This window comes from Cyprinodon tularosa, unplaced genomic scaffold (genome assembly GCF_016077235.1).
Source record: "Cyprinodon tularosa strain WSP-4 unplaced genomic scaffold, ASM1607723v1 ctg676, whole genome shotgun sequence".
In the NCBI taxonomy this organism is placed as follows: Eukaryota; Metazoa; Chordata; class Actinopteri; order Cyprinodontiformes; family Cyprinodontidae; genus Cyprinodon; species Cyprinodon tularosa.
The window spans coordinates 207501-259878 of NW_024039425.1; the positions used below are offsets into that span (position 1 = coordinate 207501).

At 40.1% G+C, this 52378-nt stretch overlaps 1 protein-coding gene across 1 annotated transcript; it reads left to right on the top strand.

The window, feature by feature from the left end:
• The first annotated feature begins 17505 nt into the window (after positions 1-17505).
• On the top strand, positions 17506-52153 carry jag1b (jagged canonical Notch ligand 1b). The gene is made up of 26 exons (XM_038267539.1): positions 17506-17863; positions 17993-18298; positions 26952-27003; positions 32355-32612; positions 33074-33134; positions 35299-35429; positions 35934-36053; positions 37285-37398; positions 37705-37818; positions 37922-38035; positions 38435-38481; positions 39964-40137; positions 40683-40833; positions 42309-42473; positions 42552-42665; positions 42787-42900; positions 43047-43160; positions 44276-44392; positions 45018-45045; positions 45366-45451; positions 46760-46873; positions 46958-47067; positions 48428-48667; positions 49097-49228; positions 49435-49576; positions 50322-52153. Exons 1-26 carry the CDS (start codon positions 17804-17806, stop codon positions 50795-50797), a joined length of 3654 nt encoding a protein of 1217 aa, XP_038123467.1. The 5' UTR covers positions 17506-17803; the 3' UTR covers positions 50798-52153.
• The last annotated feature ends 225 nt before the right edge of the window (positions 52154-52378 follow it).

Here is a 52378-nt window from a genome sequence, read left to right on the forward strand (position 1 = left end):
TTATTAAGTCTATGAAAACAGTTCCAGTTGGATCAGATCTGCTAATTATGTCTTGTTTAGACTGGATCTCTTCAGGCATTTTAGTCTTAAAGTCTGTTTGGGTTTATACTTTTTTTAATGTTTTTTCTTTCCCATTGCTTACTTTTACCAGTGTTATTCTGTTCGATTTGCGTCTTTGTTTTTGATTCAGTTGTTAGTTTATTATTTTTTCTTCCCTCAGCCGCTCTATAAGTTTCACCCACAGGTCAGTTTGTGCTTGAGTTTCCTGTGTTGAGTTTGTTTCGTTGACCTCCTTTTATGAGCCCAAAGTTATTACATTCCCTTGATATTTTTATGCTTTGTGTAAACAAACTGAGCAACATTTTTGCAGGTCCCCTGCGTCTCTGTGGTTGGTCCGTGTGCTCCCTAACATGCCACATGCTGGTGTGTAATACCGTTTCATAGATTTACATCCAGTTTCCTGGAAATAATGCTGCGGCTGTCCACGTATAGGCTTACAAAAGCAAGAAAATCTAGTGCTTTTTTAGTCTGGAATAAGACGGCCGAATATCAAAACTGATATCAGATTTTGAGTGTCTGTTCTTCCTCAAGACTAACTCCTGGAGTGTGCCTGTTAATATGTATGAGCCGGAGGATTTCGTTTGCTCAAGAAGAAAGTAAAGCGAAGGGGTCATCCATATTGAAACTGACAGGCCCATTTGGAAACAATCATCAAATGTGTCATGGAAAAACCGCTACGTCATGGTGCAAAGGACGTCAAGAGGCTGCCAGCATCAATATTTTCCCCTTAAGGCTGGCAACGGATGTCGTTTTGACAGAGCTTATATTACTGACAGCAAGACTTAGGGTCATTTTTCATTCCTTTTTTTTTATAGTAAAAGTCTGTTGTTGAAGAATGATGGAGATTTCTCACCCTAATGATCCGACATGCAACATGACTGACAACAACCGGGACAACAGGGAGGAAGAGCATTATCAGTGTCACCTCCTCCAGATAGGAAGTTCAGGTAATTAGGAGCATTCTCCTCAAGCGAGGCCTGGTTTCCTGTTTGAAGAGAGCACTGTTCTGACTCACTGATCCTGGGGACATGCAGGTCCTTCCAACATGAGGAAACCAACTTTGTTAGATTGATGTTCTATGGATCTAATCTTCTTGCTTCAACTGTTTTCCTCCTCCCTCCGGAGGACCTGTCACAGAGATCAATGATAAAGCTATAAACATTCCCCTGAATTCTGGCTTCTTTATCTAATCAAAAATACAATGCCAGAAAAAGGAATTCATGCCCCATTACATTTTCCATATCTAATATTAATATAAACCTTTAATGCATTTTTGCTAGGTTTGACTTTAGCCAGAATACAAAGTAATACATGGATACAAAATAAATTATAGCTTCTATAGTTTCAACAAAAAACAATCATGTTATTACCACCCACCTTTACTGTTGAGTACCTAAATGAAATACAGTGATGTGCAGGGGGAGGTGTGGCCCCTTTTGTGGTCCAATTGTTGCATGCCAGTGTGCCCTCTGGGAAGCCAAACAAATGCTTAGGTGCCCTCTTGAGAGCCAAACATGTGCTAAAGTGCCCTCTCTGGAACCTAAACATGTCCTAACGTGCCCTCTCTGGTGCCAAGATGTGTGCTAAAGTGCCCCTTTTGGAGCCAAAATGCATGCTACATGCCCTCTTTGAAGCCAAAAAACATGCTGAAGTCCCCTCTCGGGTGTCAAATACTGGGTAAATTGCCTTCTCGGGAGCCAAAATGTGTACTTAAGTGCCTTCTTTGGAGCCAAACATATGCTTAATGCCCTCTTTGGAGCCAAGCATGTGCTAAAGTGCCCTCTCTGGAGACTTAACGTGTGCTAACCTGCCCTTTCAGGAGCCAAGATGTGTGCTAAAGTGCCCCCTTTGGAGCCAAAACGCATGCTAAATGCACCTTTGGGATCAAAAGCACATGCAAATGTGCCCTCTCAGAAGCCAAAATACTTGGTCAGGTGCCATTTGTGGAGACAAATATGTGCTAAAGTGCCCTCTTGGGTAGGGCGACCAGATTTGGGTTTCTGAAAAGGAGGACACTTTCTTTTTTCCTGGTAGGCGCTGGGCCAATGACTGGACTGGACGGGGCTTTCGAACCTTTCGAACCAAGCCATCAGCTCCGGGAGCTGGTCCCCATCCGCCGGGGTTCATTCATTTATTTTGAATAACTTTTTATAATCTGTCCCAATTAAATGTAGGAAATTGTCTGAATTTGTGTGGCACAGAGGCAGTAGGGGGGAAAAAATCGATGCATAGCTGGAGCCTCTCTATACTCAGTCAGTGTGACATGGAAAAAATTAGATCGGAGATTAAAAACTCATGTGCAACTGGTCTTTAATCAGAGAAGTAGCCAAGAGGCCCATGTCAACTTTGGAGAAGCTCCAGAGACCATCATCATTGGTGGGGGAATCTGTTAAATGTCCAGTCAACAAATCAAACATTTATTGACAAGTGAAGAAAGAAGAAATCCATTGTTACAAAAACGTGTATGATAGACTGAGCTAAGAAACTTTTAGGCATAAAGGTATGAAGGCTAATTAAAGACATTAACTCTGGTCAGCTGAGCTTGATCCTTTATATAAAATCAGCTATGTGTGGCACAAAAAAATTAACTTAAAGCACTTTTTATTTCATGATGAAACCTCGTGGCAGAGGAACCAAGATGCAGGGATGTTTCAGCAGGAGAGGGAATTTAATGTCAGAGTTAATGGGATGGTTAATTAAGCTAAAGGGGCAGCCAGTGACTTGATGCTATGGTGAAAGGTTCCCTCTTTAGCACAACAGGGACAATTAAACATGAAGCCAGAGATCAAATTTGATGGACCAACAAACATCTCATAGATCAACAGCCATAGCTAGATCAAAGCATGTTCATTATGTGGAATGGTCCAGTCAAAGTCCAGATCTTAATAAAGAGAATCTATCATTTCTCTTTACAATAACCCCACTATGATAAATAGGACATTTTTGTTGGACATGAATCCTCAGTGAAAGACATCCCCCCCCCCCCCCCCCCCCCCCCCCCCCGTTCACATTTGGCCTAATCACAAGGGTCAGCTCAGCTGTATGTGACTTGATACTGAAGACCAGATGGAAATGCTGCCTAACACAGGATAATCTATCTTTCCTCTCCTCACAGGATCAAACACCCCTGGCCATTAAGGCTGTGAGAGGACAACACACAACACACTGATGATCCATTCACAGGGTCTTAACCCAACACGTGTGCCTGGCCAGAGAGGTGATCCCGTAGCTTGTTATGCTGCTGTGGATATGCATGCCTGTAGGTTACTACTATAACTCCTGTCCCACTGATATATGTTGCACCGCTTCAACATGGTAAAAAGAAGAAAAGACACTTAGAATAAACATGACATAAATGAGTCGCCCACAGAATCACCACAGCAATTATGCACAGTTTGAACCAATGTAAATCAAAACCAAACCTCTCAACATTTAATCCTTTTTTTTACCCAACATCCACAAAGCAGCTGGGCTCCCACCACACCGAGGTGCTTACCACACACAACCACACACAATCACCTCACAGAAGAGGTTTTTGACCTGCATGTAGGCCTCATTTATGAGAGAAAGCTGATACCATCTGTAGCACATTTTGTAAGTGCAGCTCCAGTTAATACCATGTAAACATTTTTAAAGGAAAAAAAAAAGTAAATGGCAAAAGGAACCCCTGAGCTTTAATTGCCCACTCTAATGTGGATGTGCTGCATCGATTCACAAATTCAGCCCTAAACATAATAATCTCTACAGTGCTCTTGGTTCATTAATGCTTAGTCTCCGTTTTATTTATACTGTAATTCGGCTGAGACATGGATTATTTGAAATAACAATAGAAGAACAATAGGGAAAGAGAGTTTTTCAACCAAATGTTCATCTGCTGCATTAAATATAGCCTCAAAAGAAGAATCTCCCTCTCACAGGTTTCACATGATGCAATATTATGTCTTGAAATGCCTGTAAGTTAAGACATACAAATGTGTCACTCAGAGGAAACTCTGATGTACAGTTCTGGTCAGAAATGTACATACATTTATCATGGACTTGAAAATTATCCTTTTTTGGACTTGATATGGTTTATATAAACAGTTCTGATTTTGAGGGTGGGCTGATTACTCACTGGACTGATTACACACTGGGGGTTCCAGTTTAACGTGTTTGTGGCTTTCTTATACTACAAAGGATCACATTTATACACATATGCTTGAATATTTATCTGTACCCCCAATAATTGTTGGGTAAATGTCTCTTAACATATTCCAGATACCGCATGACTCTCAGTTGATTTCTGGCCCCTTATCTTGGTGAGATGTACTTAAAAAGGTGGGTTTCCTTCCATCGGCTCAGTTTTTAAAGTATACTTCTTAAAATAAATGTTAGAACTGTAACTATAGTCATGTGTTTACATTAATGTTTTTCATCACATTGTTTTTTTATCACTGCTGCTTACCTTATCAAGGCTGTATTTTAAAAACGTCTAGAGAGCTGTTCTTACGAAATTTCCTTTTTTTTAACACTTGTGTATACAAAATGACAAAATAAAATCTATGTCTGTCTAAATGATCAATGGGGTCGAGACGGGCACCATTCCAGATTTATAGAAGCCTTTTAATTTTTCTTCCAAAACAAGTTTTGATATGTGTGATAGATGAAACACCCATTTTGGCAGGTTTCTACTATCGGACCTGAACTGCTGTCCTAAGAGAAAAGCCAACTGATTAAGGTGCTCAAGAACAGCCAAAGTGCTGAAAACACCTTCCTCACAGCCGTACTGTACACTGTGAAGCCAGTTTTATTTCACCAAGAACCGTAAGGGTACCGACAACTTCAAAACTGAAAAACTGAAACTGATTTCCTTCTGGATAAATGTTTTATAGACAGAAAATGTTTTTAAAGATAGAAGCACTGTACCAAATATCAAGCATGGAGGTGGGAGTTAATATTGAGGGCAGGGCTCGATGTTAACCATTGCCAGATCCCCCGTAGCAAGTAGTTTTTATTGTCAGGTGAGTACAAATTTCATTGCATTTGCACGCCGGGCAAGTGCAATGATTGCAAAAAAAATTATTTATTACTCAAAATTACTTTAAAATCACCAACATTCACTGAAAACAACCCACAAGCGTTGCTGGCGCCATTTTTGCTGTTTTGTACAGATTCTCGCGTGATTTGAAAAAGGTGTCTGATTTGAAAAAGCTGGGTTTATTTTCCGCCAGATGGCGTGATGTTTGTCCACCTAGCGGTAATTTTGATGCAGTTACCAAAACGACAAACAAGCTAGAACGTGCTATCAAATGGCAGTCTTCTGTACAGTGATGCAGGTCATACATTAAAAAATGTTCATTACATTTTTTCCTCTTAGACATTGGAGAGGTGCATTTAAATGTTATAGGGCTAAACATGTCAAATTGGTGACCTGTTATGTTATTATTATTGTCTTATTGCTGCATTTATTTTGTCAGGGAAAATTTATCCTGAGTCAGTTAAAAGTCAAGGAATTCTGAAATTATGTAAGACCGTGGAACCCCTGTATAAAATAACTATGTATAATGATTCTTTAGAAGAGTCACATTATATTAACAGTATTATCTTCTATAAACATACCGTGACTCTAAAATAAAAGTTATTCATTTGTGACATTGACTTCTGTCTTGTGATTTATCTTAAGTTTTTAACCTGTCAAGTTTTTTTTTTAGATTTTTAACATTACAATTTATATTTTTCCAAGCACACAACAGTTTAAAGCAAAGTTTAGTTTGAAAAGAATGTGCAGGAAGAATTGAAAAGCATGTTAACACGGTAATGTAGGCTTGAATTAATTATCTGACACATGCATATACACACCAGGAACCTGTATACTTAAAAAATACTAAATTACAAAAAACATTTAAAAACCAAATATGTTTAATTTTATATATATATATATATATATATATATATATATATATATATATATATGAAGACTTTGAATGTATACCGACAGTTCAAAACCAATGCACCATGCATGATGAGTGCGGACAACTTGAACTGATACAAAATGAATTCTTGCGATGACTAGAAGCTATTCTCATGTTTCACTCTCATCACATTATACACGATGAAAAGGGCAAATGTTATTCTCTTCACTCCTGAAGAATAGAAGACCTCAGTCATGTACATTTGTGTCGATAACCTCTGCTTAATCGTCTAAGCGCACCCTCGCACGTCATTCTTCTTATGAATCTGAGGTAACACAAATCCAGTCAACAACGTTTTCTCTGTATTCTCCTGTTGAATGTTTCAAACAACACACCCGGATTTATTTGCATTGCAGTGAATGAAAGAGGAAATAACCTCTTCCATTGACTCTCTGGTCAGTGAATGAAGGAGATGAATTAAATTTAAACAATAATAATAGATGTTGTAAATCATTTCATAGAGCTTGGTCGTGATTTATAAAGTAGGTGGAAGGAGTGCACTAGCACCTAATCCACCCATTCTTGTTGAATTCTGATTCCTAAAGGCTTCAATGCCTGCTTGGCAAACGAAGGTGCAAAGACTGAGTAATTGGATTGGAATCTGGCATTGATTGTCAGACAACAAAGTATTCATCTCCTCTTTCTGCCATCTCATGGCCTTTCAGTTTTTTTGTCCCTAGTCTGGAATGTATTTGTCTTTAACGTGCTCATCCAAGTAAGATGGGCAAGAACATGTGAGGGGCCCAGACTGGCTCGTTCTCATCTGAATCACAGCAGACCATTGATGTGAGGATGTATTAGCACAGATCGCTCCCCCAAAGCCAAGGAATTTCTGTTGATCATTACCTAATCACATTAGCGCGGAATTACACCCTGAGCTCATGAGAGACCCATCTTGCCACATAAGAAAAACATCATGCATGCCTAGGTGCTTGAATTTTTAACACCTGTGGCCATGGAAGTGATTGGAACACCTGATTCCAATAATTTGGATGGGTGAGCAAATACTTTTGGCAATATAGTGTATATATATATATATATATATATATATATATATATATATATATATATATATATATATATATATATATATATATATATATATATATATATATATATATATATATATATATATATATAAACAAAATGAATATTAGGAACTATATTTATCAAACATTATACTGGGCAAGTAAAAATTGTTTCTGGGCAAATGAAATGTGAAAGTGGTAAAGATCCTTAACGTCAACCCTGGAGGGTGTATTTAACTACCATATGTACTGTTGCATTGCACAAAGTGACTACAATAAGAAGATGGGTGTACATACAATTATTTTATTTCTATCTCAGTTTAACTCTACCAAGAAGGGCAATAAAATCTTCCTTCTTTCTGCAACTATCATTCCAAGCAGAAGAGAGAAGACTTTGAATGTATACCGACAGTTCAAAACAAATGACACCATGGCCATGATGAGTGCCGGACAACTTCTAACTGTATACAAAATAGAATTTTACTTGCGTGACATAGAAGCTTTTCTCTGTTTTCACTCATCATTCACAAAGTTATGAACACGATGTAGAAAGAGCAAAATGTTATTTCTCTTTGTCATCTCCTTGAAGAATAGGAAGAGCCTACAAGAGTGTCTCATGTGACATTTTGTGGTCGAGTAACCTTCATGGCTTTAAAATGTGCGTTCTTAAGCGCACCTGCACGTCATTTCCTTCTTAATGTAATTCTGAAGGGTAAACACAAATCCAGTCACACGGTTCTTTCTCTGTATTTCTCTGTTGAATGTTTAAACAACACAGGGATTTATTTTGCTTGCCATGAATGAAAGAGGAAATTAACCTCTTCCTTGACTCTGCTGGCGGGTGAATGAAGGAGATGAATTAAATTTTAAAATAATAATAATAGATGTTGTAAATCATTTCATAGGAGCTTGGGTCGTGGATTTTAATAAAAGGTAGGGGGAAGGGAGTGCACTAAGCACCTAATCCACCACATTCTTGTTGAATTCTGAATTCCTAAAGGCTTCAATGCCATGCTCTGCAACAGAAGGGGTTGCAAAAGACTGAGGTAATTGGATTGGAATACGGCATTGATTGTCAGACAACAAAAGATATTCATCTCTCTCTTTCTGCCTCTCATGGCCTTTCAGGTTTTTTTGTCCCTAGTCTGGAATGTATTTGGTCTTTAACTCGTCTCATCCAAGTAAAGAGAGGGCACAAGAACAGGAGAGAGGGGCCACCAGGACTGGCTCGGTCTCATCTGGAAGTCACAGCAGCCCATGTGTGAGGATGTATGAGCCACAGATCGCCCCCCCAAAAGCCCAAGGGTCATTTCTGTGATCATTACCATAATCACATTAGGGCTGCAGGAGATTAGCACCATGGCCTCAGAGGAGAAACCAGGTCTGCGCTCCATAAGAACAAAACATCATGCTTACAGGGAGCAGTAGAAATGATACATTATAAATGGGAGTATTAATGGTGAAACAGAACAGTTCAAGGTTTGACCAGTGTGCCATCCTTCATATTTGGAATTAATGCTGTCAATGCAAATACCTCCCTTAAAGTGTGTTACAAAAAATAGAAATACCTTTAAAATTGTTCACATTTTCTCACATTACAATAGCAATCTCCTTGCATTGTGTTGATTTTTTATTTTTTTTTTTATACGCACAGGAGTTCAAAGATTCTCTATCGCTGCTCCTCTTTTATGGAATAGCCTCCCGCTGAACATTAAGAAGGTTTCTTCACTGCCAAATTTTAAAAAAAGGCTCAAAACTTACTTTTATTTGCTGACTTATAAAACTGTCAGGACTCAGTTGTTGTGACGTGTTTATTCAGCTTAAACAAATTCTCATTGCCTTATTTGATATTTTTATGCTGCATTTTATTCTTTTATTGTGTTTTATTATTTTTAACTATGATGATTAGAAGTTGAAAAGCACTATTTTTTGTTACTCTAATACCACTAATGCAACTTGATTGGTGATGGGAAACATGGAGGAGCTTTGAAGATTCAAAGCTCAATAGGAAGAGTGTTCAAAGTGACACCTTGTTATCTTCCATACAACATTATGGATGCATGGTAAGACAAAAGACAAGAAACAATAGATTATGAAATGCTAATGTGTGTAATAACTTAAATAAATAAATAATAAAACATTCAAGGGCGATGTACAGATACTGAGCCAACAGGTATGTTTTTGATCTGAAGCTGAAGTAAATGAAGAGAACCCATGCATGCATGCAGAGAACATGTTAAATCCAGAGAGAAAGACCAGTCGGTGATTTAAAACCAGGGCTTTCTTGCTAAATGGCAAGTAAAAGATTACAACAGAGTCAGAGTAGATGGGTATATGGGTGGAGATGAATACAAGGAAATCCTGGAAGTAAAGCTTTCAGAGACTGCAAAACTCAACAGAATGGAGTGGATGTCCGCCTTCCAGGAGGCAATATGCATGAGTTTTCACATGTAGCTCTTGACTGACCTACACATACTTAAAATAAAATGCAGGGAGAATACATCGTATTTTAGGGTTGTACTGTGATTAAAGCTTTGCCAAGCATCGTACAGTAGTGGTGTCCAAGAGTTTTGCACCAATGAGGCAAAATTTCCAGGTTTAAAGCAAATTTATTTCTTCTTTTTCAGTTAAACTTACAAAAAAAAAAAAATTTGAATTATTTTCACTATACCAACTCAACGACAAAATCACCTATTTAATGTTTAAAAGATAAGTAGAAAATAAATTATTAATAGAGGTCAGAAGAAGGGTTTTGGACATTTGTCTTGATACAATTTTGATTTGTGTGCGAGCACCAAAACCAGGAACTTTCTTTACATTTTTTTCTCTTTTTAGCCAAGTTTGATTGATAGTAATACACAATTCTGCTTTCTGTGTTGAAGTAAAAAAAACTATTTGACAAAAACAGCAACAAAAAGAAACCACTTTGTAGTGTAGCAAATATTATCCATTTAATTTGAATTTGAAGCTCTCTGGCTGATCCATCTGGCTAAAAGAATCAGGCTCATTTGTTGAAAAGCTAAATTTCTACTAGATCTACTGTCAGAGGCCACACAAACTTATCAGCAATACCGCAAATGGTCCCTGGGCCACACTTTGGACACCCCTGCTGTACACTCTGTATATGTTTCCTCACTCTTTTCACCGCAGCTTTTTCCCACCCCCATCATCATCCATACAAGGATCACCTCTGGGCAGGTCGAGGGGGCACTGAAGGCAGATTTCTGACACAACCCCCTCCCCAGACGGTCCACAGCGTCTAGACTCCGTTTCAGCATTTCCCATAAAGAAAAGAGAGTGAAAAGGAGAGAGAAAAGAAACTTACCCAAGGGTTAACATTTTTTCCAATTAACCCTAATTACCCAAAGAGAGCATTTCAATGAGGCCTGTAACCTGAGATGTCTATCAGTTCTGTGGCTGAAGCAAGCAGGGAGGAAGTAGTATCTTTCATCTTGAAGTTCAACCACAGGAAACGTGACATTTGAATATTGACGGCAGTGATTTAAGAGTGTGGAAGTAACACTTAGAGGCTCTCCCTCCTTAAGAAGGAATACAAGTGATATCGCTGCCTCTGCTTTAGATGAAACTCCGAGCCGTGGCCACTGGGCGTGCGTCCCTCTGCCACTGATGCTTCTCCTCATATGACCTTCTTGCTTTCCTGTTCCAGCAACAGTTTGGAAGCAAGCATATACCTCTACTCAGTGTAGAACCCTCATAAACAGCTACAAAGTGGGATAGTGAAGCATTACATAGTTACTGATTGATTCGCTCCTCACTTTGTTATACCACAGTTTCCAAGGTTGCGTCTTTGATTTTGACCCTTTGAGTGACCTGTGTAATTGGTTCACACAAATCACTAACGACAGGGGCAGTGGGGGCTTTCCACCCCTCATATATGTGTGTGAATGGGTGGGTGCACTGCTCTAGCCACTGATCTAGTTCACAGATTACCTTCGGGAAGAGAGACACCTGGCCACAGTTACCCTTTGACACCGACAGAAGTATTTCTGTGATCACGTTGAAATAAAATTCATGTTAAAGCTGTTAATCGGATCAGCAGGAGTTTCATTCATTCGTATCCATCCCTATGACTCTAGGTATATTCCATAGTTTTCCTCAGTTTCTAAAAATATTTTCTTGTCATTTTCCACCATTAAATGCAGTTTTATCTTTACTGGGATTTCATTGGTTGAAAACAGCACAAGGTACAGCGTCATAAAGCAGGGGAAGGAATATAAAACAAGTTGTTTACATTTTTATATTCAAACCTTCAAGAGGAACACTGCAAAAATGATCTAGATATAAGTAAACATTGCTTAAATTAAGTGTATTTACCCTTAATTTGAGTATATAAATAAGATGATTTGACAATGGAATGAATATTTTTACTAATATGCGCTTGAAAGTAGACAATGCAATTATTTTTTCTTATATTAAATGTAAATTGTCTTGTCCCATTGGGAAAGTGTCTAACTTACCTGCTCAATGCAAGAAAAATGCATTTATTTTAAGAAAAATTTATTATTTAGATTTACATTTTTTATTGTGAATAAGAAACATTTTAATCACTAGCGTACTGTAGAAACATATTTCTACACCATATGTGTATGTTTGGGTTTTAAACATTGTTTTTTGAAACAAAACAGAAGTATTGTCTAATTTAAAGGAATGTGGCGGCAAAGAGAAATATAGAAATTTTACTGCAAATTCCAAAATTATTTAGGCCTTTGACTGGTCTGTCCTAACACATTAATATGCCTTGATATACACCATTTCATTGGAGCTTCAGCTGTACGTCTGGAGTCCATGTCCTGCAAGATGAAGGTAATCCTCATCCCCAGTCTCAGGTTTTTCACAGCCTCTAATACTCTGTATTTAGCTCAGTTTATCTTCTTATCAACTGCAACCACCTCCCCTGTCCCTGCTCATATAGAATCATCCCACAGCATGATGCAGCTGCCACCATTTTCAACAGTAGATGCGGTGTGTTCATGGTGTTATCTACCTTTTGTGTTTTTGCCATAGAATTATAGTTGTGAATTATAGCATGTTCTTTTTTTTTTAAGATGATGATCTATTAGATGTTAGGGGCATATTTTGTTTTATAACTTATACTTGATTAGAATTCCACTTAATAATGCTTTTTATTTCACTAATGCTCTTTAACAAACATCTTAAGCCATTAGGGAACATCTGGGTCTATATTGATCTATATTAACATTTCGATATGCATAGCAGGGCACTAATAACTTCTTTTTCTGAGCCCAAATGGTTGCAGAGGATTTTATTTGTGAATACCAAAGTAAAGGGGCTAAATCAAGAAGCCTGCCACATTTTGTAAGATTTTACTTATCAAAAATGTTTAAAGCTATTCATATTTTTCACAGTATTACTAAATCGTATTCAGTTTTAGAAGTCGAAATTAAATACTTTCAAACTTTTGGTTATGACATGAAGTAATATTAAAACCTTCAAACACTCTTACAAGGCACTGTTTATGCTGATTAGAGACTGACTTTTGTGTTTATTTTCCAGTTTTACAAAAGATTCTTATGTGTCTTCTTGAAGTTTTGTTCATATTCCAACAATCCAGCATTTTAAGCAAGACAAATATGCATAAAATCTGCAGATATTTTACATGTTTCTATGTTAGAATTTTGCAGACTCCTTTCAAGTTCACACTTTGACCAGCATGGTGCCCCACCATGCTCCACTGCTCATCAACAGCTCAGCTGTGGAGGTGGTCAGCAGCACAAAGTTCCTGGGGGTGCACATCACGGACAACCTCACCTGGACTGTAAACACTTCATCTCTAGTGAAGAGGGCACAGAAGCGCTTGTACTTTCTGCGGAGGATGAGGAGAGCCCGCCTGCCCCCGCCCATCCTCACAACCTTCTACAGAAGCACCATAGAGAGCGTTCTGACCAGCTGTCTCTCTCTGTGGTGTGGAGGCTGCAGAGCTTCTGACTGGAAGAATGTGAGGAGGGTGGTGAGGACAGCGGAAGGAATCATTGGGGCTCCTCTTCCCTCCATTAAGGACATTTCATCACAGCGCTGTGTGTCCCGAGCCCGTAATATCATCAAAGACCCCTCACACCCCCACCATGGACTGTTCTCCCTGCTGCCCTCTGGAAAGAGGTTCCGCAGCATCCGCTGCAGATCCACCAGGTTGTGCAACAGCTTCTTCCCCACTGCCATCAGACTGTTGAACCTTTGATCCACAATCCGAACTCTGCACCTATTGCACATTATCGGGCATCAAATGCTGCTGAACTTTTAACTTTTAGCCCTTTAAATTGTTCATCTCATTGTATTTTTCAATAACGCATTTTTTGCACAAATGCCATTTTGCACTGAACCACTGCAACTTGCACACTGTCTCTTATCCTCTGCACTGTTCACACTTTGACCACTGCTGCACTTTTTGTATTTTTCTATAACTCGTGCCATTGTGAAATATCAATGCAACGTTCATAAGCTGTATGTAACGCAATTTCGTTCTGTATGCACCCTGTGCATACAAAATGACAAATAAAGAAGTCTAAGTCTAAGTCTAAGTCTAAGTCAAGGCTTGCCTTAAAATACCATAGTTTCAGCTTGTACCCTTGGCTCACTGCCTGGCCTTCATGCAAGCTTTCTTTTCACTCCAGATGATTTAGAGAGCTGCCTCTGCTAATCAGAGAAGAGTTAAACCTAGCGATGGGTCTGTCCACCTTTCAAGCTGACATAAATCTTTGTGAAGTAAAAATTACTGGAAAAACTGTGGTGAGGCCAGTGTCCAATAGAGGTAGGGGGAGAAAGACCTTAGGCATGTTTGAAAAATACATTTAATTTTTGTTTAGGTCTGTGACTGTGGGGAGTTATGTACATCAACATGAATTCACGCCTTATGAGTCTTCAGACTTTTACTTGGCAGCACAGTAATGCTTGAAAGTCGAAAAGATACTACCTAGAAGTTTTTTTTCTATTTGCAAATGTATATATGCAGTTTCTACTTAAATAGTTCAAATTAAATGTTTTTAAAGAGCAGACTAAACGAGAAAGCCTCATGGTTTGATTCAGGAAAATATTTTGGAATAAATCAATCAATTAATTAAAACTTTATTCATAAAAGTTCTGATTAAAGTATTCTGCTCATACTGAGAGGTGTTTTGACCTTTCACCTCTGTGCGGGGTCTGGTCACTTGAGTTGCAAATGCAAGAAGAAGTTAAATAAAGAAATAGAAATAAGTGAAAAGGTTTTAAATTAAGTGTATTTACCATTAATTTAAGTAGGTAAATAAGATGATTTGCCCATGGAATGACATTCTTTACTCTTAAGATAAGATCATTAGGTAATATGCACTTGAAATAGGACAATTCAATTTTTTTTTTCTTATTTTAAATGTAGATTGTCTTGTTCCGTTGGCAAATTGTCTCATTTAAGTCCTCAATTCAAGAAAAAAATGCACTTATTTTAAGAAAAAAATACGTATTTAGATCTACTTTTTTTGCAGTGTGAAAATGGCTGGTAAAATTGAAGGGAATTGTAGTAGACATCTCTCACCCTTTATCCTGCCAGTGCTACAGACTTCCCCTGACTAGAGGTTCCCTAAAAAAAACCCTCTGTGCCAAACAACATGTCTATCTTGACTTTAAAAATGTAAAGAATCCACTCAAATTACATACTGCTCTAGCTTAATCTTTTTTATTGTAATTTTTTAATCTGTATTCATGTTGTTTTAATTGTTCGTTTTTATTTATGTCAGCATTTATATTTTAATATTGCCTGTGAGCCAAAGACAATTTTCCACCTAGGTAGACAAAAAGTTTTATTCTATTCTATTGTATTCTATTCTATTAAAAGCTTTAACATACCATTAGGCACCCAACGTGCTGCACAGGTGGTTAAAAATACAAGAGTGATAGTAGCAATCCATTACAACCCAATGAAAACAATAAAATAAACATTAAAAGGCAGTATGATTTGGAGCATGTTTAACCCAAAATGATCACCAAAGATGGAAAAAAAAATGGTGACAGACCTTTTAGTAAATCAGCTTAAAGGAATAGTACACCCAAAACATGATTAGCCTTCATTTTCTACTCACCCCCATGCTGAACAACACTCTGGAGTACTTTTTTGATATCTCAAATGCATCTGGAGATCTGGGAGGCTTCTTGCTGTCTGCTAACATTCAAATAATGGAGGTCTATGGTGCCCGAGGCAGAAAGGTCCATAAAAGTTCACAAAAAAACGTGTCAATATTCCTCCATACTGCTCGTCCAATGTATTCCAAGTGTCCTGAGTTGGTAGCGTCCATAATTTACTCGAAACAAAGTCATTTAGAATGTTTTTAGAGCATAAACAGTAGTGTATAGGATTTCCTTAAAGCGCGTTCACGAGCCTACGGAAACTGCGGCAGACCAAACCAGATGAATTGAAAAGATGAACCAGGAATTGTCACTTTAGATCTTTGATAAAGGACGGTGGTCTTCTTGGTCTGCCCTGGTTCCCTTAAAGAACAGCTGCGGGACTATTTTTTATTTTTTCTGGTTTTTCTTGACATACATAAGGTTTTCTCAGATGTGTTGCTGCAGTTGTATAGAACAATACATTAAATACCTTTAAAATATGAATTTCATGGTAAAGTAAAGCTATAAAGTGCTGTGTACAAATGTTTTAAAAGGTGCTTTTCCAGTTATATCTGCTGCAAAACTAAAACAACTTTTCAAAAAAAGAGAAATACAAGCAGGTCCACCTCTAAATACCTCAAACCACACACAAACTGTTTTGGAATAGCCTAGTCAGTCTGGAGGCAAATCCAGCATAGGTGCGGTGGCATGAAGAGTTGATCACAGCTATATAAACAGCTTGCTAAATTATCTTTTGGACGAACCTTCTATGATATTATTTTCCTTCATCTTTATCTTCCACTTTATGCAACCTTCATGGATGCATAAAGGGGCGTCCCTTTATGCATCCATTATTAACACGTCTTATGGTTTGTATCATGTTAAGGTGCAGACTGCAATGTGAAATATTTATGTTTCAACACATAGAAGTGTGAAATACATTATGGTCTAATACAGTTATTAGTGCTTAGCATCATAATGGTTTATTGACCTACAACAGCAACCTACTCTGTTTTGGGTTGATAATTCAAATACTCCATTATTCTCTCATTAATGTGGGCAACAAGGCTTACTAATCAGGGGGTATAACCACGAAAAACCAGAAAAAAACTGTATTTAATATGGTTAACCCAACCATTTTATGGTTGATTTTACATTTTCGTTAAATTAGGAATATTCAAGGAGTTTTACACATTGTAAATATTGTACAAAGATTATGCTGTGAACAATCTCAAACATCTATAAACAAAGGTGTTGATGGCAGCAGCACAGCTGATATTTCTCTCCAGGACGGTGTCACAGCTGAACAGACGAGGCAAAGCTACTATGAGAAAAAGCAGAGAGAGCATAATGTTAGAGATTGAGTGTGGGAGAATAGAGATAGAATGAAGCAGAATGATGAAATAGGGGTCCCTATGTCCTCTAGAAGTCTAAACCTATAGCAGCATAACTATAGAGATAGCTCAGGATAATCTGAGCCAGTCTAACTATAAGCTTTATCAAAAAGGAAAGTTTTAAGCCTAGCCTTAAAAGTAGACAGGGTGTCTGCCTCACGGACTAAAACTGGTAGTTGGTTCCACAGAGGAGCCTGATAACTAAAAGATCTGCTTCCCATTCTATTTTTAGAAATTCTAGAAACCACTAGTAAACCTGCAGATTGAGAGCATTTCCTCAGAATTCTGACTTTAATCTCAGAATTATGATTTATTTCTCAGAATTCTGACTTTTTTCAATATTAAACTGAAATAAAATTTAATCTCAGAATTCTGACATTTTTGTCAGAATTCTGACTTTAATCTCAGACTTTTGAGATTAAAGTCAGGGATTAAAGTCAGATTAGAGTCAGAGAAAAACGTCAGAATTCTTACTTTAATCTCAGAGTTCTGATTTTTTTTCTCAGGATTCTGACTTTAATCTCAGAATTTTGACTTTTTTTCCTCAGAATTCTGACTTTAATCTCAGAATTATGATTTATTTCTCAGAATTCTGACTTTTTTCAATATTAAACTGAAATAAAATTAAAAAAATCAGATAACTTCATTTTTTCAGTGGCCCTAATCTCCTCTTCCTTACTATCACCTTTAGATTACATCTATCAGATTTCCCACTTTAGAGGTAAATATAATGCAGCATTAGCCTCATGTGATGTCACCAGAGGCACGTGACTATTAAAGTTTAATTTGAAATTGTGGCTTTTATCTCGATTAAAATGATTTTAAAAAAGTCCTGCAGGGAACAATCGTGACTAAAAGTGAGTTTGGTGCATTTATAAGAGAATGTGACAGGCAGCTTTAAGTGTGAGGGCGGGCTCAGGGTGGAGGAAACTCCCCTCTCTGCTGAACTTGTGTAGCTGAGCTCAGACTCCGACCAGCAGTCAGTGAGTGAGTCAGTAGTGGGATCGGTCGCCGCATGGCTTCTGTGTAAACTTTCCTCAGCAACAAGTGGAGACGAAGAGCAGAAGCTCCGGAGTGTTTGACGGACCTATCAGGACAAAACCCGCAGCTCTTCTATGAATCTGGAACCTGTGCTCCACTAAGAAACCTGCTGTTTCCCCCCCCGTTCGTGCATGTTCAAACCAGAGGAGAGCTCTGGTGCCGTGGGTCGGCCAGACGACTAGTACAAACGAGTGGCAAACAGCAGTCCGGAGGCATGATTTTGAGACGGAGCTCCGCGGTTGCTGCCAGCTTTCTTCTCTGCTTTCTTGTGGAGGTATGTGGATCTGTTAGCGGGGAGCAGAGGGAAAGGTCACTCGGTTCAGCCCCGCGTCTGGATGCGCCCCTGGGTTTCTCTGCTAGTCCGACATGTGCATCGAATAACCTGTGTTCTGTCTCCCTACAGGTGTCGCAGGGGACGGGACAATTCGAGCTGCAGATCTTGTCGATGCACAACGCGAATGGGGGGTTGCACAACGGCATGTGTTGCGACGGCGCGCGGAGCGCGGCGGATCAGAAGTGCGCACGGAGCGAGTGCAACACGTTTTTCAAAGTTTGTCTGAAGGAATACCAGTCCAAGGTGTCCGCTGCGGGGCCCTGCAGCTTCGGAATGGGATCTACGCCTGTCCTCGGAGGGAATACGTTTTCTTTCAGGAGCCTTGTAAGGGATGACAGATCCAGGATAGTTTTGCCCTTCAGCTTTGCCTGGCCGGTGAGTGAAGGCTCAGATAATGATAATCACCTTTTATAAATTAGTAATACCCCTAATTAAATGCACAGAGAGGAGAAAATAGGTGTTTGCAAGGTAGTTATGTCCATAGATCAGAATGCATATGTTTATATCTGATGCTTAGCAGGGGGCCACCAAGAATCAAGGCATCAATTTTATTGAGTTAACCCACAAAAATAAAGCATGGCTTAAAATATGAATAAAAGATGAATAAAAAAACCCACCTCAGCATAAAACTGTAGCATAAAACCCCTTTATTGCACGCTTTTTTTAGTAAACAACACATTTAAACTTGTCTTTTTCCATGTTCTGTGTGGTAACCAAACTTAAAATTTGGAGTGAAAGTTTTATATTGATAGACAAAAAAAAAAAATACACATAAAACAAGAGGAAAAAGTAAATCATGCCACTTTAACAGTATGTCAGTGGTCCTGGGGTGACTGGTGGCCCCCCCAAAAATCCTGCTTAGGGCCTTAGTTAGATTTGCACCGGCTCTGACTTTAGCAACCCCCTTCTCCCCCTTTAAAAAGTGGATAGAAAAGGCAAGAAACAAAGGAAACATTTCTTCTTGGATTCTTCTTTTTTTGAAGAAGGACCCCCCCCACCACCACCACCATAATTTGTGCAAATTTACAACCTGCAGGTATTTTGGCCCAATAGGCCCAGACCTGTCCATCTTAATCGGTTTAGGGTGTTAAAGTACTTTGCATGTTGTTAAACTTGGAATTCGGCTCGGAGTAAAAGTTGGTCACTAATTTCAAAGTATGATTTGAAGTTAATTAGAGCCATCTGGGACCCATCGGTTTGAGTGAAGGACAAAATGGTTTGAGTTATTTCATCCCTATGTTTTGCCTTCTGTCACTGGGTTAAAAGTGTTCATCATAATAGAGTTGCACTGATCACTCGGCTGGAGATGAAATCTGGTCATATTTTTGCAATCAGCTTTGATCTGTGGTCAAATATTGTACAATTGTGCATTTTAACCTGTTCATTAAATGCATTGAAACTATTAACTTCTACTATTTGTAGTCTAAACACATACATTTTTGTTATTCCTTTGTTTCTGTTAGAAAATAACCTGCTGCTCATATTTTTCTTTTTATGCATTGTAGTAGTTTAGATTAAAAAAAAAAAATCTTTGCCAGGGGAATCTCTAATGGCTTAATCTATTCTCTATTTGAACTTGTTTGCATAATCCAGCAGATTAACAATAGGAGTGAGGTTGAAATCACAGATTTCCTCTCCACTGCCTCATGTGGTTGCTTCTCATGTTGCAGCAATTCCAGAGCAGAAAAAAAAAAAGAAACGTTCTGGTTCTTTGGGTCACACATCTCATTTCCTTCGGGTAAATAAATGACCCTGACAGGCAGGCGTGTTGGAGCTTTGTGAGAGAGATGATTTGCCATGCTGGAGCACATTTCCATGAAGTGAAAAAAAGGGACGGTGCACAGACTGACTGGCCCCACAGCTTGGCCCACAAACTCCTCCACTGTGCCTGATGGCTGAAAGGCACCGTTCGCTGGTATGTGTGTGTGTCCAATTACATCGAGGCTATTTTTATCTCAATCATGATTGAAGCACTTGTAATATCCAGCATTGTTCACAATAATCTGCTGTGTTTGCATCAGTCATGGATGATGTGCTTTTGTCTCAAATGTCTGAGGTAGATCAGATCAGCTCTTAAGTTTTCCAGTGAAATGCACATTTATTTTGGCAAGTGAAAATTTTATGCATTTTTTTTTTTTTATGTACACTCTACCTTAAAACGTGACGTCTATTGTCTTTGTAAACAGCAAAGGTTTCTGTTTACATTCACTTTGTGCATGAACCCTTGCAGCAGGACTAGACCGTAGCATTTTCAAACTTATCGAGTTTAAAAACTCCCAAGGTGACAGTTTAAATATCATGCATAGTAAAATACATTCACTTTGCTATACAAAGAAAAGGGAACATCTGGATTGTTTGGGCAACTGCTTGCAAGGCAGCCCAGTCGTGCAAAAGGCTTTGGAGCTGGCAGCCCTCAAATTGGGAAAGACGAGAGTCTCTCATCCTTCACTTGAAGAGCTTTACTCCAGTGCACACTAACAATTGTCAGGTTAGGTATGATATCACTCTTTGTCCTTTTCATCACTTGATTGGCTGTTGTGGACAGATGGCAGTGTGGTGCAATTGGGCTTGTTGGGTCCTCAGAGTTCACAAAGCCCTCCCCCCCTCCTCTCCGTCCCTTCATCCGCTCTTGTGAGCCACATGAAGTTGGCCTCTTGTCCAGACCGAGGGCTTTGTTTAAGTCACGCTCGGTTGGACCCCAGGCATTTCATCGCTTTAACCTTGCCACCCACGGTAACTGCTGCACTTAATGAGGCTGCACACATGTCCTCAGATCAGGTAGGGTGAGAGCAAGGCATCCAGCTGAACTGGAGGATGTCGGCTTTAACACAAGCGAACCGCTGCTTTTGGAGACTTGTGTTCGGTTCATGGTGTCTTCTTGGTGCTTTTATGTCACAGAAGAGCGAGGGCCCGGCTTCACTGGCCCTCACAGTGTATCGAGTAGAGACAATAGGGTGCCCTCTGTGACTACAGTGAGGATTACAGGACATAATGGAGGTAGCGCAGCTGTAAAGCCAGCTCAGGGCAAGCAACAGGAAGCAGTTGTAATAGACTCAGCAATGGTGGAAGACCTTACCCCTTTGGTCAAAACGGCGTATTTTGCCCCCCTGTAAAGAGAGAGTTGAATATTTAATGTTTTCTTCATCAAAATATGGAACTCTTGATGTTACCTATCTGATTTTAATTTGTCCTTGTCTGGTTTTTATGGGCTAGGACTGATGTAAAGGTATAACATAGTTTTTCTAGGAAAAATTAAAGCAGTTACCCAAATAATCCCTTCCTTGCATATGTGCCGGACAACTGGCTAAGAGGAGATTTTAACAAAAGAAAAAGGCAAGTTTGTCTGTTTCTAACAAATATTGAAGCTGTGGAAAACCATAGAAATTTGCAACCATCACTCACATTAAGGTATTGCTGGGACGCCCCAAGCTGCATATCCATTTACTGGAATAAATTACTTAGCTGATTACCCAGCCAATATTAACTTTGGTTATGATGGAGCTATGATGGGAAGACTGCACAGAGAGCCAAGAAGATGCACATTAAGTTAGTTTAAATCAGCTTATAGAATATGGAAAAATACATGTTTTTCTTTATAATTTGATTTGAATTTTCGGTCTATCAACTCGAGCTGCGCAATTGATCAATCACAATTGTTGTGATATTTGTGGGACTGCTTAAATGTGATTTTTCTTGGCAATATTTCAGGAGATGTGCATTCAAGTTGAGTTTTTCTATACAATATTGACCTCTCTGGGTTTGTCTCAAACTGACCTAGCTTTCTGTAACCAATGATCTAATTATTCATGTTTCCCTCATATTGTGTAATCTTGGCATCAACAAAGATCATGTGCATATTTTGAGTTAAATAACAATCGCATTGTGTTTAAAGGCATATTTTTGGATGCTTAAATGGAAAAAGTCTTCTTTTGTGCTATGGTTATTAGTTTGACAAAAACATTGTAATCAGCAGTTAAAACCTAAATCTGTATATCTATATCGGCCCCATTGGTGCTTCTCTAAAAGCTATTTCATATCAAAATGGAGATTATAAAGGTCATAATCTCATTTTTTAGGACCTGTAATTATAGTTTAATAAAGTAGTAGCAAAATAACAGCTTTGGTTTTCTGTTCGTTCTTGTGATCTCACCCTGTCCAATGCGTTGTTGGGAGGGGGTTCTGCGTTAACTATCTAATCCAATTAGATTAAACAGCATCATTTGATTTTCCTTCCTTCTTGCCTTTCGTACATAATGCTGTCGTGTCAATTTGACCTGGGACATGTTTCTATCCCAGTGATTGATGTTTTTTTATAATTTTTTTTTTTGACAAGCAGGAAAAGTCTGAGAACAAGAATCAGGTGTGTCATAGAACAATAGTCAGCTCAGCCCGGAGGGTAATTGCTGCTGGCTGCTGTGGGAGTAATGTTTTTTTTTTGTTTTTTTATGTACTCCTCTCTGATGTGGCAGTTAAATTCAGATCAGTCAAGTGAAAGGGGAAAAGAATGTAATTCTTTATGGCACCTCACCCTGTTCTACTTTCTTTTTTCATCTTTTTTTTCTATGTGACATTGCACAATGGCTTCTGATGCTTCGCTGCTTATCTGACCTGTTTTCAAGCTACACAGAAGCATGGCATGCGTTTTGAAGCACATTTAATCGAGATAACCTGTGCTTTGTTTTTGTTTCCGTTATTGGAGGCTGACCCGTGCCAAAAGAGCGATCTCTCTCTCTCTCTCTCTCTCCCTCTTTTTCTCTGCTTGTTTAGTTAAACTCACAACAAGACTTTCATCTCGTGTCTGAGGTTCGTGTTTTGATCTTGTTTGCCTGGTTAAAAAGAAAAGTCTGTTAGTGGTTTCTTTGTTTATGTTGGCAAAAGGTGAGAATCTTTGCTTATGAGATTCCAGTGTATCCTGTACCTTCCTTGGATAATTAATAAGCTGTTTTGTTGAGATAATAGTCTTTGGTTAAGTTTTGTTTTTTTGCCTTTACTATATGCCTTCAGCTCAGACATCTAGGAAAATATCAAGAAAAAAAACTTTTCTGTGGTTGAATTATTTTCTGTGAGATTTAAGCTGTGCACTGTTGGTCAGGTGGCTGAAAGTATGCACTTGCAAGAAAGAGAAGTTTAATTCCATTTGATTCTTATTACAACAAAAAAAATCTCACTTTTTTAAAATTATTCTTTCATGTTCATTTATCTTATATATGATATAGAATTTCCTTAATACAAGTATTGGTAAAAAAAAAAGAAAAAAAAAAGACCTTTTTAGTGGTTTAAAGTCCTCAAAAGGAGATTGCTGGAATAAGCTTTCTCTGCTATATGTGCATATAGTGGCTGAAATAATTGTCACATTTACAATAAAACTCCTCTTTAGAATTTCTGAAGTTATAAAAACCCAACCAAAGGAGTTTATTTTCAACCCTTTCAATCTTCTCTTCTCTCATATCCAACCTTATTTTTGTGTAGTTTGTGAGCAGTTACCATCCTCTAAGGTTGGAAATGGGCAGAATGAAAATATCATCATGCACCAAGAAGACCACACAAGATTGTTTGGCTGTTTCGGAGAACTAAATAGGCTTACAAACTAGAGAGGTTTGCAATTCGGATGTGCTGATTGAAGACCTCAGCTTCAACCTTTGGCTTCAGCCTGTTTTTCCAGGACACATGGCTCTCCTTATTTTGTTATAGTGCTTAGTAATAGCATGGATCCATTTTTTCAGTTTAGGACAGGAGGAGTTTGTAGGAAAATTCCCCTATTGAGAGGATTCAGTTGTGTTCTTTGGCAAGTGAGTGTGATTTGTACTGGAAGGATCTTTATCGCCTGTGTTGGTTGTCTGTTGGACAGTGCTTGCTCGGCCAGGAAAGATAAGACATATGGCCACACTTACTGCACTCCTTGGGTGTGTGTGTTTATGTGTGTGTGTTGGAGAGAGGGAGTGTGTTTTCTGTAGTTCAAAGAGAAGCGGTGAGTCAGCTGGAAGCCTGGGAAAAGTGAACCTGGCAGTGACAAGACGGGTCCAAGCTGATAAGGGGCGAGGAGTTATGGAGTGTTAGTGAATGAGAAGTTCACTTTCTTCCAACAGTTCTCTTTGTCTTAAATGGCGACCCTTGAGACAAACTGAAACGAAACATCAAAGGCTGTCTTAATTATTTTTAAGGCTAGGACCGCTCTATTATCAGCCCGATGAGGATTACAGTAGTTCAATAGTCGCCTTGTCAAGGCAAGCCCAAACCGTGCAAGGTCTGGGTGTGTTTTTGTGTTTTGTAGATGTGCCTTAAAGGTATTAAGATCTGAGGCGCCCTGCGAATTTGTGCACAAGCACGCTCTATCCATTATGTCTATTTCAGCAAACCACAACATAAACTGGAGTTCTGTCTTTGCAGCCATTGACGTAGTGTGACGTTTCATTCTTATACAGGTGAACTGAGTTTGTTGATGTTTTTTCGCTTGGCGGAGATCCAGTGCTCTTCATAGTGTAACTGTCAGGGAAATGCATCTGGAAAAACAGAATGTACAGATCTCTGAAGGATTATTTCAACTGACATAGGCTGTGGTATCAGACTCTACCCTAATGCGCTTTTTTGTTGCCCCCCCCCCCACATCAAAATTGTAGATCTTATCAGTGTTTTGCTGTATCTAATCAGTAGAAAATAATTTGTCTAGTCATATACAGTAGTGGGATATTTTGTTCTAATCTGCACCTAATGTTTTGAAATGTTCCCCCTTTCTGTTTTTATAGATAGTTTTTAGTCTGTGAAGTTTAAAATTCCTTAGTTAAAATGACCAATTGTAGTCAGAGCCCTTAAAAAAATTATAACCCATTAGTTAAATATCAATAGGATGCATTAGGTGCTTATTTTAGCATTGTAAGCAGCTACTGGTTAAATGCTTGCAGTATCGTTGGGTTGCATTTGCATGGAGGAAGCTGCAAGCTTTGGATACTTCTGTAATTACTTTGTTGCAGTAATTTTGCTGTAAAAACTGAAATGAGAAAAAAAGCAAACTAATTTTAAAGAGAGAAAACTGGACAAGGGGTGTAGGGTTTAAAATGGAGGAAAAGATAAAACCTTTTGGAGAAAAATGATTTTCTTCTATAGTTTTCAAGCTAATTATTAAAAAAAAGACCTAAACCTTGCACTAAATTACTTTTAGTATCACTGATATACAAATGACAAAACCTGCTTTTTTTTATTCAGATGTTTTTAACATTAATAGGCTCTTCATCATATTTAGTCTACAGATACTCTAGGTTTTTAGACCCCTGCGCAAGATGGATCAGATCAAGGTCTTAAACCTTAAATTTAATTTAAGATTTAGTCTATTAAAACACATAAAAAGAGTATTTAAGATGGCCTTTTTCAACACCAGAAGAACCTCTGTTTATATAAGTATTACATTTTGGTAAGTCTTGTGAATAAGTAAATATTCAGTTTTATTTTTACTGCATAATCAAACTGAGTATCTGATTATACCCGTACCTGTACGAAATCCCAAAGTGCACTTTGATTTGCTATGAATAAATGTCGTGCCAGCTCAGTGAAATTGCATTAAAGTTCTCATTATTTTGGATGGGATCGCTGCTTGTAATGAGCTGTTGTCACATGCGTGTGAATTATTTCTGTTAGTCATATAAAGAGGTTTCCAAATGTCATGCATCAGAATAGCTGGTAATGATGTTTTTGAGGACTCTTGTTTAGGCTTGAAATGTAATCCACCGAAAGCTGGTATGCTAAAAAGCTGAAGTTCCTTTGCCGTTTTTTTTTTTTTTTTTTTAGGTGTTGGACACTGTGGAGAGGTGGGGGGGTGGATGCCAAAGCTTTAACTTGATACTTGCCAGAACACTCTTGTTCTGACTGCTAGAATAACTACCTGCAGGTTTCGACAACGCTGAGGATGATCAGGCTTCACATTACCACTGACTCAGGTTCAGCGTTAAGCAAATGCAAGCAGTTATGAATCAGGACTTACTGCAATGTCTTGATGAGTGTTGCATTTCAAATAATAGTTGTCCTGATTGCAGGGAAATATTGGCAACCGATCAAACAAATGCCTTCTGTTGAAATGGAAAGTTGTGTGCCTGAGAACACAAGGTGAAGGCAAAGAAGGGGGGAGAAAAAAAATCCACTGGAGTGAGTCATGATCCTTGCTTTCTTTGTGTGGAAAGTGAGCAGGGGTTTTCCTTTGGAGCGTGTTTGTTTACCATGAAGTCATCACAGCGAAAAGGGCCTCATTGGCACTGCAGAATTTTTCGAATGCCTCGCAACACTGCAAGAAGCTGCACAAGTTCAACAAGTGATGCTTCTTTCTAGTGGATGCCACAAGTGGTTACACTTTCCCTTGCTTTTGGAGATGCGTTGGTTCTCTCATCGCTGCTGAGCGTGGTGGGGTGAATGTGTAACACGATACTGGTGTGAGCTCCGTCAACCCTGAATCGAACAAAGCATGTTTTTGGGAGACTGAAATGTAGATGAGCCTTTCAAAGTTTAGCACTTTACTTGTTTTCTTCTGCTGGATCCTCCACACTTTTTACATTACCTGTAGCTTTTGCAGAACTAGTCCAAGTTACTTACATTAGTGTTAAAATAAAATCCTTTCTCAGTACCTTTCCTTGCAGTTTTTTATTTTATGTTCTTCTAAAATATCTTTTTAAAATTACATGGTATCTTTTCCTGGGTGGGCGTTCAGTTTGCCCACTCACCCGTGTGTCTGCCTTTGTAGTCATGGGGGGACCTCTGCACCACTTAAGGCTTATCCTTCCCCCTGTTAATCAGATCAGCAGGAACATTGTTGTGAGTTTGAAGATGTTTCTGTGGAGGCTTTGCTATAAGCCGTTCCAAAGACTACAGGGATGAAACTTCACTTGGGTACATCTTAGGCAAACTGGGAAAGTGAGAATGTTGCCATCGCTACTGCCATTTTTGGAGGAATTATGGTCCATTAACTTTAAGAAAAATTATTTGGGAATGTCTTTTTTTTTTAATGCTGATCTTTACTGATGTTCTTTCTTTCTCTTGTCTTCCTCAGAGGTCCTATACTTTGATAGTGGAGGCCTGGGACTTCAACAATGAAACCGGTGGTGAGTATTTCTTTCCGTCTGTCATTTACGTCCTGCCCTGTTTTCTCTTCACTGTCTCTTGGCCTTCCTCGTGGCAGCGCCTGGGAGACATTATGTTGAAGGTCAGGGAAGGAAGTTTATCCTTTCTGAACTCCACTGCCCTCTTCCCCAAGATACACAGGCTGCTTTTTAAGTGTGCTGACAGGTGCCTGGGCGGGCAGGAAGAAGGGACAGTGAGGCAGAGGAGGGGTGTCTCACTCATCACACCGGGCTATAAAAATGTTTTTATATGCCAGATGACTGATGGTCGGTGCTGCCACTTTGGTCGGACTCACACTCCCACCGCCACTGAGGTGTCAAACATAAGAGCTCATGCAGACTGCAGCCTGGTCTGTGGTCTCCATGCAGGGGTCTGTGACCTCTAAACTGTCCTCTCATAGATTTCAGTTGGTGCAGGTGACCGGACTGGGAGGATCTGATGCACCATTTAGACCCTGTACGTTTTTCTCTAAAGATTGTGAAAAACACGCTGGTAGCATCCTGCTGCAAAAGAAATCTAACTTCTGGCTGCTGTTTGGACTCCAGCTGGTTGGTGGTCAGGTTGGAGACAGTATGGAGATTTTTTTTTTTTTAATCGAGGGCAGGGCTTCAACCAGAGTTTGTTTGTTTTAGCTCAACTAGGTTTCGGTCTTTTCTGCTGCATTTGCCGTTCCCCAGAGAACTATTAGGAGACTAGTGTGAAAAGCCTCCTGAATGTGCTCTCACTGTTGGTTTAACTTTTTACGGTTGGCACGGGAGCTCACAGCTCTGCTCGATTCATCTGTTACTGTCCTAAATGAGCTTTAGAGTTTTCCTAATCTAAATGGGGACATTCTGGTATTTAGGAATGCAAAGATTTACAGAGGCTGCATCGATAAATGTATGTATATATTTAAAAATGTGAGATAATTTAAGCTTGGTCAGCCCTGATTGACTTTACAACAATATAATCCTAGTGCACCTTACTGTGTGAATATGACTTGAATTTGGCACTAAATAAATTCAGACAAGATGTAATAAGGTGCTTGAAAGGCGAAATCTAGAGACATTCTTTTAGTTTATTCAACCTGCGAAAAAAGAGGGTGTTGGTGAATATAGTGAGACTAGATCTGACAATTTTGGAAAACATTTTGTAAATCTAAGTTATTCTAAGGATCATATTTGTTTGAGAAAAAGGCTGTTTTAGTAATGCTAGCCATATCAGTTGCTCATTTAAAATACTGAAGACGGGAGGGTTAGACATGAAAAGGCTTTGTTGTCATCATGACTTTTAAAAGCATACACATTATTGACATTTTTCCCTTTTAAATTTTTTATTCTTTGGCTGCATTCAGCATAGGGAACTGGAGCTCTGCCCCTCTCCCACCTGTTTCTAGGTAATGCCATTAAGTTATTTCAAATCTAGCTCCTGTATGTTACCCTCACTTTAAAAAAATGACAAATTTGAGAGTAATTAAGGACGTTTCTATGGAAAGAAAGGAGTGCCACTCGTCAATATAGACAAACCTCGCCTTATTCCTGTATAACAAGCAAAAATTGAAAAAGTAAAATATTTGTTCTACATTAGATATTAATTTTCTCATTCTGGCCGATCGATTGGCCTCTATTTTCTTAATTTTTGGAAGATGGGTGATCTGCCAATACTTGGATGTGATGCCAGTTTTTTCGGCTAACCTGATCTACCTCTGTAAAGGTCTGAAAACCACCCTCTGCCAGTACCTCAAACTTTAATTTATGCTTGAGAACAGATATTTCACAAGTTTTTATTGTTTCACAGGCAATCATTGTTTTTTCAGTGAGATAAGATTAAAATATCTTGTGATCTTAAAATAACTGACAGTGTCAGTTATAAAAAGAAATCTGTATCGGCTTTTTAAGTATCAGAAATCTGTGATCGGCCAGAAACCGGTAATCCCTACAACCCCTAAAATACAGTGAAACTGTAACATCAAGGTCATTAAACCGTCTCAAACCAAATAATACTTTATTTGTACTGATTCCCATGTTTAAATTTCCACTTTAACCTCTGTTCTTATTATAACACTGATATTATTTGTAAAGCTTCTAAACTGTTCCAGAGCAAAGCTCATTTTATGAAGCCGGCCTGATTAATGCTGTGGCCCAGAGCAGGCAGCAGGTAGCACGGCTCTGCTACTCCTGACACCACAAGCCAGCAGGCCGTAGAGAAATGCCACACAGTTTCGCTCTGGATTCCAAGCTGCTGCGAAATATTGGCGGCCACTGCGATTTCAGAATCCACCCGCCAACCGCTTTAGCGTGGTAAATAAATAACAGCACCATGAACCGTCCTCCCCCCAACCCACACACATTCACCCACCCAGAATTGCATCACACTACAGAGATGAGCAAGTCACCTCCCGGTCAGCCACCTCTGCTCTTCTGTGAGCCACAGTAAATAATGACTGACATCTTTTTCATTCTCTCCCAGGTGAAAGATTTAGACATCAGGTAGTGAATGGAGCGCTCCATGCAAGACACTAGTGCTGCTTGGTGTGTGGAGGTTGTAAGCAGACAGCGTAGTGTCTGGAGAGTGGGTCCACTGTTGTTTCTGCAGTTCAAGTGTGTTTGCTCTCTTTGTGAAGCTCATAACTGTCCCTGACTTTTGGCACAGTCGGCCCGTAAAACCTCCTCTGTGTCTGACAAGATCCTGGGTTTAGGCTTGTAAGCCACACTCGGCATGGGCGTGTATGATGACCCTGAGCAAAATACAGCTGTTTTATGATATCATAGCATTTGCATACTGTTTTAAAACAATTTACTTATGTATTGCCCCTTATGCAAGCATTTACTTATCTGAGATTTCGAACAAAACACCTAAAATTGTTCCCTTTGCTGCAAGATAAGCCCTACCCCATTACATATTGATCTACTACAGTTAAGACAGGGTTCAAAGCTATTTATTTATTATTCAAAATGTAATACTTAGAATGCAAAAATCTATGATAAATTCCCATTAAAACAAAACTTTTCTCTCTGTCTGTTAAGAGTACATAAGTATAACTTGCAGGTTTTAGCTGGTCTAGTCAGGCTATCTGCTGTGGAGCATGTAGTTGATTAACAGCTATGTACCTAATTTTACCAGCTATAGTTTTACAACTGATATCTAATATGAGTTTTTGGTAGCACTTATTTATTTTAATTATATTATGAGCTATATCTCCAAATGGCTAGGTATATTTTTCTTGAAAGGAAAGGAATTAGTGTTTGTTTATCAGCCTGCGGATGGGCTGTGCTCGGCAAAAGATAGAAGAGTAGCAGCATCGTGTTAATCTATGTGCCACACGAGCGAAACGTGCTGGTCCACGCCGACCCGTTCACTGGCGTCCTCTTTAAATAACAGTATGGCAGAAATTATTTGAGTTGTGCAGAGAAATTGAAATTTTCTAGTTGTATTAGCCAAGACCCAATAAATTAATCCTTTACTTCTTCTATTCCGTAACGTGGCATAAATTAGACACAAAGTTAGCTTTTATTTTATCGGCAGAAGAATGGAGATTTAAAAAGAAGTTTTAAAGAAACGAATAATCTGAATGTCTCGTTAAAACAGATTCAGGGAGAGAGAGCAGGACTTTCAGGAGATAACAGAAAGGCATCAATAAATACAGCAGAGGGGCTCCAGTTTTGGAGCTTCTACCTCTTTATGTATCGTGCTGAATAAGAAATGATGGCATCCTTTTAGAGATTTGAAGAGCGTTTGCTCTCTAAGGAAGTTGGAACACAGGCTGCCGTTGTAGCCGAATGTAACCACTGATTGCTAGTCTAAGATACTGAAGACATTCTAAAAGAGGCCTCCAATATAAGATTTAAAGCCTCATTCTTTTAAATTTGGTCATTAGTCTTCAACTTCTTCCTTAAAGACTGTTGTTTATCAGAAGTTTCTAAAGTTAAACACGATCCATGTTAATAGTGACAGCTAAAGCTTTCTTTATGTTTAGCAAGATGAAAGTGTGGCGGTGTTTATTGAGGCTGAATGGCAGTGTGCAGCAATGTGTGGGGGTCGGGCAGCACTGGTTACTTTATACTCTATTCCAGAGATGGGAAGAATACCCAAAAATATTACTAAAGGAAGAGTAGAACTTTTATCATACATTTATTCAATCAATATTAAGGAGTAGCATCCAAGGAATAACTCATGAGTTAAAAAACGTGCTACTTCAGTACTGAGTGACTGATCTATGTACTACACATGATCATAACATCAGGTGTAACATTGCACAGTAATAACACAGTATCAGGCATAAACAATTTTCTAAAAGAATATATTTGTTGTAATAAAGCTTATGCAATCAATACTAATAGTATTTTATGCATACGGGTTAGAATAGGGTAAGTTACTTCCATTAACAAGGTACAATGTATTTGTTTTTTTTTTTTACTTTTTGCTCATTTGATCTCCTGATGACACAGAAAATAGCAATAAACCAATGAATACAAAAAATAACGTAAACATAATCTATAAATGTGTCTCTCTGAATAAAAACAAGCTTGTTCTTCCTTGATAAAAGTTACTTACGAAGGGTAACTAGAAAATTTACTCAAGTAAAAGTAGTTAAGTTTCGTTGTTTTTACCAAATAAGGTGAATAAGTAAAATGCAGTCGAACTACTCAAGTAGATGTAAGTGAGTAGGTGATGCTGATGACTCACCTCTGCTCTATTCATGGGGAAAAAGCTCTTGTTAAATGAATCTGGCTGAAGAAATGGGGACATTCATTTTCGAGGTCTTCTAGCAACAAATAAGGTGAAGAGTGAGTGTGTGAAAGTGTTGATTTTAATACTTTCTGTTAACAAAAATGCATCTGAAAGTGTCCCAAAAGCATGCTGGCAGGTCTCCCGGCAGCGACTGAGGCATCAGTGTCCTCGCACTGTAATTTATGGCGGCTGCGGTTCTGTCCTCGCCTGAGCAGATGCAGAGAGCAGCATCGGAGACCAGTATTATCCTTCAGCTTTAAAGCTTCAGATCAGAAACCAAACCAGTTAAAAGCTGGACAGCGAGCGTGAGAAAAAAACAAAAAAAGAAAATCGGTCCAAGTGCTCATTACAGGCATCCTTTCCCCTTTTTCTTCTCGCATTTCCTCCTTGTACTTTTCTTCCTAGCTAGTGCACATAGTTGCCTTAATTACATGTAATCTGCTATATCAGAGATCTTCTGCAATTTGTGTCGGAAATTTTTGAGGCATTTTCGGGTTCCCAATTTATGGCCGAAAATTAAACAACACCCAAAGCACTCCAGCTGTTCTCTCAAGCAATTAAAGAACATTTAGTTGTTTTTTTAAAACTGGTTCTTATTGGGCTTTTGTTGTTTGTTTTTTAGGGTCTGATGGGAAGCTGATAGCGAAAGCTTCTCAATCGGGCATGATCAACCCAAGCCCACAGTGGCAGAAGCTGACTCACAACGGCCGCGTCGCACAGTTCGAGTACCAAATCCGGGTCAGCTGCGATGAGCACTACTACGGCTTCAGCTGCAACAAGTTCTGTCGGCCCAGAGACGAGTTCTTTGGACATTATACATGCGACTACAACGGGAACAAGACCTGCTTAGAAGGCTGGTCTGGACCTGACTGCAACACAGGTAAGGTGGCAGCTTAGGGACGTCACTGCAGTGAAAATGGCTACGGGCTGCAGCTTTAAACTGTTACTTTTATGCTGATGAGTCTTTGAAATCTCTCTTGCCAGACTGTATAATCTGTGATTCATGCTGATGCACTGTCTGTTTCATCCAACAATGCTTTGTTTCACATTTTCCCACTGTCTGTTGGCATTTTAGGTTAGTCTCTTTTGTCCTTTTGTACAGAAAATGGTCTTTCATTGTTTAACAAAAAAGCAAAATATAGACAAGCCTGCACAGTAGTCAGTTTGTGATTAGACATTTTACTGTGCTATATTCCTGGGTGTTGGCAGCTGTGTTTATTCATACAGACAGAAATGTCAGACAACATAGTAATTACATTTACTGCTATAATTATGATGCTCCAAATTCAAGCTAAATTTAATTCTAGTTGTTTTTAAGTAAAATTTATCATCCTCTTCTAGCTATTTGTCGACAAGGCTGCAGCACTGAGCATGGGTCGTGTAATTTGCCAGGGGAATGCAAGTAAGTGCCTATGTTTAATTTACTCTTCTTAGTTTTGCATGGTTTATAAAACTGTATATTTTGATCCTACTTCTGTTGTTTATTGTTCATCTTTGTTTGGGTTGCGGGAAGCTCTCCATTTCCAAATAGTTTTTCCTCTACAGGACTTTGCAGAAGGGTACATCATCCTAGATCTTTACACCATTATTGCCACAATCACAAATGTGTTTTTGAAAATCTATAAATGTTATTTTTGCTTTTGGAAATGCTTTTAGGGGCTCTAATATGGTATCCAAGGCTTTAATAGAACGCTGCCTAAACCAAAACAAGGGTTAAAAGCCACATTTAGGTACAAAAATGTTTTGCAGATGTGGCAAAAGTTGTTAATTTAACGTCTGGATGAGCCTTTAAGCGTGTCGCTTGTGCACCTAATGGCTCTTAATGCTGTTTATTCACACAGCCAGAGGGAAAGATCAAGCACAGATGGATATCAGAGTTCAGGCACAGTTATAGCCCCTCATCCTGGAGGAGGTCCTGGTGACCAGCCCGTTGCACAATTCACAATTGGATTGCTTGCTTAGCTGTCTCATCTGGCCATAACTCAAGCACCGAGGGATGGTTTTGTTTACCTTCTATTTATTTGTTTTTCAGCTGCACCAGCTTTGTTTTTTTTCCGAAGCTTTCGCCTTAATCAGAGTTCTTGTAAGAGCCCGTGTGGTTCATTGGCAGAACAAGGGGTTGAATATGCTTTAGTCTTCCGACAGGTGTGGCTATATTTAAAGCTCAGGGTTAAACTCTCTAAGCAAGCTCCTCTGCTATTGTATTCAGTGAGCCGTTTCCCACCACTGGGCCGGTTGCGGTGTATTTAATAACAGTGGTACATAGCAACACTGGCTTCAGGCAAGGGCAGCCTCCTTGTTTCTAGACTGTCTGCAGTACCACAGTGGATGATATTTCTTTGGGTGTTTTTTCTTTCTCTCTTTTAGTTTCTCTCACTAGTCCCAGTTCACACAGAAAAGCATGAAGAAATGTGCTGATTCAGAATCAGCCATGCAGCGTAATGTCACAACTGGGCACAGATTGATAAAAGATGCTTGCGGCACGTCAACCACTGACAGACAATCTGTAGTTTGAAGCCTTTGTTATTGATTATGTAGGATTTGGAAATCGAGGTATTGAGAGTGGACGTAAGGGTCTAATTGGTAGCAGGTACACACAGAAAATGATGTTTTTAACTTTAAATAATTGCAAATATAATATATTTATTATGTAATATTTCTGATTACCATGAATTAATAAAAGAAATTGTATAGAGGATTCAGCTTAACTTTTTTTTTTTTTTTTTTATTCTGAAAGATCGGAGCTTCATGAAAAGAGTTTGCACATTTAAAAAGTGGAGTGGTGTTTACTTAGCCACTATGTTTATTTTTACTTTCCACCCACTTTTAGAGGCTAATCAGTGCGCCGCTCCTCCAGGGGGACACTGTTTCCTGTCACTAAAGACTCCACAACAGCAAAAATATCGCAGCACCGCCAACTCCAAAGTGCGGACAAATGAGTCACCCCGTCGCAATTATGGAGCCGAGGAACAAAAGAGGGCAGCGTTATCGGTGTAATTATGGACTCCAACATTTGAGTGGTCGGCAAACAGTTTATTCTCCTCTCAGCCTGGAGGCTCACTGACTCATGGGAACCAAGACGAGCAGCAGTGAAACAGCTGAAAGGAGGGCTGAGTCCTCTGTGTGTTAGTGACGCCAGCGCCAAGCCACAGGCAGAGTGTCGTTAAAGGGAACGTCTGGTCGCATGCTAATGTTAGCCACCCCAAAGATCCCATTGGAGCTGTAAATTTTAGTTTTTTTTCAGCTTTCTGTTCAGTCAAAACACCCAAACACTCCTGTTTCCTTGTGCCCAAGTATTGTAAAAATGTTGTTGCACAAACACTCGGCTGCTTAAAATTAATTTCTGGTGTTTAGTCCTGTGTGAATACTGCCTCTTTGTTTTGTCAGTGCTGCTCAGAGGCTGCGTAGTTCATTAGGATCAGATTATTGGGAAGGAATCTGGAATAAGTTGAGGATTAGGATATTTTCAGATATCGCAGGGATTATCCAGCCTCGGTGTAAAGAACATTCTGCATGTGCAGGAGTTTTATGGTTGACCTCTCGTCTTGTTTCTGATTATTTTGCAGGTGTCAGTACGGATGGCAGGGCCCATACTGCGATAAATGCAGCCCCCACCCCGGCTGCGATCACGGCACCTGTGTAGAGCCGTGGCAGTGCCTGTGTGCCCTTAACTGGGGAGGCCACCTTTGCGATAAAGGTTGTTTACTGTTTTCCTTTGTTTCATCTCAACTGAATTTACTATTTTTTAATTTTTTTTTATGTAAAAATATAATTGTTTTAATTAATCTATTGCACTTCCTATTCTTGACATCCAACTAATGGATGTAAAGCAAAATCCTTCCAGGAAAGCTAACTTTTATTTCAGATTATGACCAAAATCTTACACTTGAATCTTACGCTGAATAAAGTTTCTGATTTTTCATACACATTTTCCTCTAAAAATTTTTGAATTTCAGCAGAAATGTCAGCCTAAAGCTGCAAAAAGTTGGACTAAAGTTCCAAAAATGTTAAAAACAATCCACAGTACTTCACTTTTTTGGAATGACTATGACCTGGATGACTGAGAATCTTCACCAGCATATTGGACTAGAGTTATTCTGGTCATTTTGCAAATCCTGCCTATTGAACTGGGGTGTGCAGACTATTGAGATCAATTCTGAAGTGATCCTTTTTTTTAAACTTCACTTCTTTTGTGGCCTAGATCTGAACTACTGCGGCACTCACCAGCCTTGCTTGAACGGAGGGACGTGCATCAACACAGGACCTGATAAGTACCAGTGTACCTGCGCTGAGGGCTACTCTGGAGCAAACTGTGAGAGAGGTAAACGTTCTGGGATGGATTTTTCTGGGGTGCGTTAGAAAGCCTAAGTTTGTGTTTGAATTAAACAGATCTTGAAGGGTTTCTGAGTCACATTCAGAGCTGCAAAGCGTTGGAGGGTTTAGGCTCACTGAGCTTGCAGACTAAAGGTCAGAGGTTCCCTGAGTTTGTAATCAGAGGAGGTGGTAACTCGCAATAATCTGTTTCCACTTGAGTGTAAGTGCTCCCCCCTGCCTCCTCCCAAATCAGGTAATCCACTGATTTGATCTTGAGAGGCGGGTCATCCTTTTACTTCTCCAGACGTTCGGATGAATGTGGTGCTAAGGTTCAGCTGTTGGGAACACTTGCGATGGAGATGCTTATTTTCCTCATTAAATCTGAGCCTCGTGAGGTGCTGACAGCTTAACTGCAGGGATGTCAGGAAACGCTGCCCTTTGTAACGTGAGGTCTGTTGACCGAGGCTATTGTAACCTGGAGACCTCAGGCTGCAGCTCTGCATCTCTTCCTCCCCCTCCTCCCGGCATACCAAAGGATGATTGCCCCCAGCCTCACTGCCCCGCTTATTCCTGAAGTAAATCATTCATTTCTGATTCATTTGGGACTCGCTCATCCCTAAACCCATCCGCGGGCCTGTGGCTGCAGCTCTATCATCATGTACCGCCTCTCGCTTAAAACGGCGGGGAGTCTGAGGGAAGTCACGCTGCACTGGTCAGATCAACATAGCATGAAGGATGGTTTCCTGGTGGAGGACTCTGAGGCGGGTAATGAGAGGGAGATAGGGACGAGTTTTTAGCGGCGGGCTTTTGGAGCGGGGGAGGATAGGGAAGAGAGTCGATATGTTGTGGGGGAAAAGAAGAACTTTGCTTGACCTACTGAATAGAAGGTGGTTTGGGGGGTTAATGTGACTGATGAACTCAAATTGTTGCACAAATTTAAAATGAAAAGATTTGACTGTTTGTTATATTTGCATCTAATCTCAGAAGCGAAGATAAAACCCAAATTCAGAATGTGTAAAATGTTGAACATCAGCTTAAACAATCCGTTAAACAGTTTTTAAATAACATTTTCCTTTTTTTATGGACTGCTGGTAATTTTAGATCAGTCCTATTAATCCAATTAAAATAAGCTTGAAACATTCAGTTTTAATTTGACAAAATGGAAAAAAATGTCATTTTCATTGGATGAAATTGTACTTTTTTCAAAAATGTTTTAACCCAATTTTTATCTTGTTTAGCCGAACACGCCTGCCTGTCCAACCCGTGCTCTAATGGTGGGAGCTGCTCAGAAACCGCCCAAGGCTACGAGTGTCAGTGCGCGCCAGGCTGGAGCGGCCCGTCCTGCGACACCAGTAAGGGTCAATGAAAGGATTTCAGCGAATATCTGCTGTTGCTCCATGCCCACAGAAGGAGAAAAACCTACCCAGTCAATGACAAGATGCCATCGGCTGGGTTTCCTTTGACAGAAAGCTTTAACCGATCTGTCTGTATGATTTGATTGAATTATATCTGTAAAGTGCCTTAAAATGTTGTGAAGCGGCGCTATATAAATAAACTAAACTGAATCGAATTCAAGTGCATCTGCTCCTTCTAAGCAATACACACCGTCAAAAGAAAATATCATTCAGGTTAATCAGATTCCACTTCCTGCTGCATAGATGTGGACGAGTGCTCCTCCAACCCCTGTAATCACGGGGGAACCTGTCAGGACCTGGTTAACGGCTACAAGTGTCTCTGCCCTCCCCAGTGGATGGGGAAAACGTGTCTAATAGGTGGCGTAGCAAGTCTCTTCATACACTTTTAATATTGTGACCTACCCTGTGTGAATACCCCTGACTTTTCTTCTTTTTTTTTTTTTTCTCTTCTCACATCTAGACGCCAACGAATGCGACAGCAAGCCCTGCGTCAACGCCAACTCCTGCCGCAACCTGATTGGCGGATACTTTTGCGAGTGCCTCCCTGGTTGGAAAGGGCAGAACTGTGACACCAGTGAGTTGAAAGTTGCAGCTGTGGTGTGCAACACATGTCCAAGTTTCTCTTTAGAAATGATTTCCATTCAGTCAGCGGGTGCTGAATTACAGCTGCAACATGAAGGCGTGAAGCAAAGCAGTGTGATCATTAGACCTGTGTGTGTGTGCGTGTGTGTGGTGATTAGGACAGGCTCAAAACAATCTAAGCTTGAGTTTCACTTGGCAGCCAACCGGATTGCTCAATACTCTTGTTGTGCGCTTTTTTTTTTTTTTTCCATTTTGCACTCATGCACTTTATTCTCACAATGTTTTTAAAGGCCCCAAGCATGTGGAACATAAAGTGGAGACTTGTTTTCTAAGACAAACTATTAAGCAGAGCTGTTCAGAAATAATCCCCTGATTTGTTTTTCCCATGCAGATATAAACGACTGCAAGGACCAGTGCCAGAATGGGGGAACCTGCAAGGTGGGTGACGGATCCGAAACCATCCAGCTCTGCTGGGTTGGTACATTTCAATGAATGCCAGTGACATTTACAGGTGTTGTTTCTAAAAAAAAAAAAAAGTGGATCTATACATTTTACACACCTATTCAAATTAGATTAGGCTCTGGCTGGACCTTTCCAAAACCTGATTTTTATTCTGGTGAAGCTGCTCTTTTTTTAATTCTCTTCATCTTTAACATTCTGAAGTTGGTACTGGCCGGTGCTTGAAACTGTTTGTGAAGTTCCCAATTCCAGCTGATGGAAAAACTGCCTAACGCTGCCACCCCTATACTGTGGTGGTCTTATGATGCACAGTGTTTATTTTTGGAATTTGGGCCAAATTTTTTATCTGATTTCCCAATATGTTTTTGACAGATCTTAAATAAGGTTTTCCCAAATTTGGCAAGGTTTGGATGTTTTCATTCTCAAGAGAAAAGGTGTCATTATTGCCACGATACTGCTTAACTGGTGTGAAGAATACAGAAGATGGTGTCACTGGCTCCACACAGTCGGTGCTTTCCATAAATTCTTCTCCTTAAACATTGCTCTAGGTGTCTTTGTAGTTTTCAGGACCAGATTTGTTCCTATTTTATCAATTATTAATCTTTGTTTCCAGTTCTAATTTCACAGTTGCTTCGTATTTTCCCCACTTGGTTTTAGCTCTCTTCCCTATAAGATGGAACAAAAAAAAAATATAAAAAAAAATATTTTCATAGTCATCATTTTAGTTATTTGTAGAGAAAATACTTTAGTTACATCTAATATCTTTATTTGAAAAGAATAATTGACTGGGGATGAAAGCTTTTTAAAATGTTATTGGTGTTTTTATTGTCAGAGGAACAACTTAATGCCTTCCCTTTCTTAGATGTAAACATTTGCAAATAGGATGAAATGTGAGAATATCTAGAACTGATGTTTTCAATGCAATTTTTAATATTTCTTCTGAATGATGACCTTTGACTGGAGAACAAAATGTCAGGGAAAGTCCACTAGGTGCTGTTTGTCATGTTAATCAGATAACATGTGTGACTTAATTAGATTTGATGTATGGATTTTTAAGGAATTATTATTTAGCATTAGTTTAGAAAGGATGCTGAATTCCCCAAAACTTTAAATGTAGACTTACTTTAACCACTAGCAGTTTTTCTCACACTAGAAGCTGAATTCTTTTGAGTTTCTGTGAAAAAAGGAAAATGAAAGAAGTGGCTTCAAAATGGTTTCAGAAGAAGGAACCCACACTTTTCTTCAACTCTCCAGATTAAATTACAGTGAGCTCCACGTAGTTGAGTCGGTACCAGGAAAATGTGTTGAAATAATTTAAGCTGTAACATCACCGCCCACCCCTGCCGCGCTCTCTTCGGCTTGCTCCCTGGTTTCTGATGCTTATTGTCGGGTCTCCACCCTGCTGGAACAGTAACTGTAACAACACATACTACAACTGTAACATTTTTTTATCCCTTTCAGGACCTTGTGAATGGTTACCGTTGTATGTGTGCTCCTGGCTTCGCGGGCGAGCACTGCGAGAGGGACGTCGACGAATGTGCCAGCTCGCCGTGCCTCAACGGCGGCCGCTGTCAGGACGAGGTGAATGGTTTCCAGTGCCTGTGTCTGACCGGCTTCTCTGGTAATCTGTGCCAGGTGAGAATTTATTTTTCTGACTTTATTCCCTGTCCTTAAAAACATTGAAAAATTATCTCATTAAAAAAATCCTTCCTTCCTTCCTTCCTTCCTTCCTTCCTTCCTTCCTTCCTTCCTTCCTTCCTTCCTTCCTTCCTTCCTTCCTTCCTTCCTTCCTTCCTTCCTTCCTTCCTTCCTTCCTTCCTTCCTTCCTTCCTTCCTTCCTTCCTTCCTTCCTTCCTTCCTTTAAATCTTTATTTTATCTTCTAGTTTCTAGCCACACCCTGTTAACCTCCTACTCTTCTAAAATGGATTGCTTTCTAGAAGCTGCTCCTGGCTGCAGTGCAAAACATTCCTTTGCACCGAATCTCCGACTCCAGAGGACGGCTCCTCTTGTCTCTGCCTTGCCTTTTTTCCCCCCTCCCTGCCTTGTGTGTTTGTGTTGATTCCTGGCTCGGCCTGATCAGAGGATGCTTGTGGGAATAAGCTTTGTTTTGTGTTGCAGAGCTGCACTGGTTATAAGGTTCTCTGCTCACAGTTCCATACATTTTTCTCCCCTCCTTTAGCTGGATATAGATTACTGCTCACCTAACCCGTGCCAGAATGGAGCACCCTGCTTTAACCGGGCCACAGACTACTTCTGCGCGTGCCCAGAGGACTATGAGGGCAAAAACTGCTCCCACCTCAAAGACCACTGCCGCACCACCACGTGTAAAGGTAAATCTCTTGCCTGCAAGAGCCACAGGCTTTTTCCATAAAGCTGCTGAAAGATGATCTGTGAACCGTGCAGTAGTGAAACACTTCACCCACATTTTTCCCATGAGAGCAATACTTGCTTAGTTTTCTTACAATGAGGCTTCTTGGCGGACTCCAGCGGATTTGATGCTCTCTCCTAAGTAAAGCCTTTTCCAACGATTCCAACAGTTTAGAAGTTTCCTGAAGATCTGGCAAACGCCCGATAGCGCCGTGTGTGTTCTCTGCAATGACTTGGTGGGCTACCTCCTCTTTTCCCCTTCAATGAGACTGCACAATTTTCAGTGCCTGCTCATGTAATTGAGTGAGCGGACCAACCACAGAGGCAGATACCAGACAGTGAGATTCTCTGCACTCTTGGCACGAATAACGCGATTACAGGGAAGCAATTTCACCTCATGCGCCTAACCTGATCAGACAGGGGGAAAGGAGGGGATTTGGATCCAGTGAAAAAAACAATCTCTCCAAATTGCTTATGAAAGCATGGCAGCTTATCTCTGTTTGTCCCATCGACACCCCACCATGACCTGCTCCTCCACAGCTACAGAGCCCTGGAAAAAGATCAAGTTTTTACACATTCTTTCACATTAAATCCGATAAATTAAAGCAGTTCATGATGGTTTAACAGAATTGTCTAATCCAGAAAGATTGTAAAATGTAATCACTGCTTTTACCTGTAACCTCTGAATTTATACAAGATGGAGGAGCTGCAGAGATTAACTGCTCAGGTTGGAGAATCTGACAGGACCTGTTGAGAGGGAGGCTGCCAGTCCGTCCTCTACGCTTAGGCACATTTATTAATAAAAAAATACAATCTAGATGCTACTTCAACCTGCAGATGTTGACAACTGAAGTTCTCTATCTAATCTAGGAGTGTGAAAGATGGTTTTTATATCAGGCCGCTCTAACTTTATAAGGTCTTTAAAAGGGCTGGTGTAAAAGTGAACCTTTTGATTTACTTATATCATTTACAAAGAGCACACCGCTCTGGTATTATAACTTTACCGCTGCTTATTTAACACTTTTAAACTCTGAAAGAACACATCCTTCCATTTTATCACATGATCAGCCTGACTTGGCTTTTATGGGCTGGATAAATTACCGTGGGAAGCCAAATCCAGCCCACGGCGATGAGTTTGACACGCGGTCTGAACTCAGTTGGGACTATTTTTCAATATGAAATAGACAAAAATTATTCTTTGGAGACATAGCCCTACAGATCCACTTTGACTCAAAGGGCACGCTGTACTTGGTTTAAAACTAAAAATAAAAGTTTCTTATTCACTTTCTCCTTTTATTTGAAAATCTCTGTTAAAAACTGCAGTTTGTCGTTTTAGTGGAAAAAGGACAAAAATGCTCTTGCAAGACAAACTACTGACCCTTGTTCCTTTTTCTGACTCTTAGCTTGATCCATTAATGTCTGTGCCATCTTTCTGCAGTGATAGACAGCTGTACAGTTGCCGTGGCATCTAACAGCACACCAGGAGGAGAGCGCTACATTTCATCAAATGTGTGCGGACCGCACGGCCGCTGTCAGAGCCAAGCAGGGGGTCAGTTCAGCTGCGAGTGCCAGGAGGGCTTCAGAGGCACCTACTGCCACGAGAGTAAGGCCCAATCCACCTCATTCACAGCGTTCTTCACAGCCGTGGCTGATTTTACTTAATGTGTCCCTTCAATTCTAGACATAAACGACTGCGAGAGCAACCCGTGTCGTAACGGAGGCACGTGCATCGACAAAGTCAGCATCTACCAGTGCATCTGTGCCGACGGCTGGGAGGGCGACCACTGCGAGATCAGTGAGTAGCACCTCCACCTCATTCTAAAACATTTTAAAACTGTGTCTCAACAAAAAAAATGTTTGATTGACCGTTTGATATGCCGCCCTCAAATCACACACACACACCCATCTGTTTCCAGACATAGATGACTGCAGCACCAATCCTTGTCATAATGGAGGGACATGTCGAGACCTGGTGTCTGATTTCTTCTGCGAGTGTAAAAACGGCTGGAAAGGAAAAACCTGCCACTCACGTAGGAGCCTCCCCAGTTTTTTTTTTATTGTCCACACCTGTGTAGTCTGCCTGTGCAGGCTCATGGTATGTGCTCATGGCTGTGCTCAATTATCTATTACCAGAGAAACCCTGAGATTTTTTTTTTTTTTCACATGTCTGCTGCAGGTGAAAGTCAGTGTGATGAAGCCACTTGCAACAATGGAGGCACCTGCCATGATGAGGGCGACACATTCCAATGCAAGTGCTCCCCGGGATGGGAAGGCACAACGTGCAACATAGGTGAGCAGCTTGGGGTTTTAACCTTCATGTTTTTGCCAAATTATAATCGCAAATGAAGTTTAAACTGAAATCCATCACAGTAAATTGACTTTAAGATATTCTAGAGGGTAAATGTGTCTCATTTAATGATGGTATAGATCCAGCAGCTCTGTAAAGGCCTCTGAGATTTTTCGGAGAACATTGGTGAACAAAACGTCTTAAAGACATGAAGGAAAAAGGCAGAGCAATTGAGGATAACATTTGGGAGATCTTTAAAAGGCAGATGGAGGTTATAAAACGAAATAAATATCCATTTATGTTAGAAACAGCTCATTGCAAAGTAGGAAGTAGTTATCTGAAAAACTTTTCAGGCACTAAATATGCCATGTTTAATATTTCCTTGCAAAATTTGCATTATGCTTTAAGTCTAAGATATGACAAAACATTGCATTCAACTCTTAAACAAACCTACCGAAATGCAATCATTTACAGACCAAGTGAGGAGAGCTTTCATTTAAAAAGCAACCCCATGGTAACTCTGGAGGAGCTGCAGCTTGAGAGGACAGCTATTAGTTATGCATACGATTCGGACTAATCTGCACAACAAATAACAGTCGCTACTTCATGCCGAGGTGGCTTTTTTCATTTCTAATAAATCAGGATAGCTTTTTATAGGTGTGAGCTAAAACTTTTTATTTGCAGAAAAAAAAAACATGCATAATTTAGCTTAGATTTCACAACGGCTCACCGCTTTGCTCTAAGATGTGCAATGGGATTTAAAATGCCTTTAAGCGTTGTTATAAAATGACAAAATGTATAAAAAATGTGATTTCTCCCTCAGCTCCGTCTTGACTCAGTTACTCATCAGATTTGCTGTGATCATAAAATGATTTTTTTATCCCTCGACTCTGTCAGCACTCTCTAGATGTCTCTTCTCCATCTTTGCCCATTTGTCAGTGCTGACAGATATCCGTTTAAGTTCCCTGATTGCGTTGACAGTGCACATCAAAGCTAAAGAATGCAAGGGAAAAAAAAGGAAGGCCAACCCGAACCAGTTTTAATCGCGTCATCTATGTTTAAGGTGTATGCCTGAATGATTGTTGCATTTATTAATTCCCTCCCCCACTCTTTCTCAGCCAAAAACTCCAGCTGTCTGCCCAACCCTTGTGAGAATGGAGGGACCTGTGTGGTGAAGGGGGATTCCTTCACCTGCGTCTGCAAGGAAGGCTGGGAGGGCTCCACATGCACTCAGAGTAAGTGGAATGAATAAGGTGGACATTTATTGCTAAATAAATAATTGCTAAACTCATGCATCCCATCAACGTTTGATCTGCTGGCCCTTTTTCGTGCTCTCTTCAAACGTTTCTCCCCTCTCTGGCGGATGCTGGCCATGAGAGGAGAAAGCAAAGGAGGAGAAAGAGAAGGGCAGAGGAAAGTGAAGACAGATGTTTCTTCCCTGGTCCCACCCCCCCCTCCCCTCTCCCTCTTTCTGTCGTTGCATTCCTATCCAAATAGTGACATGTCTGCTTGTTCTACAGCCTTCCTGTATTCCCCCAACTTTCCCGGGATCCCTGCCCTGTACGCCCTGAACATAAATTCCTCTTGTAGCCGTTCCTTTTTAGAAGAGGGGATGAAATGGGAGTTTTAGGGTGTGGAGGTGTACGGTCACTTTTTTTGGGTGCTGCAGTATTAATGCAATGTGGATCAGCTTATTATGCCTCTGCGCTCACAAGCTCAGACGTGCTAAAGTTGCTGCTAAAGTGCTCTGAACACCTTCCACGTGTGGGTGGAGAGGTAAAGAGAAAATAAATAACACCACCACACTCACCAGTTTTTTTCCTTTTTTTTTCTTCCCCTTCCACCCTTTCTTTCTTACAGATACCAACGACTGCAGTCCCCACCCATGGTAAGTGGAAGCAAAACATTTCCTGTAGATTTCAACTGGTGTAAACAAGCTGCTCCTCCTGTGCGGCTCACCTCACCTGCATGCTGAGAATCGGGCAAACACCCTCCCTTCCTCGTCATTCCTGGGATGCAATCGCCTAACCCTGTTTTGCGAGCTCCCATGTGTGACTCTCGCCAAACAAAACGCTTTCAAATTCTTAAGCCCACGTTTGAAGTCATAAAAAAAAAAAACGTACTAGTGTCTTTGAAGTCTTTTAGAATCATCATTTGTTAATTGTTAGAAAACTTCAACTAAAAATGCTTTTTCTTTTTTATCTGCAGCTATAACAGTGGGACCTGTGTAGATGGGGATAACTGGTACCGCTGTGAATGCGCCCCTGGTTTCGCCGGTCCAGACTGTCGGATCAGTGAGTATTAACCCCGCCTCCAATTTATATCCAAATACCTATTTGGAGAATATACGCACCAATCAATGCACTGGAGTACACAGCAACAGGTGAGGGAGGGGCAGTCCCTTCTTTGATTAAAGGTCCTAACAGCCTGAGAAAAATCCAATCATTCTACAACAGCTGCACTGAGAAATCGGTGCAATAAAGCAATAATCTTTGGTGCAGGTGTTATACTGAAGGAGGAAGACTCGGAGCTATCCATCTTTTTCCTAAGTGAGGTTTTAAATGTGAAGTCAGAGGAAGGATGAAGGTCTTATATCCTATTTAAATGGAAACAGTGTTTTCTAGGATGTTGAGGATATAAAACATCCGTGTGGAGTTTAAAACGGTGGTATTTTGCTTCAGAAAATGTCTACCTCTATAAAGGTATGGAAATGGCAATTGGGGAAAAATGACCAACATCTCAAGGCTACAGATAAAGGAAGAGACTTTCAGCAGTTAACATGAAAGCAAATTTGCTCTGCTTTGAGTCATGTTAATGTAAAGTTCTACGTTATTTTTGGAAAATATTTTTAAGCTGCCTACATGTTGTTGGAGGCGGACAAAAATGTCAATTGTAACAACTTATTGGTATAATAATGCTTTACAGACTGCTCCTCTAAATGTTTCAGGATGCTACCTCTGCTTTTAATATACATGTTAAGAGATTTTCTGGTGTTGTTCCTGTAGCTTATAATGTAGTTCTTATAGCGGAATCATAATATTTTTAAATCATCAGCTCAACGTTTAACTAATCTTGTCGCAAAACTCTGATCTGTGCATCTTTGCTGTTGACCCCGTCAGTCAGTCAGATCATGCCTCACAGACGGACAATCAGTCACTTGCAAATGAAAGGTCTAGTCGGCCAATTATCTGAACGCCGGGCTGCAGGCCAGCCTGAGCCATTTTGGTGTAACTCCACCGGCCGTGTTGCTGTCCCCAGGGGTAAAGCAGCTTAGCGAGCCAGCAGCTAATCAGCCATGCTCTCTGACACTGATTACTCAGACTGTTTTCCCTCTTAAAGGCTTTCAGATGGTCACATTCTTTCCCATTACAAACCCTTTGTTCTGCTTAGTCCAACCTTTAGCTGCTGCATACCTGCTAATGACGCTGACTTTTAAAAAAAAAGTTACAAAAAAAAAGAGGGGGGGCTTTCCAGGACTCATTTGCTCATCAAACTTTCTTGTAGTTTAAACAAAGGTGCATGAATGAACTCTTAGATTTTCTCATTGCAATATTTGAATTTTATTTCCTAACCAAAATATTTCTTCTGCCTCTCCATAACAGATATTAACGAGTGCCAATCCTCTCCTTGTGCGCTGGGATCCACCTGCGTGGACGAGATCAACGGATACCGCTGCCTGTGTCCACCAGACAGAACTGGACTCCACTGTCAAGACAGTATGTCCTCACAGGAAGGAGAAAATAAGCTGGTTATTGTGGATAAATGTTTCTCACAAAGCATGTTTTTTTTTTCTAACACAGAAACGAGGAAACATTGCTCCAGTAATGGGCATGTTACCCTGGATGGAGCCAGCTGGGAAGAAGACTGCAACATCTGTCACTGCTCCAATGGAAAAGTGATGTGCACAAAGGTAGGTTTCAATTCACTCAGATTTGCAGCAGCCTGATCTCACACTTAAAGGTTTTAGAAAGCAAATTATTTATAGCTGAATTACCTATTTTAGTCTGATTAGACCTCCTGTTAATGTAGAGGGAGTTAATATTAGACTAGTGGAGAGATCTTTGATAATTATTGCTAGATTTAAAATAAAACCATCATATCTGGCAAGTCCCTTTAGGAAACTGCCCTTGTTTATGTTTGTAAATGTAGGACACATAAGCCTATGTTGTTTATCTTTTTTAGAATGATTTTATTTTTTCAACCTTTAGATCAAAAGCATTTAAAGTTTTTATTAAGCTGAAAGCAAAATACTAAAATTGATGTCATTTAATTCACCTGATAGTTGAGCCTTTATATGTTCCCGTTCTAGTTTTCTAAAAGTTTTTTATATGATTTATGAAGATCAACAAACTTTTATTGTAAATAAATTATACTATTTCTATTTTTTTCTTCATAACTTTACTGAGCTAAACATGCCAATAGTTTTATCAGCTGGAATTTGCACTCAGATTTTTATACACTGCTGCAGCCACAGTCTCTACCAGTGGTCTAAATTAATGTAAATCATGAATGAAAGGTGTTGTTTACTTAATGTGGGGCTGTGAAGTGCACGATGCCTCTGTTTGCGGACGACAGGAGTTCTGCGGGGAACCTCACACAAAGTGGTTATTGACACAAAGGTTGTATTTGTGGGTGTGTATCGTTCTCGGCTGTAGGTAGGGCCCAGCTCGCTCTCAACAACACTGTCTGGGTGGAGTCGGTTTGGGAGTGTCGAATTCTATACTGGGATGATGCCGTTTGTTTTGAAAAGAAACACAATGGCTGTATTGATGATTGGGGTCAGATGAATTTTCAGATGAATTTCCCACAGCCGCGCTGGGCCAATTGGAGACCTTGGGGTTTCAAGGAGCAGCTTGAGGTTGTGTTATCATGCTAGTTTATCACTAGATGCACAATGGTGTTTTAGTATTACAGCTGAAGGGGTGAAAATGATCAGGAAGTGTATTTGCTTACCATTGTTACAACTATGGGTTTCATGCCTCATGATGCGTGTGTCTGCGCACAAAATACATTTTTTTTTATTGCCTAAATAACTCTGACATTTTCTGGAAATGCATGTGACCTCATCGAACATGGCTGGCAGTAGGGTTACACCCGCAGAGTGGCAAAAAAGCCAGAAATGGAAGAAAATATGAAACGATGTAGAGCTGCAGGACGGATTTGAACAGGCTGTTGCCGCTTTAACAAGCACAAAGCGATGACCCAACCCAAAATACATCACACGCTTGGATTATTATGTGATGCTGTAACGTTTTCCCCCATTTCCGCAGATGTGGTGCGGCCCAAAGTTGTGCAAACTCGGCGCCAAAGGCAGAGGTGGTTGCCCCCCGGATCAGAGCTGCATGCCCCTCAGAGAAGCCCACTGCTTTGTGAAACCCTGCCTGGAGCTCGGAGAATGCTGGGGCTCCAGCCCCCCTCAGCCTCCAATCAAATGCCACCCCAGCTCCTCTTACCAGGACAACAGCTGCGCCAACATCACCTTAATCTTAAAAAGGGAGATCATGCCTGTGGTAAGTTCCCCCAGCACCGGGAATAAGAGATTAAATTATCCTTTTATTTGTTTTTATGCCTCTTCATGGGACTGGTCGTAAATAAAAATGAAAGAACAACGTGTGAAAGATCATGTTTAGAGAAAGTCGTTAGGCAATAAAAAAAAAAGTAAAGAATTCATGGATCATTAAATAAATGGAGTGTGTTAGTATTCCTGCCTTCTATGATTCCACTGTCTGATTCCAAATGTTTTAGTGGGATGAAGTCAATGCATCGTCAGGAGTTAACCAGAAATCCTGTAATGAGATGGAAACGGCAGATTTGACTTCAGATCTTTAAAAAAATCTGTCATTTTGAACCATTTTGCCAAAATAGCCTAAGTGATCGAGTTTTATTCTTCATTCCTGTGCACAATGTTAGCCTATGCCTGATTTCTTCTTTGTGTCTAGGGCTCGACTGTGGAAGGCGTATGTAAGCAGTTGAGGAACCTGAACGTAATTAGGAATTTTTCCTTGGAGCATTCTGTAACCATAACCTGTGACCCGTCGTTCTCTGCCAGCAATGAGATCCACGTCTGCCTGGTGAGTGCCTCCTTCCACTTTGCCATATTTTTCTCCCTTGCTGACAAATCTTTGATATATAGCCTTTGGTTTGCATTCCCAGCGGCAGTTAAAGATGCTGTAATGGAGTTATATTGTGTTCTGTATTGTAGATGGGCGCCAGTCTTGTAAAGGGATTTTATGACTTATTTTTTTTTTTTTTTTGTTTTTTTTTTCTTTAAATTCAGTCCACTGATGACCATCGCTTGGATCGCAATCCCATCAAAGAGATTATTGACCGGATAATTGACCTGGTGAGCAAGAGGAACGGGAACAACACAATCCTCTCCGCCATCATTAAAGTGCAAGGGCCGAGACCCGGCAAAACTGGTATGAAACCAATTCTTCAGTTCTAGACGTGCACACACTTGATCAGATAGTGCCACACCTTAGATATGACAGCAACACTTAGGCACTAAAGAAAAATGTGTTTATTTAAAAGGCATTTCCTTTCCCCTCCCATGCATGGATCCTCCCAGCTCTGCCATGCAATGGCAGTTGTAGCAGAGCGTTAACAGAGACGATCCAGTAATTCAGGATAAAAAGCAGAGCTGCTTTGCTGTGTGGGTTTAGATGGGTTCTTTGTGAGACTGCATGTGTCCTCCATCCATCAAAATAGTGACAGCAGCCTGTGCCTTAGCCAAAGACGGTGCCTTCTCAACAAAACTCCCCTTTTTTTTTATATTATTTTGCTTCATTTCACTTTATAAGATCATAAGAAGAACATGGAAATGTAAATATATTTGCATGTTTGCATGCAAATATGAATATAAAAATATTGTAACTGAATTTGCCAAGAAGTGGAGCATTACTTAGCTGAACGGATCGGTGGGACAGCTGTTAATTGTTTAAACTTGACCTTTATGACAGGTTGGTCACAAGGAAACCATAAAAGGTCTTTAAATTGTATTTTTTAGGAAGCATTCATTTCTTCAGTCTCACAAAATTAGGTGTAAACTTTCTGACTTGCATGCAAAACGCTGCTAAAACAAAAACACGCATCAGCCACTGCAGCATGATGGTGGAGGAGTCATCTTCAGTGGGATCTTACTAACATGTTCTCTTCTTCCGTCAGATTACCTTGTGCCCCTCCTCTCCTCCATTTTCATCATCATCTGGTTCCTCCTGCTGCTCTCCGTCCTACTATGGTGCATGCGGCGGCGGCGGAAACAGAGCAACCACAACGGGACATCGCCGACCTGCTCCGAGGACAACACCACCAACAACGTGCGGGAGCACCTCAACCAGATCAAGAACCCTATAGAGAAGCACGTGGGTCTGACGGTGGCCATCAAAGACTATGAAAACAAGAACTCAATCATTGCCAAAATAAGGACAAATCATCCCGATGGGGATGAGGACGACAAGGAGAGGCACTTACAGAAGAGCCGCTTCGCCAAACAGCCAGCATACACGCTGGTGGAGAGGGACGAGAAGGCGCCCATCTCCAATCCCAACCCATCGTCCAAGCATCCTAACTGGACTAACAAACAGGACAACAGGGACTTGGAGACGGCAAACAGCATAAACAGGATGGACTATATAGTATAGCAGACAGCTGTGTTGCTGTGCAACCAAGCCTTATTCCTTCACACCCAGGTGGTGGGTGAAAACGGGGAGCCTCGGCATGTGTGGTTATTAAACGGTCATGTCATTTGTTGACCCCCTCAGTATTTTTCACGTATTCCCCGTGTTAATTTAAGTTTTGACAAGCTGGCTTACACTGGCAGTGACGGTTGCTTTCGTTGGCTGGAAACACAAGGCACTGGTCTACATTTCACCGTAGAGCTACTCGCTGAAAGTGTCCTCTGTTGCATTTCATTTCCTCCCCCTGCTTTTTTAAAATCTGTTGGACAAATGGAAACGGGGGGGGGGGGCTTCTGGTGTAATTGTTGTTGAATGACTAAACCTACACGACGTGTTCCACACTAGAGCTAATTAATTTGTTTTAGTAAGCGTTTGAATTCCTTCTAGTTTCATTTGGAGAAAGTGCCTTTTTTCAGCTTTTAGACTCGAGCAACTGTCAAATAAGAGGAGAAAAAAAATCCACTTTATTATTTATTTTAACTTTTTTGGGGCAAGAGAATAGAAATGGTTCAGTGTCAGCGGTTGCTGCCAATATGAAGAATTTATGTGACAATTTAGAACTTGTAGATATGTACATTTTTTATTAATCATTGTGTATATTTGATTTATTAACTTAATAATCAAGAGCCTTAAAGATATCATTCCTTTTTATTTATATGTTCTGTCTAGTTTGAAGGTTCTGATAGCGGCAGTAGCTTTCCATTTCTTTTTAAAACCATTTTTTTTGTTTGATAAAAGGCAAATTTCAAATTTGAGAAGACGAGACGGGAACTTCAACGCCTGAAAACTCCACTCGTTTTTTTTTTTTTTTTTTTAACATTTGACATTTCATTGTTGCCAGGACCTTAATCCAAGCCAAGTGAGGTTAGGACGACAAAAAGATCTCCTTCGGCTGCGAGAGTTGGACATGGTGGCAAACATATTGCTTGCCGCTAATGGATATAAATTAACTTGTAAGGGAACAAAAATTCTTCAGCAGCTTCGGTTTTTAATCCACCCACGTATTTCAAAGGCTGTCGAATTCCCATCTGCTTTAGTCAGCGTGATACTTGAACAGCAGGGGGGCAATGGGAACACTGATGCAAACACTGCCTTCCTCTGCTAACGTTCGCTTTGTTTCTGTGCACATAAAAAAAAAAAGAAAAAAAAAAAGGACGAGGCTCTTTAAAAAAACGTTTTATCTCATTTGTTAACCTTTTAAGATCTTGGCAACAGTTTGTCCTTTCAGACTTCTTTTTGTGTTATGAACTTGAGAGTTATGTGTTGATCTGGCAATATATTTTTTGAAAAGTCATATTTATTAAATATTTTGTATGAAAAGAGAATTAAAAGTTGTCTTTGTTCTGGAGAAATCGAGTTCAGAGTCTGTGTCTGTGACGCATCTGGGGCCAGAACATGTCAGAGCACATTATGAGAGCACTTCTCATGCAGCTGGCGTGGGAACCCAGGCTGGAAACACTTCATAGGCTCCCATCCTGGTCCCTGTCCAAATATGTTTACAGCTAATTGTGTTGTAGCCGGCCATCCTCGCATCAGGTCAGAAAT

Excerpts from the sequence above, each read along its gene's own strand:
- jag1b (XM_038267539.1), top strand. The coding sequence starts at position 17,804 with ATGATTTTGAGACGGAGCTCCGCGGTTGCTGCCAGCTTTCTTCTCTGC. Across the intron at positions 42,474-42,551 it reads AGGCACCTACTGCCACGAGA|ACATAAACGACTGCGAGAGC; the intron begins GTAAGGCCCAAT and ends CTTCAATTCTAG. Across the intron at positions 48,668-49,096 it reads AAAGGGAGATCATGCCTGTG|GGCTCGACTGTGGAAGGCGT; the intron begins GTAAGTTCCCCC and ends CTTTGTGTCTAG.